Raw genomic sequence first — 72,089 nt, 5'->3', positions numbered from 1 at the left:
CAGCCCTGCAAGCCTGGCTCCATCGGAGAAGATGTGGGCTTCATTCGCAGAAGGACCTTCCATGCTTTTCTTTATGTCACTCTGCAAAAAACACTGGTTTCCTGAGTAATTGCAACAAGTCAGAGCCCCTGGATCTTTTCTGACAAGGCTTATTTTGGCTTCTCTGCTAAAAGAGCAGCGAGACTACTAAGGACTGGCTCCTGAACAGGGACAATCTGGGATTCAGACAGGAAACAAACAAACAAGAAAATCAGGAGGTAATAATCACTGGTCTGTGCATCCTTCCTGCTTCCAAACTTCCAGGCTGGCTGTTTTCTGAAATGACTGCTCAGGTTTGGATCAGTGCAGGGACCTCAGGAGCCTGAACACACACAGCGACAGACACCCCTTCCCTCCGAGCAGTGGGTAGACACTGCCTGAACCACAGGGAAAGCGGGACGGATGAGAAATTCTTCCATCACAACGGGAAATACAGCAGTCAGGATACCGAGAGGGTGGTCTGCCAGTTAATTCAGGAGACAGAATTCAAACTGAAAGCTCCATGTGGAGCAAATTAGCAGAAACTAATTCTAATCCGTCCCACGCTGGCACAGAGGCACGTCAGCCCTGCTTAAAATTGCACCTCCCTTCAGATCTCGGCTGCCCCTTGTCCTACGTGGAGAGAAGAAAGGATGGGGAGAGGCTGCACCGCAATCTGCGTGCAGATGGTCTGTATTATGGAACCTCTGTGGAGTATCAGCCACTTGCCCCTGTGCCCCATGATAAATCACAGTCTCCTTCAATGTTTTCAGGGAAGAGCAACGCTCTCCCAGACTCTGATTGGGTTGAAAGTCTGACTAGTTAAGGAGATGTAAATACTGAGCCCCTATCAGCCTGTAATTGTCATCATCATCATTCTGTTTAGGAAACTACTCACATCTTTGAGCAGTTACTCCGTGTCTCCTCCACCCCAGGAGAAGGTCTGGAGCCCATTTCCGGCAGCCGGCAGAGCTGCTTTGCTTTCGTTGACACAAACAGAGTTTGTCAGCTTGTGCATCCTTGGTTTCTGCTCAGTTTAAAGCTGCTGCAGAGTCTTTAGGCACAGCTTAGCAGCTGGAAACAGAGAACTCACAACCCCCGCCACAAAGGTGCCGGTTCCCCAGGTTCTGCCCAACAAGAGCATCCTCTGTGCAGTGGCCTTTGGGACGGCATCCTCAGTCCCCACCTGAGAGAGGGGAAGTGACACTTCCAGTGGCTCTTGTGAATGGCAGAGCCAAAACGTGTGTATTCACTTTCTTCTTCAGACAGAAAACTGAAGGAACACCCTGCTGGGCCAAAATAAATACATTTGACATCTTTCCCGCATCTGCATCAGCATGTTCGTGGTGCTGAAACTGAAAACAGGACTGAATGTTATTTACACTAAAGTCTCTTTCCATCACTTTGGCAGTAGGATGGGCCTTAGTCTCTGTATATATTATATTTTCTTCTCAACATGTGTAATTGAGGATCAAGCTTTTACATTCCTTAAAATAGATGTAAATGACCCTTTATGCTGTAAGAGTGGTGTCAAGGGGCCTTCCTGCAATAGAGAAATCTGCCCCATTATGCTTTCGTATCATGCTCCCTTCATTTAGTTCTAGTTTTCCAAACTTGGGCAAATCCCCTTGACCTTGGCAATCCGTGCTGAGATTTTACTCAGTTGGGAGTGAAACCAGGGGCAGGAGAAGGTGTATGAGCTCAGATAGAAACACAACGGAACTTTCAATCTAAACTGGTCTTGAAGACCCACAGGGAGGAGTCCCCATCCCCAACGGGGCTCTAGGCCATCTGTGATACATTGATTCTTTCTTTTAGTTGCTTTGGAGACTTTTTAAAGAAAACTTTGTACATTCCAGTCCTCCTTACAAACCATGAAAAGGAGAAAAAGAGAAACAGAGAGAGAATAACAAGAGACGCTGGGCTGCCGTCAGGGTTTTGATGCCTCACAGATGGACTTGCCATGCCTCCTGTTCTGGGGAAGCCACCACCACATGTCCCTGCCCAAGCCACTGGCTTTGCTCAGTTGCCAGTTTGCTCTGTGCACATTGAAGGAGACCCTGATGAGAAAGGAAGTGGCCTTCATTGGATCTCTACTATTAAATGTGTTAATTTTCCTTGAAGAGATAGAGCACCGACCACGCAGGCAGCTGAACAAATGGCGGTATGAGCTACTCAAGTAATTGTAGGTTAAGGTCAGGGACGTGATTCCCATCTCTTCTGTCTGATTAATGCAGAGGAGATCCATCAGCCAGCAAGAGCTGACCCAGGAGCAGGCTCAGATCAGACAACCTGGCAAGCCAGGGGAAGGTCTCGCTGGCTCAGTGCTGGATAAAGTGTCTCCAGGTACCTCAGATGCAGAGCTCCGCTTTTTCACCTTCCTGTTGCCCTGTACGGCAAGTAAATTACTAGAGCCCTTAACATAAGGTGATATATTTCCACATTGGCATCTGTAGCCAGTGAGTAAGCTCTAGAGTCACGATGGGCTTGGCTGTTACCCTGATTAATTATTGCTGGTGCTCCTCATGCCCAAACTGCCTTGTCCCCTTGCAGCTCCTGCTTGTGGTGTGGACTACTGGAAGAGAAGGGCTTTCATTCCACCTTCTGGACTATTAAATCCAGATCCCACCCGCACTCCTGCAGCCCCAACAACCTCCTTCACTCCATCAAATGAGGTCTGCTCACAAACCCCACCGCTCCTTTGGAGCCACCATCCACGCAGAGACGTCCTGACAGCTCATCAATACCGTCTGCCCCTAAGAGCTGGAGCAAGCGATGCGATACTCAACTGCAAAATAAGTTACCGGAACCTGCTGAAGCCATGTCAGCCCATCCCCAGAGCCGCTCTGTGGGCACGGCTTGGCCAGCACGGCAGGATAACCAGCTGAAGGGCAGAACATTTACAGTAACTACCATTTGCTTTTCCTTTCAGAAGAATGCACAAGGGATTGGCAACACTTCCCATATCCACCCCCCCACCTTTTCCTCCATAAAACAACCCCCTCACCAGCTAAATGCTACTTCACGACTTTTCTCCAGGAGCAGTTGCAATTGGAAATACCCAGACAAATCTCATCCAAGGGTTTATGAGGAGCAGCTCAGAGGCACCCAGAAAATTGCAGTATGCTACCTAGAGTGCTGCATATTATTATTACTTGTTTAATCTTGGTAGAGTTCTGGGTAAGGTTTTAATTGGGCATTGTATTTCAAAGTCAGGGAGTAGGATCTATGCAAAGCACTGGATAGTTTCGGCATTAATTGACCATCAAATCCTTCCCCTTTGCATCTGCATTCTATTATTAGAGAATGTAAAGCAGTTTATAGGGCTTTTAACCTCTTCAAGCAAACACTCTGTGGAAGTTACGCTGCTGCAGGGACCATATTAGCTTTACAGACTTTGTTTCTAATCCAAGGAGAGGGGAAAAATGGAGAAGGGACAGAGCAAATGAATGATTTTGATGGCATGAATTCAGCTGGTGTAAATCAGCACAACTCCATTAACTTTGGTAGAGTTACGCTGATTTATGCCAGCAAAAGATCAGACATTTGATCTGCAATGAGGTCCTCATTCCCAGAAGACCAAAACGGTACCAGACAAATCTTCACAGACGATTTATCAGCCTTCTCAACTACATTCTTCCCTGCTGGATGGAAAAGCCCTGATCAGATGCCAGGGAGCCATCTGGCGATCTGGGTACCGTGGCATGCATGCACACTGTGTGCTCAGTCACTTGGAGGAAAATCACCTTCCACTAAGGCGTTTTGACAACCTCTGTGACCACCAGCCTGTCCCCAGGGCTCCCAAGACGATGGGTGCCAGAGAAAGGCAGAACCGTGCTGTGGACTGGAAGCCTAAATTGAGTCTTGCAATCTCTAACGAAAGCTGCTGAGCTCTGCTTTCTTCAGGGCCTCAAGGTTGGACTCCTCGGGGAACAAACATCACTCCCAGGTCAATAAAGCCAAGATCAAGGCAGCCTGAACTGTCATGGGTTCCTGTGTGCAAGGGAGATGTGGAGGCCAGTTGTAAGGTAGGAAAACAAGCATCAAGAAGTATTGGGGTAGCTTGGGCTGATCAGCCATCCTGTGCATGGGGTGCTGGTTCCACGCAGCACTGGACCAAGCCTGTGGATCTCGTGGGACCTGCAGTAACTCTGATGGCCCAACCGTGCTGGGCAGCCACAGCTTCCAGTCAAAATAACATGAGTGCTCAGCATCTCATCCTGTTCCAGGATGAGAGCCAACATCCACCATTTCCACTCAACCTAAGATCAGGATGACCAAACTGTCACAACAAAGGTCCACCTCACTCATTTTCCTATCTCCAACCCAAAGAAGAGCAGATGTCTAGAAAAAACAATGTTAGCATAGCACAGATATGGTATTTCCCTGTCCAAAAAGATGCATTCCCCTAACAGAGGAGTTTGACACGCTCAGACTTGGATACTTGTTGCAGGAAGAGCAGGAGGTCAGTCCTGGTTCCACCCTAACCACAGCAGGAGAGAAAATGGGTCATTCTGTGCTGCCTCCTTCTGAAGGGACAAGGTGAAATCCATCCTTAGAAAACAAGACAAACAATGTTTGATCTCCTAGATCTGTGCAGCATGATGAGAAGGAAAATTCACCACCTCACTTGCCTTCATTGCCTGTTTTTTTAACACAATTGTTCCACCACCCCACAGCAGGTGGGATTCTCATTTTGCAAACCCCTACCCTATTTCTTTGTTTCATAGTAACCCCAAATGTCACTAGACAGAGCCCAGGACAGTGATTATGATCACGCAAACAGCAGTGTAAGGTCCATTATAATTATCTTGTTTCTAAGCACTTGACAATGCTTTCAAGTATCTTGTATTTAGTTACTCAGTAAGGTCCTGAACGTCTGGTTCTCAGGCACTATAGTTTTATTGCTACAGAATGAGCCAGAAACCATTCAAGAGCTTTAAAAGGTCTTTTTAAATAGTCAGAATGAATTTACAATGTTGGCTGGCTGGCAAATGCAACAGGCATTTCAAGAGGAAAGGAAAAGTCCTTTATTGCATCTGCTGTTGGCATTTAGGGCGCCCTGATCGCTAACAATTCCTCAGCTCCAACAGCCGGCATCCTGCAAGCTGCTGGCTGGGTGAAACCAAGGAGAGCAGCAGACTGGGAAGAAAGGGCCTAGGTGAAAGAAAAGCCTGGGTTTAGAGTTAGTTAGAAATTTTCATTGCAATTCATCAGAAAATGATCACAGAAGCACCTTGGTTTCAATCACTTGCTAGTGAAACAGAAGCTGGGCTCCACCAGCAAACCTCTCCCAGATCAGCCTGGCCGGAATGTGTCCCACCTGCCCCTCTGTGTGCCACCTCAGGTGTCCAGCTCTGGCACCCTGGACTTTCTAGAAACCAGGGATTTTGACAAACTGCTCTGGAGTGGACTTCTGAATAGTGCTGGTGTCCTTGAGCAATACAGCCATGGAGAAGAGGCTGAGACAGACCTTAAACCCAGTGCAACCCTCCAATCAAGTTCATGGCTATTGACACCCCCATATCAGGCACTTCTTGATGTCACCATCAGTAACCCATCTGGTGGCAGGCCACTTCACCTCCAGAAGCATGGGAGAGGGGAGGAACAGCACATGCCTTTTTGATGGTCTAAAAAGCCCAGAATAATTTGCCACTTCCTGTGCCTGGGACAGATTAGAGGGACACAGGAGCCAGGGGTTCCTATGCACAGTTTACATCTAGGGTCAAAAAGCCACTGGATGAGCAGCTGCAACAGCCTTTGCATGTGTGGAGAGATGAATGGGGGTTCATGCAGCTCCAGGGGCTACAGGTAAGGACTTCTCCAAACTCTCCTGCTCCATCTCAGCTAAGAATGGAGCCCAGAGCACCCCTCACCGGTCCCATGCTCCCACTCCCTGGTCCTGCACCCACCAGTGTTCTTCTACCCACATCCGCAGGGTCACCTACCCTAAACCCAAAACTCTTCTTCCTTCTCCTCCTCCTTCTTCCTCTCTTCCTTCTCATGTGCCCCAGCCCTGTCAATTTGGGCCCAAGATCCTCCTGCACAACAGAAGCACAGCAAATTGCAATTATGTGGGGAATCCTCCACTACTTTCTGCTCCACTTGGCCCCTTTCTCTACGAGCAAATGTGAGATAGGGGCTGACCTACAACTCCCTTTGCAGGAGCTGGCTCCAGTCTCCCATCTCAGACTAAATATTTCCTGACTTGGTCGGTAACCTTTATCTCCCCATTCTGAGCACAAGAAGGCCCATCAAAATTGTCTGTCTTCTCCATCGGGTGGTAAAGGCCAACTCCCCTGTCCCTCCTTGGCATAACTCCTAAGAAATGCAAGTTTCCTCAAGGACGCTGAAGGAAAGCAATTAGCTAAGAAGACAGTCAGGAAAACATTTTAGAAAGACTGAATAGAATAATTTAAAGGTATTATTATTAATGACGGCAATTACAGCTCAAGAAAGCTCAGTGGTTTTTCATACAAGGTTGAAAAAGGAAAATGAGCGAACCCAAGCAACCTCTAGGAGAACACAAGAGAAGCAGCAACGAGCTTTGGAAACCAAACAAGATCAGTCTCAGAACAACTAAGCCAAATCCTCTACTTGAGTAAACCCGTGCGGGTCCTCTGGAGTTCAGAGGAGAACCAAAGCTGCCTCCCTCTGACCAGGGCAGAGGATATTAAAGCTGAGCTTTCCAAAGACCTTTCGGGAAGTCAGCTCAAAGTCACTGCAATTAAACGAGCCAAGGAATTTCCCCAAGGCTGTACAAGAATCTCTGCTCTGATCTGCTGAGCTGCTCTCCCAAGAGTCACCAAAACAAGTGTCACCCACCCATCACACCCTGACATATACATTTGCACTTTCCTATGCACCATCAGCCCATCACCTCGGGACGCTTCCCAAGGATCATGCAACTGCCATTAAGCTGACCAGTCATTAATTCTCAGGAAGCATCCACTGCCTCATTAGTAATTACTTAAATAAACTTCCCCTTCATGGTGTCTGAGCCCAGGCCTTTCTTTCTGACACGTCCCCATAAAGTTTTATTTAAGGTAAGATAACACACGGGTTATGCGCACGAGCTGGGCTGCACCTGACTAAACAGTGGGCCCATCGGTGATGGCCAGACGGCTCGAGCAGGATTTCACCGTCTCGCTCTCCTCCGTGGCCAGCACAGCCCCTTCCAGCTCACAGCGAAACAGATTTCCCCTTATATATGCAGCGTAGATCCTTCATGCAAATCTGTCTCATAAATCACTGCATCCCAGGTGCACCACGGAGTCATTTGCTAGGAAAATACTGTTCCAACCGAAGGACCCAGCACAGCACAGTGGTATTTATGAGGGGTAATATCCAGGATAGGGGTGACTGGGGAACCTGTCAGCCTCCAGAAATGATTCATCCTGCCTGACCTTAAATCACAACCGTGTCCATATTCCCTATGGCTACAGGGCCCTGGGGGCACGTGAGAACCCCCAGCTTGAGATTGTGGAGTTTGGGTGATGAACTACCCCAAAATAACCAAAACAAGGGTCTCCAGAAACACAGCACAGAACTGACTTTGGCATTTTGCTTTCTGCCACTTCACCAAAAGCTGCAGCCTATGTCTATCTCACCTGGGTGGTTTTGGGAAAGATCTTATGGGTCTCAGTGACTGAAGCTTGTATCAGCTGAGCTTGATCCTGGTCCTTAAAAATTTAAGAAATTCTTATGTGACTTCTGGTCTGTCAAGTGATTATTTATCTCCGATAGAGAATTCTACCCTGACATCTCAGATTGCTGCAGTTAATCCAACAATAAACCAAACTTCTCTAGTTCTCACACATTTCCACAGTATTTAGCTTATTCTTATTTACAAATGACAAGAATACACTTTGCTAACCAGATCTTTGCCCTGCTCATGTAGACTCGTGAGATACTGTAGAGTTGCTTGAGAGCATAAGCCTCATTTTTCAGAGAGGGCAGCATTAAGTTACCAAAGTAAAGATCCATTTAAGTCAAAAGCCTAGTAGTTTTGCTGTGGTAAGAGAAACTCTCAGGATATCAAAGAGTCAAGGGAGGAATGTTGTACTCAGCTGAGAAAATGGACAAGCAGTCAGACACAAAAGCCTTTCTACAACTCTGACAAAGAAACAAAAAACCTCAGGCTCCCGTAGAGCTTAGCTTAAACCCAAAAGACTGAAAAAGGAGACAAAATACCGAATTAAGATATTTCCCCTCTCTTGATAGTAACTATGAGGTGATATGTAATGGCATAAGAAATCTTAACATCATAAAAAAAACTAAACTAGAAAGACATGCAGGTTGCAGATTTTGAATAATACCCTAGAAATGGCCATTTCAGACCAGTTAGACCACATCACAGGTACTCAAGACTATGTTTGCATCCATCACAGCCAGTACCGGCTGTCAGGCAACAGCAGCAGACACCGGGAGCACCAAGCAGCTCTCGGGAGGTCTGTGGCATCTTGGCCCTGGAGCTTAATGCTGCCCACAGGTATTTATAACCCGAGGCCAGAGAGGTGGTTGAACAGGACCAACCAGGAGCAGGGACAAAGGGCAACATCGGGCTGCTCCAAAACAACCACCTCCTGCAGACAGCTGAAGGGTGGTGACACATCTCCTCTTAAGCAGCTTGTGGTTGGCGTGTGCTGCCGGACACAAGGATTTCTGCTCCTTGGTGTGATGTCCACCAGACACTGCTCTTGGTGCCAGCACTCCCAAGAGAGGTGCTGATGCTCTCCTAGCTTCTCCACTAGGTCCAGACAGCCACCAAGGTCTGTAGCCCAGAGACAGTCCAGGAGGGAGCAGACTTACCCAAACACACACCGGGGTGAGGGCTCCCTGCCACTCCCCAAACTGCTTTGACCCTTGCCCTCCCAGAATGAAACCAGCCCCTCCAAACCACCAGCATGTGGAACAGAAAATTGCAAATGACTTAAAGCAGGACGTAAAACTCCACGTTTGCAGATCACAAGCTGAGGCTGCTAATCTTTTTGTCATGGGAGCAGACTCACCCAGTAGAAGGGAATTCCTGCCTTTGACTGGACTAATTAAAGGCACCGAACTCTGCACCCGTTATGGCTTGATGTGCCTTAATCTTATGTGACATTCGACATACGCGAGGAACGCAGACGCACGCATACGGTTCTCATTGGCATTGGTGGGGGTGAAGCACGCTCCTCTACTTGCTGCAGGGTGAGCTGTGTGGGCTGGCAAAGCAGGGGGTATTACTTATCCTGCCTCAAAGCCACTAATGACCCTGGGTGGCTAGAGACCTTGCAGAAGGTCTCATTTAGGGGAGAGGAGTGTGGTCCAACCCAACATTTGAGAAGGTGGGGGTGGGACTGGGATTCAAAGCTTTCCTCAAGTGACAGGACCTATAAGGTGCTGGATGAGCAGTGCCTGTCTCCCTCCTGCCCACGTACAGGGACAAACAGTTGCTGTGTCTTGGGAGCAAAGAATATTTCCAAGCATGATGATACACAAGACTGTAAAGATCTTAAATTAGAGACGGTGTTTAAAAGACGTGTAGATGAGGTTCTCAGGGACATGGCTTAGTGCCAGTGTTGGGTTAATGGCTGGACTCTATGATTTTGAGGGTCTCTTCAAACCAAAAAGATTCTATGATTCTTAGATTTATGATGCAAGATGAATTGATTAGGTATTTGGATAGTGATGTGAGTCATAGATATTGGTTGTGTTCGTCACCTCCTGTCCAGGACCGGCCTCTTGAAATCCAGGGATATGTGACCACACTCAACCACGCTCAGCAGAACCCTGAACCAGCCCTGGGAGGAAAACTTGCTTTAAACAGAGATGGGAAGGAGACAAACCTCCTCAGTCTTCACAGCCGACAGCCCCCATCCCCGCAGAGCACGGCAGCGTGGGAAGCAGTGCGGTACGGCCGGCGAGGCACGGGGACACCCTCTGACTCCATCCCCAAGCACTCACACCGCAGTGTCAGGAACATCCGTGCCACGGGAGCACCTGGCTCTGAAGATGTGCATTGAAATATAGGCCCTGAAAAACAATAAAGCTTTCTCAATGGCACTGCAAGAAATCAACATTCTTCTTCAATTATCGTTTTTTCTGTAAAAGATTAGAGTCTCATACTACTATTATTTGCACTGTCAACTAACAGTGTTGGTCTGCTAGGTCGTATGGCAGCAAGCGGTGTGTTCGCATCCAAAGGGCCCAAGTTCATTTCCAGTTAATGATCCATAAGAGGGACTGCAGCATTTCTCCTAGGAAGATCGCTTGGAAGCAACTGATGGACTGCTTAGCCAGGGTAGAAACAAAGCACTGAAATATTGTAATGAGTTATAAATCAGGCAAAGTCAGTGATGCTCCATAAGGAACAGTAATATTGGGGCACACTAGTACCAATAGCTGGGCAAGTAAAAGCTCCTTCAGAGCTAAAAAAAAAAAGAAACAGACGGTGATTTCAGTACAGCTGAAATGCAGAACATGTTCAAATTCATATTTAATAAAGAAATTATTGTTTATTATTGAAGTACCAATTGATTATTAAAAACACATTTATTGAGGCTGGACCACAAGGTAACAGATATGTACCTCTGGCATAGTTGTGAAACCTCAGTAAATAGTGATTATTAGAAACAGATTTATTGAGGCCTAACGATACCATAAAATGTGTATCAGTTACAGAGCTCTTAAAACCCGATCAGTAGGTTCTTAAGCCATTTTTACTGAGGGTTTATAGCTCAGCAGTAGGGTTACGTGTCTTCATTTAGGATTGTTAAGCCACGTGGAATATCATCTTAATGCTTATTTGATACTTAATTAAGGGAGTTTTTGCAGTGCAGGGTAAAAACTACAGCAACCAATGAGAACCAGGAAAAACCACAATAATTTTCCTGCTCCTGAAAACACAGATTAGAGCCACTATTTGACCTATTGTTGAATCTTTTAATTGATCTCTGAACACGTCTTTCCATGGAGCGTGTGGACCACGAGTGATCTGGGGACATGACCATGCGATCGGCAGAGCTGCGTCCATCCTGGTACCCAATGCTACGAGCCAAGCATGTCCTCCCACCCTGGCCACACAGCTCAAACCCCTGCTTGGCTTTAACCAGCTTGCCCTCAACAGGCCCCCGTGTTCCCGAGAGCCTTCTCCGAGTCTCTCTGTGCCCACGCTGTTCTAAATTGACCATGTTCAGAACAGAACGATGCTCAGACTGGACAGAGCACCAACGCTGTCCAGGAAGAGAGAGCCGAGTGACACAGCAGCACCGCGAGTCCAGCACCAGCCACGGACATGAGGACACTGGGCAGGGAGAACCCAGATCTGCAGCCCTATGGTAAAACACTGGCCCAGGTTGCCCAGAGATGTTCCATTCCTGGAGACATCCCAGGCCAGGCTGGACGGGGCTCTGAGCAACCTGAGCTGGTGAAGATGTCCCTGCTCATGGCAGGGGGGGACTGGATGAGCTCTGAAGGTCCCTTCAACCCAAACCATCCTGTGATTGTATGATTCTCGATCCTCTCTCATCGCTCCCATCAGAGATGCTTAGAGCCTTGCCCGGCAAATCCACCCTTCCTCAAGTCCTTCCCTGCCAGGAACCTGCATCTGCTGCCAGACCTGACGTCTCCATCCCACACACGTGGGACATCAGCGTACAGCTGAGCCACAGGGGACTCACCAGTGCCCACCCAGCCTTCCCCACATCTGGGGATGAACACAGGAGAGCATCTCCCCAGAGACACAGCCAGCAGCACAAAGCACCACTATGGAAACCACAGCCAGAGTGAAGGCAGCGATTTTGCCCAGATCATGCAGAATGGCTGGGGAAAAGCCTGGGGGAGAAGGGAGGTCTGCTGCTTTTCTTTCGCCTTAAGACCTCCCAGCCTCCCACTGGAGGAGGAGGAGGGGAGAAAGGAGCCCAGATTGCTGAAGAACTCCCCTAGCTCCAGTCTCCTCTGTTCAAATTTATATATTCCACTACAGGTGACATCATGATTGCTGGAGTCTGACAGGTGATGCTGTAAAATGCATGAAACCATAAAAATTTCAACAGCAGCAAGCTCCATTGCCGCTACATCTGACAGCACTTAGCTGCCCAGCTAACACAAATATTATAAAAGCACTCGGGAAAGAAATCCAACCTGCCTGACCTCAGTTTTGGACTAATAAACAGTAGAGCATGACCAGATTTCACCCAGGTATAATAGACAGCTTTTAAAGAAACCAAAGCAGGGTGTTGGGAGGTGTAAAGAACTAAGGAAAGAGATGAGTTAAAAGTGGGCAAAGCCATCGCTGAACGCAGAGGGCTCGGCTTCCAGCCCGCGCTGCTTTCTGCCACTCCATCTCTACCAGGAGGAGATGTGTCTTAGGAACTGCAGAACTATAGCTGCAAAAAGATGCTCGTTGGTGTCACGCAGCCAGAGCAGGGGTGGGGAATCGCCTAAACCACATCAGAGCACCTGATGGTCGCTTCTGCCCTCTCTATAGGCAAAGAGAGAGGAATCCTGTCTCCAAAAGTTGCACAGTAAGTGAATCCAATAGAATTATTGCCCTTTATTTCAGCACACTCAGCACTAAATCTTAAAAGGCCAAGGATCTGATTTCTCTTTCTTCCTGCTGTGAGGTCCCCCTGGTGTCCCCGGAGCAGAGCACCTTACTCGGCTCCACACAAAGCTCTCTCTGAAGGGGGAGAAGGATGTTCATGTGGGCACCAGCCCCCCAAAACCACCAAGGGCAGCCAGGGAGCTGCTGATGGCTCCAGCCAGGGCAGGGATGCTCAAACCAGACATGACAAAATGGATTTTTAGCTTCTCCATGGAAAACTGGTTTCCATGGGCTATTTTGGGATTAGTCAAACAGATGGATGGGCAGAAGCAGCTTGTTTCCTTCCAAATGGTCACCCTAAGGGCTTTCAAGCAGAGGTGGGGACCCTTGGGAACCAATGATGGGTGTTTTAGTCATCTCTCAGAGACCCTCTGGATAACCCAAAGGGTCCAATTTCCACCCACCTTGCACCCAGGCACCAGCCACCCCCAGTAAAGGTCAGCCCAGCGACTGTCCCAGCACCCAGGGCCACCGGTGTCCCCAGTGGGCAAACAGGCACCCAACCCATTTGGCATCTCCACCAAAAAGTGCACCTGAAAACTGATTTGCTGTTAGATCACAGTGACAGCCTATTGACACAGGCAAGCAACAGAGGTTACTATAAATACATATATAGCTCCATTACGTCCCTTTTATTAACCAACTGCAGAGCTGTCTCTGAGCTCGCTTGCTCTCATGGACAAGAGGGGGAGCGAGCAGAGCAGCCGGCACCAACGGGCTGTGTGACCAGCAAAAACAAACATCATCAAAATCACATTATCATCCACACTGCTACAGTAATTGGCAAAGATGGCCAAGCTTCTAAGTACAGCTTTTGATGTTAAAGACAGACATATTGAAATGTCATTTTTTTCAACCAAAGGCAAAACGTTATTGCAAAATTCTATACAGTATTTTTAATCACAGGTTTTGCCAAGCACTTCAGCAGAAAGTGTGCTATCATTTTTTCACAAAATCATCGCTGTTCTTTCACCATTACGGATCTCCTTTTTCTATTGAACTACCTAGTGATAGATCCAGCAGATTTCTCAAACAATTTTTAGTTACTGGAAAAATACGCATAATGAAAAAAATGAAAAGTGCATTCACTGGACCGAGTTTAAATCTTTTTCACATAAATGGTTCCTTATTTTGCAGTCAGATGTATCAGAATTGACATTAACTGATGGAAACATGACGGCTACAGGCAGTGATTAAAAGCACCTGATACAGACCAATATGGGTCAGCAATTTCCCAGTGAGGAACATCAACTCCTACCATACTAGGGGACAGGACAAATTGCTACCAGGTAGGATTTCACCTTTCTTGCCCCAGTTCTTCTACATCTCCAGTTCACCAACCAGATCCAGCTACAAAAACCCCAAATCACATATATTTACAACTACAAGCAGACACTGAGATGATTTAAGTGTGGTCTTTGCAGTCACCTTCATACAGAGCCAGAACGATATTTAGGCACCTAATTTCAGCTCAAATAATGCAGATGCCCTGATGCCTATGGGAAGTTTCGTGCCTAACCCCTCCCTGATCACATCCCACACCTCCCTGCTGCTTCTCCACTGCAAACTGTGCCGGAAAATGCCAACGGGACTTCCCAGAGTCGTGTCTCTTCCAACTTGGGTTGTGCAACGGCTCAGCTACTCTAATTAAAACAAAGCCATTACCAGGGAATGAGCAGCTCTGGATTAAGCACTTCCATCCCCTGCTGCTCCCAGCCTCTCTAGATAATTTTCCGATTGGGACAGCATCCTAAAGGGAGCAGGACCAGCCATCCTGGGTTCCCTACAGACTGTACTGAGCTGCAGGAGTCCCAGCTAATTTGTATCAAGCCAGGAGATGGCACTCCACAACATGCAGAATACCGGCGGGGCTTTGCATGCCCCTAAAACCTCCCTTTTGTGCCTGGCAAACAGTTTCTTCTGCCCATCAGCATCTCCGAGAGTCACCAGCTGCAGCCTGGAGGTACCAGACCCCCAGGAGGTGACATCCAGATGCCACCAGCTGTTGTCAGGCAGGGGTGACCCCACCTGCAGCGGTCCTGGGGCACCACCGGGCTCCCGGCAGCTCTGGATTGCAACCTCAGGGTCTCTTTAATGCAAAGCACCCCCCCCTTTTTTTTATGGAATAGGTAAAAACGTAATAATAACTGATCATAAAAAATGAAAATCGTTTACCTTTCAGGAGGCAACTCAGAGCAGGCTATTACGGGGTAATTTGGTACATCATAAAGTTTCCTATTAGAACAGAAAATAGGGCTGCTTGCATGAGCTGCCAATTGGAAATAAAATAGTAGCAGGGTCGTGATCATTAGCACCGCTTTTCTATTAGGTTTACTTTGCATCGGGGTGGGGAGAGGAAGGAGATTGAGATGCAGGTGAAAGCAGATGAGACAGGTCTGGAAGAGACAAACAGAAGGTGGTTCTTCATGTTTACGAATTATCTCTTCTTGCACCTATTGCATTTACAGTGAGAGCCCCACAGAGAGATGCAGAATGAGTCCCTGGATCACCATGGAGTGTGCAGTCTCCCAAGTTACATGACACCACAGAAGAAACTGAGATAAAAACAAGCCAGAATAAGAGCAAGCTGGCCTGTTGCTGCGACCGGCCACAGGCCCCCAAGTGCTGGCATTCACACAGAACTCTCAGCACACTTCCCTTTGCTGTTGGCAATCTTTGACATTGATCCAGTGCCTCTTAGGCTCCTCTAGTTATTAGTTATATCAAAGTGCATGCAAAGCATCCAGCAAAGCCCAGTCTCCTTCCAGCTGCATTACAACTGCCAGAGACAACTTCCGTGGGCTTGCCTGCACATGGCACACCAAAACACAGCCCCACATCGCATGGGTGAGGTGACATGACCAAGACCACAGAGGAGAGCAGTGGCAGAGGCAGGAATGAAGTTTAGCCTCTTAGGATTGCACTTCCTAGGACGCCCTGAGTTATCCTGAGGCTGTCACCCCAGTCCATAGGGATGGTGGTACAGGAGGAAGGCTGAAGCATTTTCCTCCAGGAAAGCAGTACCAGAGCTGAAAGCAGCATAAATGATGCTTTTATTTCTGTGAAGGAGGCAAAAAGCCTCTTCCCTCTGGTGGGAGTTTGATTACACTGATACCCACACTAACAACGTGCTTCCCTGGGTGACTGCTGGCTGAGACGGAGGGATCAGCTCCACTCCACGCTGCGGCACAGCGATGGATCCCCATCACACAAACCACAGACACCCTAAAATAAACTGGTCCGCAGAGACCAGAGAGCATCAGCTTAGAGTTTGGGGCACAGAGGCCACAAAGTGCCATAGAGCCCAGGTCATGAACCAAGAGTCCGTAATAATGACATGATCTCTTTCTTAATATTCATCCCATGGTTCCCATAAAAACCCACACACCCTCTTGAGAGCTAAGTCCTATTGCATTATTCCTTATGATCTATTAAGACAAATTGTTCCTGCACCACAGTTGGAATGTAACTGAAACCAGCAGCGCTGTCTCCATCTCGTGGGGGAACTGAATCCCAGCCCAGACTGTGTCACCATTTGCTCAACAGACCTGCGGCTTCGCTACCGCCCCACTTCTTCCCCTGGCTTTTGGGTGCTTTGCCTCCTGCCCTGGTCTTCCAGCCTTGAAAACCCCTGGTCACACAACCTTCATGCCTCTTCAGCAACCTGCGGCCTGACTTGGCTTTCATTTGCCTTCATTTCCCAGTGGAAAAAAAATGGGCATCACCTCTTCTGTTCCTCAGCACTCTGCAAACTGGCACCTTGCAGGGACATCCCAACACTTGCAGCTGCTCAGACATGGGAACACAAGTCGAGCTCACAGCCAGGCACACACAGTGTTTCCAGCAAGCAAAGCACCACGAAAACAACTGAGTTGCATGGTGAGATTTTTGGCAGCTTCTCGGCAGAATAGCTTGAAGATCCATTGCCGAGGACTTCTGCTGCCCCACAGCTACGCTGCTGCGACCAGGATATGTGAAAATCCACCCCATGCCAATAATCCGCATGGTCCAAAGGCTGCAAAGCCCCAGGTTGCCATCACATCTGCTCCCCCCTGCCTTTGCAAACCCCATTAGATGATCGCAAGAGCGACATATTGGGACATATTATGTAAAGCTGCTTGTTTGGTGGCCACGGCAGCTGCGAGGCTGGGATGTCCCTGCTCCTCTGCAAGCCCCAAGCGGATCCGCTCCCCAGACACCAGTTGGATGTGACACCCCAACAGGTCAATCCATTGATACTAAAGTCAGGAAGGTCAGCACAGAGGTTGAGCACCAAGGTGAGTGTTTGATTAAAGGGGGTTGGTGAAGGGTTTTGTAGGGATCTCTTGGGGATGGAAGTGAAAGGTTTATGGGGTGCTGGCAGGTGCTCCTGACAGCACTGGAGACAACACGGATTTGACACTGGTTGCAGCCACGCTCTTCACTCGCCATCTCATTCCCAACCTCCAAAGGCCTTGGGGTGACTGAGGAAACTTGGCTACATAACATTTTTGGGTTTATGTTCCGTTTTATCACAATGAGCTTTGAGTATTGCTCCACACATGGGGCTGTTCACGTTCATTCTTAACATTTTCCTAAAAGATGTTGCTATCCATCAATTCACCCCCACTCTCACAGATTTGATAGCCCATAACAGAGATTTTAGCCAATGGCAGGTACTCCATGATGCAACTTTCAGTCATAGTCATCCTTTATGAGCGGGATTAATTCTTTAAACCTTTTCTTTTCCTTCTATCTTGCTTCAATTTTGGCTTTTCTTATTAATTAAATGGCAAGTTTCAATAGCCTAAGATTGAATTATAAGGCTTGTTTAGAGCAAGAAGAATGACCAGAGTAAAGGGTGGAAGCTATATATGTAATATATACATATACTTAAGATACAGAACTTTGCTTCCAGACGTTTGGAACAAATTAAATAGATCAAATTAACTAGTGATTGAATTAAGTGGAAAGCATCTCATTACCTAAAAGACGGAAACATGTGTCATTTTAAAACAGCTAAAAATAAAGCAAGAATGGGTTGAAAAGAAAAGCAGGAACCTTGCGAATGTCAGCCAAATCTGGGCTCTGCTGAGCCCTCCAAATGTGAAGGCTGTAAATACGGTGGGTTTGCTGCATAGTGGGAGCTGCTGGGAAGTGATGGGCTTAGAAAACAGATGTTGCAAAAAGGAGCTGCTACACATCGCATTTCAGGCCTTGGCAAAGAACGAAACGTGTGTGTTTGGAAAGGGCTCTGACCCACGGACCGCGGCTCGGCAGCAGGGTGGGGGTGCCCAGGACATCGTCTGCACCCCCCAGCTGACACCCCGGGCTGGAAATCCAGAGCACCCCGCTCCCCGCCAGCCAGAGGAGCAGTTCTTGTCAGTCAGGGGCTTTAACTGGCTCCGGCTGCTCCCTGCTCGGAGTCATTCAACCACACTGAATTTCAGGTATTTGACAGAGACCAAGCCTGGTGATACAAGTGCATTTTTAACCCAAGATTAAGACATCTTGCTTCTGTCTTAATTCAGCACCTTCATTCAAGGGCTCACTCTCTTCTCCAGGCACTTAATTTCCCTTGGAATAGATGTGAAAACTAGAGAGAACATTCAGATCTTGTCTTTTGTTTCACCAGAAAAGAACCGAGATCATTTCACATGGTTCTCCTCTCCTGTGATACCGATGCTCATCCTCCTTCCTGCTCACCTGGACCGCACGAATTCCAGTCACTTCTCCTCCCGACACAACATTTCACTCTGTGATGCATCAGATGGAAACTGGACTGAGCTGCCACACAGGAAATCAGACCTTCACTCCACCCAACTCCAGTCCCAAATTTAGGATGAGGAATGAGGCCTTAGCCCTATTTCAAGTCGTATTTTTTCCTTTTGTTTCTTTTATATATCTCATTTTGACAAATGTGAGTGGAACTCTTCCAAGATAAATAACGTTATCTTTGCAGAACCCTACGGCACCCCATGGCAACTCATTATTTTTCAATTAAATTTACTGTTCATTGGCAGTTGCTCTGCTTTAATTTTCTGCCACTTGTTTACTGAAGAATGAAATGCATAACACAAAGAACTACAAAAGTCAGACTAAGTTAATTAAATAAAACCCTAACTTTGCCTCCAGAGCAAATTTATCATGAGATCTCCTTAAAAATGTCACTTTTTGTAGGAATTTATTAGACATATGCAACCACTATTAATTAAATGTGTGGTCCCTTCACAACTCTCTCCAAAAGAGACTTCGCAGTATTTTTTTGTAAGCACTGATTGTAGAAACAAGAGTTCACACGATTCCCAAAGAAACATTTTTCAGTCAGACCAATGTTTTTAGACTTCTTACATGTTTCTGAGTTATTTCACAGAATCCCAGAATGTCAGGGGTTGGAAGGGACCTGGAAAGCTCATCCAGTGCAATCCCCCCATGGAGCAGGAACACCCAGATGAGGTTACACAGGAAGGTGTTCAGGCGGGTTGGAATGTCTGCAGAGAAGGAGACTCCACAACCCCCCTGGGCAGCCTGGGCCAGGCTCTGCCACCCTCACCATGAAGAAGTTTAAGTGGAATCTCTTGTGTTCCAGCTTGATCCCATTAACCCTTGTCCTATCATTGGTTGTCACCAGAAGAGCCTGGCTCCATCCTCCTGACACTCACCCTTTCCATACTGATCCCCAGGAATGAGTCACCCCTCAGTCTCCTCTTCTCCAGCTCCAGAGCCCCAGCTCCCTCAGCCTTTCCTCACACAGGAGATGCTCCACTCCCTTCAGCATCTTTGTTGCCCTGCGCTGGACTCTCTCCAGCAGTTCCCTGTCCTGCTGGAGCTGAGGGGCCACAACTGGACACAATATTCCAGGTGTGGTCTCCCCAGGGCAGAGCAGAGGGGCAGGAGAACCTCTCTGACCTACTGACCACCCCCTTCTAATCCACCCCAGGTACCATTGGCTTCCTGGCCACAAGGGCCCAGTGCTGGTTCATGGTCATCCTGCTGTCCACCAGGACCCCCAGGTCCCTTTCCCCTACGCTGCTCTCTAATAGGTCATTCCCCAACTTATACTGGAACCTGGGGTTGTTCCGACCCAGATTTCAGCTGAATGCAGGATACCTAAGTACCAGTTTGGATGCGATGCGCCATATTATTTTCCTTCTATTGTCAAAAAGTCACGATTTCACGCCTTGAAAGGACCACGGGATTGATCGATTGCAAAGCTGTCAAGTACGTAGGCTTTTATCAGCCATTTTACATGCTAACAAAAATACTCTGATTAGGGTCCACCACCACATCACACAGATCAAAAAACGACTGCACAATAGATGTTAAAAATTAATCAAGACACAGACCTTGGCTGACAACGTTCCTAGACAACGTCAGAAATAATTTTTAAGCACCAGTGTTCGATATTTGCATGGTCCTCTCCATCTGAGCCAGACAGCCCAGATAAATCACACCTTCCAAGTACCCATTTCTCCGTGTGAGTGACAGAGTCCTTGATATCTTTGGAGATATGGATGGCCACACGTCAATCATTGTATCTGTCCAGGTGAAGTCTGTTCTCGCAGTGTCACAGGGGGATGTCCAAACGAAACCCAGCACCCAGCCATAGAAACCTGCACCTTCCCCCAGCCCTGAGAGGTGTGTAAAACAGGGGGGATGAAGCACCACAGTATGTAGCAACAGCCTGTACAATTTCCTTAGGTAAATCACCAAATTTGAAAGCTGGAGGTAACTTATTCCAATTTAAGAGTAGAATCTGACATGTCAGAAATAGCTTTCCAGTGCTAAAAGATTCCCAGCTTGGAATCTGAAACTGCAGATTTATTTCTAAAACCATCAGTCATTCTGAGGAGGAAAGCGAAAGAGCAATCTTTTCTGAGAGACACAAATTAGAAACAACGCAAATAATGAACAGAGGGTTATGAAGCTGGATAAAGTCTCCATTGAGGTACCCAAAAAACTATTTGAACAAAACTGAAGCCAAGGCTTGAATGTTTTGTTGGGACAAATTGCTTCAAAAGGGAGATGTACTGATGCACCTACAAAGGTTTGGCCGAGGTTCTTATTGCAAGAATAAAAAACCCAAACTCAGCCCGATGGGCGGAAGGTTTGTCCTGGTAGGAACAACACATGAGACATGTGGCCAGAGCACATCACACACATCCGAGTGTGACCTTGATCTTGCTGCTACCGACGTCCCACCTTGGGGCAGGTGCAAGCGAGAGGCAGCGTGACGGCGTTGAGGTGAGCGCCACATCTTGCGCAAGGTGAGAGAAGCACAGTGTCAGCAGCTAATAACTTTATCACGGGGTTTCTTCCTCCAGCCAAATTCAGCCCAGATTTATAACTCCCCCGTACCACTCTGAACTTTCCGACACTCCTCTTGAAACGTTTCATTATTGCTCAATTACTGTCATGTTCTCTTAAGGACCCGGAGGGGGGAAAAGGTCTCCATTTGGAGACCAGATGCCATTTTCACAGATACTCACAAAACTGCGGTGCCCAATAAATAATCCATTCACCCTTCAGAAAGAGGCTTTGAGGATATGATAAGTTAAAAAAAGAAGAAAAAAAAAGGTGAAAACTGTGACATGTTCTATGTGCAATGGAAACTATCCAGAAACGACGATGTTAAATCGGTGGCAGGGCACCTTTGGCTTGCGGCGGGGCCAGATTGTCTGACTGCCCTGGAGGTAACGAGAGTACAAATTCTCCACAGGCTCTGCGTGGGACTAGTGCCCATCACACTGACAGACACCAAACATCAGGGCTGTCAACCCGTCATCAGGACATGTGCCCAAAACAGACAACAATTTTCAGCAGCTTGTTCCAGGCACTCGTGGTGAGTCCCAGACTGGGAAAGATGCACCAGGCAGGAGGTTAATGGTGAGAGCACGAACCTCAGCCCACGCTCAGGACACGCTTTCCACCGATGCTGAGCTCTGGAAATTAAGAAACCAAGTATTTTCCAGATTGAAAAGGGGGTTTAACTTCTTGTTCATAAGGTTTGGGTAGGCTGGACTTCAGGCATTACAGCCCACTCCAGCACGGGATGTCTGAAATTCAGTATCCCAAACCAGAACACACAAGGTTCATAGATCCTACTGGGCTTAATCCCCACCCTTGAGCTGGGTCTCTGTTTTAAGATTTGTGGATCAATCGACAGCTCTCATGCATTCACTGGACAGACACTTGCACAGCAAGTTATCATCCAAAATGTTCATTCTGCTTTGATACTTGTAACAAGTCTCTGTTTGTACATATGGAAACCACATTATATATTCCAGATGGAAATTCATACTCTATTTCAGAGAAGGAAACGAGAGCTATTTCATACTAGATGCATAATTTGTTGTGTGAATATGAAATACGTGACAGCCTCGCATGTTATGTTGTGAGCTAATCATAAAAAAATATAATGAAAAAGGTCCCATCTGTCTCTAAATCCTATAATCCAACTGTTCTCAGCTCACTCCAGCTCTGCCAGTACCTGGTACACATTCAGCAAGGGGAGTTTTCTGTGCCAGGGAAATACTGAAAACCAGAAGAGCATGTACAAAGCTGCAGCTAAAGTTTCAGCCGAGGCAGTGAGAAAACATCTTGGAGAGAATAGAGACCTTACGCCACCTCTTCAGCTGACTGAAGTCATTCCCCAACTCTTCAAATTGTTCTTGACCTGCCTTTTCATCCAGGCTACCCTATAATTATCTTCTTAACATAATTTCCCCGCAGTTCCCTGAAGAGCCTTAATGGGATCACTGGGAAAGATCCAGCTGCACATTAGAAAGCGTGGGGGCAAAGTGTGGTCCCCGAAAGATGATGGCAATATTGCCACTCACGTCGGCAGGGCTGTGATTTCAAAATGGACTTTGCTGGCTGCAGCAGTTCTGCCATGCTAAGTCCGTCAACCCGTGGCAAACGGCAATAGCTGGGTCTGAAATGCTCTGTCTGCCACTCCGGTCGTGGTCTCATTTATCTGCAACCACATTCCCGAGCCTGACCTTACAGTCCTCCTGCAGTGTCACCAAAGGAGCTCCTCCCCTGGCATCTAAAGGACCATTCATGGAGAATTAATCAGAAATAGCAATATTTGTCTGTTCCTTTGTACTTAGCTTCAGTGAGTTACTGCAACTGCTTCTGCTTGCTCACCTCGAAAAATAAAACAGACATGAAATGGCAGCAGGATGTGTTACCAAGTTCCAAGGACCAATAGGACATTATCATCCAAAGGTGCCAAAAAGAAGCCCCAACTCTCAGCTGGCAGCTCACTGCAATTTTTCATGCTTTCAGACTTTCATATTAACTATTCCAGTTTGTTAGGTGGTCTTGGGTCTGGTTTGGACCTAACAATGGGCAAGAGACATAAGTGGGATGGCCACAGGCTCTCCTATACTTAACATCTATCGCATGGTTGCCTGGAATTAAGGGACGCCAGACCTTTGACAAACACAGTGGCTTCCTCTCCTCTCCATGAACTACATCCTTCTCCTCCCTACGGGCCCATCTCTCCCCCTTGGTCACCTTCTGCACCACCTGAGATGCTGTGGTGATGGTCAACCAGGCACGGAGGGTCTGCAGTTCGCACCCCTCGGTGCAGGACGGGGCGGTGACAGGGTGGAGATCTGTCACTCCTGAAGGAAGGTGGCACTGCACATCACTGCATCTCCACTCCTGGGACTCATGGATGTCGATGCCGGATCACGCAGCTCAATTTAAAGGGCTCTTTTTTAACCACAAAGAAACTATTTCCAAACAAAAGCCCTTTTATTGCTGTGCCAGTTTCAAGCCCACTGAAGCTCTTAAACATCTGGGCCCAGGCCGTTGCCTTTTAAATGTAACCGGTCCATCAGCAATTGCATTCCAGTACCATGAGCTGTTTCTGTCTCTCCTCAGGCCTGCACTCCATTTCCCCTTCAAAATCGGCTTTATTTACCGTCACCCCTTACGTCTCTTTCCCTATCTTTCACGTGAAGTCTGGCAGGAATGGTGTGGCCGAGGCTCCCTCCCCGAGGGCTCCTCCTCAGACCGAGGAAACACACGGAGGGCATTAGCAGGGAATTCATTAAATATGAGTCCCGGGGGAACACGGGAAGCAGATCTTATTATTTAGGAGGGCAAAACAAACACAACCAAAAAGAAAGAAAGAAAAGAAATGCCATAACTACCAAACAATCCCCCACAATGCTTATCAAAAGAACCGCAATGGAAAACCCCTTCTTGACCCCAAGGTTTGGGGACTGAATGCAGCGGTTTGGCACTGAAGAAAACACGATGCCACCAGAAGGTCTAAAATGAGCTGCCATGCTGCAGGACCAGGGCTACAGAGACCTAGAAGAGCTTCCCCAACACACCAGAAACCAAATTACACATCAAGGGACAAAACCATTCCTCCCTGAGCTCAAAAGTGAACAGAAGCAGCCAGGGAACACTGGATTTATACAAATATGGTACAAATAATGAGTGATCTGATTTATTTTCAAACCCACTGGAGATACTAGGAAATTATGTAGGATTTTCAAGCCCTTGGAATTCTCCTAATTTGTCATAAAATCCTTTCCATAAATGTATCAAAATTCACCTTCAAATAATACCCTCAAATTAATTCAAGTCCACCTCAGCCCTTTTAATCACACCAATTCACCAGAATTCCTACTGTCCACAGTATTTCTCAGGTTCTTTCTAATTTCCACTCCTCCAAGCTGTAGATCCAGATTGTCCCACGAAACACCTGGCACTTGCCTCAGCTTATTCTCCATCCAGAGAGAAAGGAAAGGCAGCTACCAAAGCAGTGGGACCACTAAAATCCTCTGGTTGTTCCTCCTTCTCTCTGCTTTTGAGGGCAATGACACTCCACCTTATATGCCACAGCTAAGCCCTCAAGTTTAATGGGATGAATCTTTGCCACCCTGCAAGTTTAACTCACAGGATTACACAAAAGCAGTTGCCTGGATTAAGATAACTTTGATGGCTTGAATCCATTTAACTAGGCAAAACAGATCACAGTAACCTAACCTCTTCTCCCTGGGGATTTATCACCTCACCACCTTTGTCCAACCTGTGTTTTACAAGCACGGCAATTATACCACACCTTTTGAGGGCTCCAAATTAACAGTTATTTCAAGGCTTGATTCAGAGCCCACTGCGGTCAATGAAAGACTAAGGTACACTTCAACAGGTTTTAGATCTGGTCCTTTAGGACCTTTTTTAGTTACAAACCATGTAAATGTTTTAATCAAGATGTCATGTACTAATGGATTAAAAATTACCCTGTAAGCGTCTTGGCCAACTGGACCACGTGGACATGCTTCTGACAAGATCTGTCTTCAATCATACCAGTGACTGACACCTGTGAATTTTGCCATCTCTGTTGAAAGGCAAATTAACAATGATGTTAATTTACACCTCGCACAGGTCCCAGAGATCTCTCCACGCTCATTTGCCTCGTGTCTCCTTGTCTGGAAATTTCCCTACATTGGGACGTGTCTGCTTACTGCCGACAGCAAAAATGGTGTAAGAGAATACCCAGAGCAACATGTAACATGGAAAGGAAGGAAAACTGGGGGCTGTTGAAGATGCAAGACTGGCCTAATGTGTCACACACCTTTGGGAAACCGGTCAACTCTGGTCTTCATCTTGCTTTAGATCCACAAGACAACAGCTGCTGCCTTCCCTGTGTTTTCCAAGTCTCACCCCGATGGCACCAGCGCTCAGCTAGGGCTGTTGGACACCAACAAAGTGAAAGCAGCAGCATCTGCTCAGGCGGATTTTACTTCTGACTCCACCATCTTTTTCTCTTGACTTGGTTGTAAATCGCTTCTGGATCTTTTTTAACCCAAGAGGCAGGGAAAGGGAAGAATCCCTGTACCTCATGGACCTGAGTTAAAACAAAGCTTCTCCTTCAAGAGCAGGTTTTTTTGCCTTGGGAGGAAAACAGTGACTTTTACAAACAGCAGACAATATCCTGGGTCTTCGGGTGACTGCTGCAATGTTTTCTAGATGGATGGTGAACAGCCAGGTAACCACCGACAATGTCTTGACGCAGAGTTTGAGGTTCCTCTCCTTTTCCTTGGGGACCATAATCCATGATCCTACTAGAGAAACAAATGATTTATCATAGCAGAGGTGCCTTATTAAGATTTATTACAAACCCTTGCGACAGCCCAGGAAAACTGCTTCCAGCAGTCATCCAATATACCAGAATTAACAAGACAGCCTCTCAGATGGAACCGAGCTACCTAAATCCCTTTACCCTGACCTGCTGCCAGAAACACTACGACAGCCACAGCAGCTGCCCGACATTAACAGATATCTGCAACTTTTAACAAGAATCAGGCACAGAGCCGCTCCAAGGCCCAGCTATAAAACTGATGAACTGAGAGGAATATCACAAAGAGAAAGAGAAAGAACACAGCATCATACCACAGCTATTTGCTTGTGATTTATGTCCCATTCCACCTTGCCTTATCAGAGCTAAGCTTTTCAGGAGAAAACCACTACACAGGCTGTACAGAAATGGCATTTGGTGCTGGATGTGTAGCTCTGCTGCCTCATGCAACTGTGACAAGGGCTGTATGGCCCCGCCACACAAACCCAACATGTGCTCCCACTGAGAAAGTGCAAATGCAACTGTTGGATGCATTGATGGCACCTGCATCGCCACACAGCCCTGTCCACGCTCCTGAAAAGTGTGCGATACAAATCAATATAAACCCTGGCAGTGATTCCCTGGAGAGCATTGCTGCCTTGGCTGTGCACAGGTCTTCACAGCCACCAGCAAACATAACACGCAGACAGCTGGGAGAGTGAGAAGGTGCTGCCTGGCACAGGGCTGAGAGTGAAATAGTTTTGCCAGTTGTAAGAACCAGACTTTTCACTGCTTTGATTCAAAGTGACATTTTTGTTCGCTTGCCTAAAAGCCAATCAAGTTTTAAAGAAAAAAATGGTTGAACGTACAAGTCAGAAATAATCCCAAAATGAAGCAAAATATCAGGGTAAAATGAAACAATCCACTTGTTCCAATATTATTTTCTTTTCCAGGACAACAACAAAAAAAGAGGCAACTTTTCTGTTTAGCGTAACTCTTTCCTTCCTTCATCATTTCCAATTTGTCCAGCCACACCGCATACCTGTATTTCCCACACCTATTCCCTAATACGCTGGGAAGAGGCTGAATGTGTCTACTTAGAGCATCAAACCGAAGAGCTCAGAATTGTCCTTGCCACAGGTAACCAGCTCTCTCTAATTACAGAGCATAGAGGAGCTCTCTGCCCTGCAGCTACTGCCTTTCAGCTGTGAAATCAGTGGGTTTGCAGTGAGCTCAGTAACACAAGGGACAGCTGCCCAGTGTGTGAGAAGATCCAGGACACCGTTTTTCAGTGTGTTTTTCCCATCAGTGTGTAACGTTATTCAGCTCACACATGACCGGACTAGAGCATCCCTGCCAGGAAGATATCCAGGTTCGAGGTGAAGCATCCAAACTAGAATTAATTTCCCCCATGCCTTGGTCAGCAGCTCCATTGGGTAATTAACCATGTTGCTCTACAGTTGTCTTATTTCCAACTTCAACTTCTATCCAGTGGATCTTCTTATATCTGTTACACATCAGAAATATTCTCCCGGTGCAGGGAATTACCTGCCACGATCACATTGCCTCCAAACATTCTTTTCGGCAAGCCAAATAGACTGAGCTCTCTAAATCCGCCTCTTATCCCAGACTTTGGCTCACCTCATTACAGTTGAGGTGTCTTCCAACACATACCCAAGAAGAGAACAAAAGCCATCATGCCATTTGTAGGGTCATAAATTTTGTGCTTTGCCAACGAGCATTACCCAGTGAAATTGTCCCAGCTGCAAACACCAACCTGCCAGACACTGTGTCAGAAGGGAGGGAATTACAGGCTCAGGAATTGTAGGCTCTGGAGCACCTCAAAAGCTTCCATGAGCCGTCAGTTGTGAACATTTCCTGATGCCAACTATCCATTAACTCACAAATATCTGGTGATCTCCACTCAGGTTGTGAACTTCAAAGTCTGTTCTTTGCCATGGTGCTGCGCAATGTCCGTGCGTTGTGTGTGCTGTTTGAGATGGTTTCACTCAAAACGGCACCTGTCCATGGGGAAGACGACAATTCTCCAAACAAAAGGTTCATTCTTTCACCACTTGCATGGGAGGGGCCCAAGGAATGGTTTTCATCAACAAAACTCTCTCTGGGTACCACTGACAGCCAGAGCTTCCAGTCAAGACATGCTGAGGTGAAAGTCCAAGGAATGCTGTTCCTTCCTGGAGCCGATTCCTCTGCTGTCAAATCACCGTCCAAAGAAAACACATTAAAATCAATGCCCTTAAAAATGACAAGCCCTAAAAATGGCGCTCTGCAAACAAAGATGGTCAATAGAAAGCCGCTCAGGAGGCAACCTCCAGCTGCCAGGCTGCCTGTCACAATATTCACCCCCAGTTTTTCCCTGGTGAAATATTGCTCACCTAGCTGGGGCCAGCGGGCTGCTGCGTGTTTGCTCGGGCAGCGCTACACAAGCAGGCTGCACCTCACCGTATTTATTCAGTCCGGAGAAAGGCAAACCAACCATTAACTCACACAGTCACTCTGCAGAAAGCACGTCCCCACGCGGAGGGGGCTCGATGTATCCCCACGGGCTGTGCTGGTGGTCTCCAGAGCCAGGCGCTTTGCTGTCTCAGCAGCAGCTGTAATTACGGAGCCTGAGGAAGCAGATAAACAAGGAGCTGAACTATTTTGGGAGTGAATTTAGGGCTTGTGATAACAAAGACAGAAAAGCACTACAGCCACACAGGGTATGGGGGAACACTGTAGTTTTTCATCGAGTTGGACTAGGGTAACCCAGCAGGAAGCTGCTGAATCAGCCCCTATGCCTTGCACCGCTGCGGCAGCAAGCAGCATTCTCTGCAGAGCTCCAGCTATTCCCCATCCAGCTCTGTTGACATCCCAGCAGTCCCCCAGGACAGCAGCACTGATACCGAGCCACCAACAACCCCAGTGCTAAGGGCTATCACCCAAGATATGGTAGTACTCCTGAGACCCCAAACTTAAACCGCACATTTCCTATATATAATACCATACCCTCTACCAAACCCACCTCCATTCCAACCTACAGCACCCTTCCAGCCCCATCCTGACCTTCACGTGTCCAAACTGCAAACCACAGTGACCCACAGATCAGGTACATGACAGGAGCAGTGGGGATAATTACTGCTTTAAATGGAGAGACAGTCTAGCCATTAAAATAAACTATTAAGGGAAATGGTGGACTGTCCACCACATGGTCTCTTCAGAACAAGAGCAGAAGAGATGTTTTAGTCAGAAATGAGTTAGTGAGCTCAGTGGTGAGGTTAATGGACAAAACTATAGTCTGCTATTCAGCAGGTCAGGCTAGAAAATGCCTTAGAGTTTTCCAGCACTCATAAGTCCATATCTAATGGGATCATAGAATCATTTTGGTTGGGAGAGACCCTCAAGATCATCAAGTCCAACCATAACCCACCCCTGGCACTACCCCATGTCCCTGAGAACCTCATCTGTCTGTTCAACCCTCCAGGGATGGTGACTCCAGCACTGCCCTGGGCAGCTGGGGCATCTCTGAAGAAATTGATGAGAGAATAATAAAAACTCTCTTCTAAGCCACTGTACTCCTAGCTTCGATTATGTGGAAGTTGGGGAAAGTTTATAAAGCAGTTGCATTTTCTCCTGTGTTTGACATGGAGGAAAGCCAGCACTGATGCCACCCTGTATCACATTTCAGTGCTTTCTGGATCAGGTCACCAGCACTGACCTTCCACTCTCCTTCATGCCACGGCACAGAACAAAACTGTCCATCAAGTGCATCTTCACTTGGGAGCAACGGCTCGAGCCCAGGCTGTCCTCAGATGGCCCGGGCTGTCCTCAGACACCCCAGCATGATCACATATTGGCAGAGAAGAGGGATTATGTTGGTGTAAGCAAATATCTGCTCATTGAGCCAATGAAGTCCCCTGGGCCCACGCTCTGAGCAGGCAGCAGCAGCTCCAGCTCCCTTGATTGCTGGCAGAATCGTTCCTGCAGCAGGAACCAAAAGCACACGATGCTGCAGCTGGGGACTTCCAAGAATCACCACCTTCCTGCACCATCTTCCAGGCACTGAGAGCTCCTGTTTCAGCAACATTTCCCTGATGCCTGTGAAGTAATTAGCAACAGCTCTTACCACTGTCCTCTAACAGAGGATGGCCTCATTAATTACATTACACTTCAGCAGCTTAGCGTGCTCAGAGACAATAAAAACGCTGTTAGCCCTCCTTCCAAAATAAGCAGCGAACTCACATTTTACAGACACTTACGCAAAGATCCCACAAGAAAAATACAATACTTTGTTTCTAAATATTTTCCATCATTGCCTGAATCTCTAAATATTTCCTCCAAGCACCAGGTCACCCACTGCTGATCTGCCTGCACCAGACAAAACACAATGTGGTACTTTAGGGTATCCAGCAGCAATAGCAAAATGGATTTAGTTAAGAGGATGGAACGACCCTGCTTAGACACAGTATTAATACCTGCATCACCTTAAAAGCATCCAGAGCCCCTAACAGTGTGACCATCTCTCACAGTGTGACCTCCTGTCCCCAGTCAAGGTCGCTGGTACAACACTCGCTCCGTGGAGGAACCTCCTCTGCTGCCTCATCAACATCACCTAAATGAACACGGTTGTTAATATAGACTAATCTACATATTGTTGCTGATGTTAATGCCTTTCACTGATGAACCCCACTCTTTCCCAGCGCCTCTGCTGTATAACACAAAACCTCTACACCCTGAACATACACATGAGCCTGGTCAAGCACTTCAGAATATACACTGTGCTGAACACAGGACCAGGTTCATCCCCTCTGACCTTATATATATGAACAACATAACTTAGGAGTGCTATCTCTATGGTTATTAGAGAAAGGCGGAAGGGTTGAATCCCTTTCCAGAGATGTTTCTTTTTCTTTGCTGAATTTTTAGGGAGCCCAGAGGAACCACGGATGGGAACAATCCCATGGTAAATACTACATGGTGAGAAAGAGGCCATAAGCTCTTTAAATGAGAAAAAATGGGCATATTTGGGAAAAGAAAAAATGTTCCTACTTAGTATTTTGAAGATGTTTCGAAATGTTTAAAGTTTTCCTTCCTAAGTACATTTGTTTCAAAAAATCATCAGCGTTTAATTTTTAAAGAGGGATTTAAATGGTTTCAGAGCACGCAGCTGAAGTAAAATGAATCAAACTAAACATTTAGGATATTCTATTTATTTTGCTGAATAATCCTCCTCGTAGTGTGATGGGAAAGAAATTAAGAAACATTTTTCTAGTTTAACAACCAAAAGTAAAAAAAAAATCAATTATTCAGAGTTCTAGTTCTGAGCTCTTTTGAAAAATCTGCCTTTTTGATATGCTCGAGATCATTTAAAGATATTAAGAAATATAGCTCCATGCACCAAATTAAAGGCAGCATCAAAATACTAGATGCAAAATAGAGGCTTGAAAATAAATCCCCATAAAAATCAGGGAAAACATTTGGCAATCATTTATATTTCCAATAAAACAGGTGATTTTTCAATTAAAATGGAGATACAATCTTTCTTAAAAGTAATGAAAACACAAACACTCAGTACTAGATAAATTAGGCTGTGAAACCACGTATATATACAGAAAATAGGTCACGTTGCACTGAGTGAAAGAGGGAGCGAAAATTAGAGGAAAACTGAACTCAAGTTCTTATTTCTCAACAGCATCCTTTCAAAATAAAACAACATAACTTAAGTTTTCTCTCCAAACAGTGAATCAACAAGGAAAAGGGCACTGGGATCTGACCTCCCTTTAATAATACATTGGCAGTTTTTCCTTCGGAGGGAAAAACATTTTGTAAGAGGCAAGACAAATAATCCCAACTAGATTAACAGATTTGTTAACAGAGAGAGCTGAAAAAGGAGGTACCACAAAGCAGGACAGACCCCCTGCTTTTATTTTAGCAACTTTCTTTTTTTAATATTAAAAAAAAAAGCATGAAATAATATTTGGAATACCACGGGGTGTTAGGGAAAACAGAGCCTACCCTGCGCTGCGGGGAGCTCAGCCCCGCTGGGCAGCTCAACAACGAAGCACTGGGGGGAAAATCCACTCTCCTCCTTTCATTTCTGTTTTCACTCCCATCTTGGAGGTCACCAGTTTATTTCATTAACCAAGTGGTGCCCCCAGCACTGAGAGGCTGATCCGGCTCTCGGTTGCCCCACAGGAAGAGTTTTCAATGACATGTCCGTGGTGTTGAAACCATGGTGTGTTGGTGCAAGTCCTGGGTTTCTGGCAGGGATGGGACCACGTTAAAGCATCTTATCGAGGTTTCAGGTAACCTGGACTGGAGGAGCAAAAATATTAGGGAGGGAAAAAATACAGGTCAAAAATTAGTATCACTGGCAGATATATTAGATAAACCCAACATTGGAGATCGGTCCTTGGATAGCACATGCCAGAGATCCCACACACACACAGTTTCTTCATTTGAACAGGGCACATTATTGCTCTGTAGCCTGATCACCCTTGCCCTGACAGCCACTTTTCCCTAATTGTCTCATTCCTGTTGTACCTCTGCTCATCTCATGCTGTAAAAACAAAAAACAATATCCAAACAACCAAAATCCAGAAATGAATTCTTGCTAAAATTCTTTTCATGATCAACATGTAAATAATGATCCAGTAAAATGAGTGATACAAATCTCCTTTAATGACTCATTCACCAGATTTCTGCCCCTGCCTTTCAGACCTCAGCATCAGTAGTGTAGTGTTTTGTCTCCTACCCATCAATTGATACTTAAATAATGCATAAAACTGTCTTATTAAATGCATGTTGAATATTTATTTGGAAGCTCATCACAAGTTGAAAGATAACCTTCATTTTCTATTCCCTTTGGGATAATCAGCTAATTGGGTATCAGCAGAAGCTCAGCCTCTTCAGTCTGCTGCAAGTCAGTGTTAAAACCCCTCCTAATAAAGCCTTCAACACGCACAGAGCGTCTCAGCCCCTCGGACGGCTTTGTCCAACCCAAGCTAATCCACAAGGCCGACATAAAAGAAAAGATAATAAAAGTGGCTGCAGTCACCCACTTCTTCAGTCTCGTTTGTGCTTCTGGATTTGGGCCAGACGCCAGCAGGAAAGAGCCAACCGCGTCCTCGAGATAACGGCTCAAACGGGGGCCTGGCAGCTCTGGCTGTCACGGAAACCCAGGAGCTACATGGGACCTTCTGCAGGAGCTCTGGCTTCCCTGTTCTTAATATACTTGGCATTAAAGCATCTTGCAATAAATTCAGTTCTTAAAATTACAGGGTCTGTGATACAGCCTGGAACGTGTCTGACTCCAACTGACAGAGCTGTTTCCCATTCGGCACAATCAGGTATTAATATTTGTTAATGAAGCCAGTTAAGTAATCATCCCACGAAGGCAGAAACCAAACACGCTTTCTGTTGAAGAACCTTCTCTCCTCTTTTAAGAACACACTGGCTCAGTTTCAGACGGCTGCTCCAGACACCCAGCATGTAGCAGCTCAACATTGGAAGGTTGTTGGTAAACTGTCATTTATTCTGCATTGCTGACTATTATTTTATATGGAAATAAACATAACTGTATTAACTAATTGGGGAGAGGGAGGTGTCTTATATCAATCTGGTAAAAAAATATGAAGGACTAGTCAAATGAGGGGCCAGTCCAGCCACACCTCATTTCCAAGAGCATTATATTAAAATCCTGTTTGATGGCACAGGAGCCACCAAACCCTTTGGTAGATGTGGAGCTGCCACTCTCTGACATGTTCTGCAATATAAGACATGGAAGAAATCTGCCCAAGCCCAGAGCTCATTGGGTCTTTGGCAGCTGTGGGAAATAGCTGCGCAGGGAGCAAACAGAAGCACTTGTGCATCAGGCTGCCTTCCAGGCTTGTCAAATGCGCTTTCAGGGGAAATTCAGTCAAACAAGGCTTGTACAGCAAACGCCTACTAATTTTCATAGACTCAATTATTGCAAGTTAATGGTATTTCCCTTCATCTCCCATCACTGCTCATATGGGGAATGCTCCACCAGTGCACAGCAAAGCATCCTGCGGGGTGCAGCAATTGTGCTGCTTGGTGTGAACCGCTTCTACCTTTGTGCTCGGAAAATATTTTCAATCACATCCCTTTTCTCCCCAAACACCTGCATCAGTGTCGGCTGGATATTTCTTACCTGAGATCAGCAAGGAAATGCAGAAAGAGCTCCAGAACCTCCTAATAAGTGTGACCTCAGGTTTTCACCAGCTATGGGTTTCCTCCTGCGTAGAAAGCAATAGCGCATGTGAAAATCCCAGTGCGTGTTCCCTGGACTTACCGAGTGGTAAGGCACAGCATGGATTTTCTGAGAATCTAAAGTAAAGTGACAAATTGGTTTGTGATGTAAAGCTATTTGACAACCAGGTCCTGCAAGAAAGATCTAATCTGTGGCATTTTTGTCCAAATTAAGTCTAATACTGACAAATGAGAGGCTTTACGTACTTCTGGAATGAGAGCTGAGCAGTATACAGAGAGCAGCCGAGGACTCAGCAAACCCTGAAATCAAACCTCGCAGCACAATACGTGGAGGAGAAAATCAACACAAAGAGTAAATAAGCACAGACACAGCCTGGAAGAAAAAAGGAGACATGAAACAGGGAAAAACAGGCACTTTCAGAGCTAATTTCTGCTTAGGCAGGGACCTTACAAGGTGAGGAACCACATGAGGTCCAATCTCTGTCCACATGGACCTGGGGACTATTCGTTCACCTGGTGACATTTGTGTTTGAGCAGAAGAGTCTGGTCCTGGGGAATGAGAAACGATCCTTTCAGCCCTCAGCAGGTAACTCCTACTCCGCTCTCCACATTTCATTTCATGGCAGGATTCCCCCATCCCAAATTAAAAGGCAATTTCTTTCACGACCCACATGTGCCCGGCAGAGATGCGGCTGCTCAATGATGAGGTGAAGGGTCCGTGTGTCTTCGGACAATGGGACCCACACCAGAGAGATTCATGGGAAGGGAGAGGAGCTGCCTCTCTCTGCACAGCAGCTCTTCCCTCCTCCCCATAATGACAGCAGCATCCAGCGGGATGGATAAAACACAATCAACCACGCCAAGGAGCCAAAAGTCCCTTCTTACCTCCCTGCATGGATGAATATGGGTCCTCACTGGAACCTTTAATATTTTGACAATATTTTCACAATCAATCATTAACATCTGATGCATGTAGGCAACAAACCAACTATGTTTTTTCTGAGAAAGCTGACACTACATCTGGCTGTCTCCCGTGAAAAAGCAATGAAGAAACACAAGCATCTCCGAGGTGCATCTGACATCTGAGTCGGGCTCCTCCACTGTGTGAATCAGGTCTCTCTGCCGCATCCACCGCCGGGACAGTGCAGGTTCTCTGGGTTTGCTGGGATTTGGGCTGGAAACGCTGCACACAAAGAAGTCCTTAGTTTCCAGATGTTTTGAATTTTCTGTATATTTGGAAAAAATGAAATGGCTCTTTAATACTGAGAATCGTTAGCGATATTGGGTTTGGAATGTGTGGAGGGACTAGTCAAACTGAAATGCATGGTGGATCTTTCACCGGTGTTTTACACATGCAGAGAGAGAATAAAAAATGTGGCAATTGTTTTCTTGTGGGATATTTAATTTCTCCAACTAATTGTGCATGAAACTGGCTTTAGTTTTCATTCTTCCCTTCTTTTCTGTTTGCTCAACTTTTCCCTTCTCAGAAAAAGGAGGGAAAATGAGAAATTAAAAACCCACCCTTCTCCATCCTTTAACATTTTTCAAACTGCTCTGTCAATCCATAACCAACCTTTTCTCCAGGTAGGCCCCAGGTAGCCTTTGACATGCTTTAAAAACTCAATAACTACAGTAAGCTTCCTAATTCCATACCTCCAGCACCAAAAGCATGAGCTAGTTTTAAAAAATGCTGAGCATGCAGCAGCTCCCAATAAATTTCACACTCCTGCAAAAGTCCTGTTGTCGGGAACTGTTTTCATCCTTTCATTTGCCGGTTGCCTTCATTACTTCCTCCCCTTGGGTCACGAAAAGGCTGTTAGTGACATCTTCCATTTACCAGGTGCAGGAGTACAAACTCAGAGTAACTCCACTAAACTTAATGTGCTTAATGTAGATACTCTGGATTTGCGGCGCTGCAAATGAGATCAGAATTTGTCCTAGCCACAGGAGCCAGGAGGAGGTCAAACGCTTTACATGCATTACCTCCTCCTTGGCACGCTAATGATGGGCAATTTTCAAATGCTTTTCCCGAGACGCTGCAGTTCCAGGAACCGCACTAAAAGCACTAAAAGGATACAAGGGAGACTTCACCACAGGGCAGGTGTATGACCAGCCACCATGCCAGCCTGACTGCAACAAACATGATTTTTGCGAGTTGAGAAAGGAAAAGATTTGGTAGGATCCAAAATATATCCACAAACCCGCCCCTACTGACTCCTCTCCCAGAAACACCGGTGTCACCACTCCAGCAGTCACAGCCACCTTGGCCACAAGGACCATCCTGCCCCAGGCAAGTAGCACAGTGAGAGGCTGCGATGGCATCTGCGCCTGTGGGACACACTCACCCCTCCTCCCTGAGCACAACCGACCCAAGACAGCGGGACACAGCCCTTCCAACAGCCCTAAATGACAACTGCTGCTCCGGTTTCTGCTTTTGTAGAATCATAGAATCATTTTGGCTGGAAGAGACCCTCAAAATCATCGAGTCCAACCGTTAACCCGACCCTGGCACTGCCCCATGTCCCTGAGAACCTCATCTCCATCTGTCCAACCCCTCCAGGGACGGTGACTCCAGCACTGCCCTGGGCAGCCTGTTCCAATGCCCCACAGCCCTTTGGGGAAGAAATTGTTTCCCAGATCCAACCTCAACCTCCCCTGGCGCAACTTGAGGCCGTTTCCTCTGCTCCTGGTGCTTGTTCCTGGGGAGTAGAGCCCGACCCCCCCTGGCTCCAAGCTCCTTTCAGGCAGTTCAGAGATCAGAAGGTCTCCCCTCAGCTCCTGTTCTCCAGCTGAACCCCCCAGGTCCCTCAGCCGCTCCCATCACACTTGTGCTCCAGCCCCTCACCAGCTCCGTTCCCTTCTCTCAACTCACTCCAGCACCTCAAGGGCTTTCTTGTTATGAGGGGCCCAAAACTGACCCCAGGATTCAAGGTTTGGCCTCCCCAGCACCAAGTGCTTGTAGTGGACAAACACCCCTTGCCTCATTTTTGGTTCAGCCATGTGCTGCCATCTGTTCATGGTTTTCCTGAGGTTACCTGTGCAGCTCCAGTGTTTGAACTTGGGCTGAAGCACATGTGGTTTTAAGCTGGATGTTAATTAGAAACATTTAGTGCGTCAAACCCATGATTAATGCACAGAGTTTCAATTGAAATGAACCAGAGTCCCCCAGATCCGCTCTCCTTCCCTACTGCAAAACTTTGGGGAGGAAAGAGCTTTGTTAAAGCAAAACAAGGTCAGAGGTTTGGCTGGTGTAAAGCAGCCTATTTATATTGGAGGCAATGAAGGCTATTGGCTCCATCTTAAAATCTGCCCTGAAAACTGTAGACTACATTAAAAATAATATGAAAAATGTCACAATACTACTCTGCTTTGTTTTCTTATTAACAAACACAGCTGCCAGGCACGATTAAGGGTGCTCATCATCCCCATTCTACATTTCTATGATTCCCATTGCAATTATGAGGTATTACTTGTAATATCATTTTATATTTGCCTCTCAGTAATCCACTGAAAAAAATGTTATTTCAGTTCACTTCATTATTATGTTTTTGGTGTCGGAATAATACCAAACTGCTCTGTTTTGACGAGTGGAATAGACCCAGTTTTCACAGGGCAAAAAGGATTGCAACAAGTGCAAAAAAAATAGCAAGAGACAATGAAGTATTTTGGAATTCAGCAGTGGGGTTCAGCACAGAACATTTAGCAGATGAAAGCTGCCTCTCACCTCTGCTATTCTGAACTTCCAGGACTTCACCAAAACGTTCAAGAAGTTTCTTCGGGTCAATTTTGGGACAGCTTTGCTTTGGCAGTGAATCGCAGAGCTCCAGATCTCAGAGGTCCAAACCAAATATGTTTTGAATTTTACTATATATCTGCGCTATTACATTGCTGATAAAGAGTCCCAAGATACTACTGTCAGTGAACTATGGAGTGTTTCTCGGGAGCAGCATAAACATCCGATAGCACATCCTTTACCCAGGCTATTCATGTCGTACCATTGAACGCTTGACAATATTCTGATAGGGTATCTGAAAAAAATAGTGGGTGACCACGCAATGAAAGGCAAGCATATGCACATTAACACAAGACAGCGACTTAAGTTCTGGCCTCTTCTAATAATAAATTTTCTTAATATTCTTTAAAGCTTGTTATTTTGATGTAGTTGCCTATGAATATTTGCAACACACTATCAAGTTTTAAAGCTGCCGAAAGCTTGTTGCTCTCACTTGTTTACACAACTTTGCCAAACTTTAATGATTTGAGATGAGATTTCACAGGTGAACAGTCTGCCTCCAGCAATATTTTCTCTTTAATTTATATCTAAAATGACCTGCCCCTTTCTGGGATGAGGACAGAAGCAAAAATAACATTCTTAAACAGTTCAAGCAACTTTTTCCTTAAAAATGCCTCACCGCTTTTCCCACCTTGGTGCAGGCATTTTTATTGGAGATGTCCCCGTGATTGTCCTTGAGACAATGTGGGTGATCTACAAGCTTTTTGTAAAGCCAGAGTTTGCCCAAGCTCAGAAAAACCTGCATTTGCAGAAACCTCAACCCGTTTGGGGCACATTCCAGCCCAGCGTTGGCCCTTCCCAGCTGCAGCTCAGGGGCTGGAGAGGGTGGACAGGGTCTCCTGTTATGAATCCTTTGGGCTTAACTCACTATCCCTCAGTAAAGCATAAAAAGATCTTGGTATCCTGCTACCATAGGACTGCTGAGCAGGAAATGTTAGCGGGTTTTGTGAACAGGTCCTACTCTGAACAAAACTAGTATCAGGTAAAGACCAAAGTCAATGTTGCATGTCACTGTTTGGACATGTAGGGTAAAGGTGCTTGGTCTTAATGAATAAACCCCTATCAAACTAATCCTCCTTGTTGACGCTAATGAGAAAACCCATGGCACGTGCTCTGTTGAATGAGGACCCTCTGTTGAATGAGGAGCCTTCAGGCTCAGCAGAAAGACGCACCAGACACAGGTCTGCAAAAGTGAGTTGGGATGTCCCTGTTTTGAGGGACCCACCCAAAACATTCAACGGGGGGATCAATAGCTTCAAGCCGGACACGGTCAATCACTTCCCAAAAGTCAGCGCCGATGACTCCATCAGCCGTTTGGCACTGGAAAAGTCAGAGCGCCTGGCTCAGGAATACACAGTTCAGCATAGCCAAAAAGAACAGACTGGCCCATTAAATCTTCTACAAACAGCCATGCAAGAGCCTTTATGTTCTCTGAACCTTCGGCAACCTTGAGCAAGCATTTAATTCAGGCTGGTTTCTAGAAGCTGGCAAAATTGTGGAGCTTCTTTTCTGCTTTAAGATGGCTCATTTCCTCCAACTGTGCACACACTTTAAAGGACTTCTCATGCTATCTAAGACTATGGTCACTAAAAACAAAGCAGGCGACAGAAGTTAATGGACTACAAAGGGTAAGCTGTTTCTAGGTTGCAAGTGAAGGTACTGAAGTGGTTTTCCTTTCTCCTCTGCTTTCCTTCTGCTTTTTCCTTCCCCGGTTTCCTCTTAACTCAAATCCTTTAATCTCAGTGCTGATAATTGTAATCACTCTAGCATGGTGCCATCTGAGCAGCTCAGAAATGTCCATCTTGGGCCAGTCCTTCACATAGTGAGGAAGAATCTATATGAAAAGCACATGGACTCCTCCAGAATTTTAATTTAAAACAAATTTGGAGTCAAGGGAGGATTAATCACATTTCCACTGAAGGCTGTTTTTTGTTGGGGGTTTCTGAATCCACGCTGCTGTCCAATCAAAGGAGGAAAATGATGATGGGGACGGCAATTGGAAGAGCTGATGGAGACGGGCTCGATTTTCTCCAGACTCTACTGTTCTGACCCACGACCACAGTTGTGGTTGATGTATCAGAGAGATGATCCCTTCCTTCAGCTGCTGGTTTCTGGCAAACAATCCAAGGATCGTCGGGGTCAGCACAGAAATATGCTGCCCGGCAAGTACTTCTTGCAGGGAGAAACGGCACATCAAGAGGATGTGAGAGCAGCGGCTGCCGCGTGTGAACTTCTTCCCAGCGCAGCAGAAGAAACCTATTTTACAAGCAGCAGAGTGCTGATGGGCCCTGGGGACAGCCGATGAGCTCATTAACACTGGAGGGGATCAAAACTTCGGAGTCTTCGAGGGGTAAGCTGGGATGGGAATTCAAAAGCAGTGATTGCAATCTGAATTTGTACTACTCAGGCACACCAGACATCGGCTTTCCAGTCATACCCAATTAGAGATTATAATTTTTAATTAACTCCCTTAGCAGTTCTTGAAGGACCACAGATTTCTCTAACAAGACAATTATTATACAGGTCGGGATGCTTCCAACATTGCAAATGTTGAGGGCTGGCTCCCTTCGCTCATCTCTACAGCGGTGGCTCTTGGTCCACCAACCATAGAACAGGTGAGAAAAGTTTGACTAGAAACATCAGACCCACAAGCAAATCTGGTCCATGACATAGCTGACTTTCAGGTGAGTATATCAATCCAGGAAAGCACCAATGATCTCTCACAATAGGTAAGACCAGGAGCGGGAGCATCCTTCCCTTCCTTCCCCTGAGCGACAGCCCATGGAATAGCAAAACAAATGCTCTAATCTGAAAATCCAAAGCCTAAGAAAATCCCCAGCCTAGGATGAGAATACGGTGACCCACTCCAAGTACAAGGTGACCTGTTTTTTCCCATTTCGGATCGTTCTGATCCTTCAAGTCCCCATGCAGCTGCACTGTGAAATCCATTTGAAACATCAGAGGGAGATAGCGCATCAAATTCTTCTACCCACTCAGCCCCCTAATACGCCAACAAAAGGCTCCCCCTTTCTCTGCTACACCCGTCCCACTGCCCTTTGCCTCGGCAGCTCAAGTACTGCATGGAAATCAAACGCGCATTTGATTCTGTTGAAAATCCAAATTGAGGTGCTTAAGTTTATTTTATTATATTTTCTTAAGCCCAAATAGAAAAATAGGTTTATATATATAAATAAAAAAATAATAACCTGTCATTTAAATCCTGTTCAGGCAATTAGCTCGGTGCCTAGCTCTGTGCTAATGCGATCGCCTTTCTTTTTTTGTTCCTATTTATACTGCTCTTTAAAGTTCATTAAAATCACTGCTGCTATCTCACACAGAACAACTGTTCAAAACATCAGTGTCACACAGTCAGGAAATTTATGCTTTGAAGTTCCCTCCTTTATTCATTTTTATCAAGCTTTTTTTCTTTTTTCTTTCTTTTTCTATTTTTTTTTTTTTTTCTTAATGACTAAACCAGTTTTATGCTCTTCACACACGAAATCTGTTCCTCCTGACACGGAGCTGATACATCATTCCCTGCTCATAACCCTTTTTTCCTCATTTTCGTCATTTCTCTCCCCGCTAGCTTTGGCTCTCTGCTAAGTCCATCACAGCTTTGTTTTTATACCCTCGTCGCTGTATTTTATAGCCCAGTAAAACCTAGAAAGCTGCTTCAGAAAACACACATGCCAGCCCTTTGATGTTTGTGTGGCAGCTTGATGCGACGTGTCAGCACTCACAGAGATAAAGCCCCACGAACCCGCCGGCTGCTGGACTGGGGACAATAAAGGGGAACAGGTGAACATTTTCCTCTCCAACCTCAGTCAAGAGAAATCGCCTTTATTCTTCAGCTTTTCCAAAGGGGCTTGCCCCAGTGCCCCCCAGCACAGTGAATTGCTGCTGCTTTTCCAGTGTTCAAAGCTCCACAGGACAGAAGAGACTCCCCCAAGGGATCACTGTGAAAGTGCTGCTTGCCTTTGCTCTGAGCTCCCTGCCAAAAAGCAAAGGTAACATCTATAGAACCATTTTGGTTGGAAAAGACCCTCAAGATCATTGAGTCCAACTGTTAACCCACCCCTGGCACTACCCCACGTCCCTGAGAACCTCATCTCTGTGTCTGTTCAACCCCTCCAGGGATGGTGACTCCAGCACTGCCCTGGGCAGCCTGTTCCAATGCCCCACAGCCCTTTGGGGAAGAAATTGTTGCCCAGATCCAACCTCAACCTCCCCTGGCACAACTTGAGGCCATTTCCTCTTGACCATGTCTCAGCGATGAAGGATGGTCAGTGCAGATCCTTGGCAATGGTGGAGTCAGGCCCATGAGCTTGTAAAATTAATGGGGAACTGGCTGTGGGGAGGAGAGGCCAGAATCACTTTTCTGCATTCTAAGACTTGTGTTTGACAGCTCTGTGGCATAAATAACGCCTTTCTGGCCCAGGAAGCCACATCTTGCCCCTTTCCCCCATATCTGCAGGGAGCCATGGGGCAGCATCTCCAATGGTACCTGCAGGTTGTCTCTGCTGTGGCCAAGGACAACATATTCAGCTGCCATAAATCCATCTGGATAGAGACTAAGGAAGCTCAGCCTAACTACAGACCTTGCCTCAGGTTGGAGCAGGGTCCTCCCGTGCCAGACATGGGACAGAGAGGAGCTGCCCCAAACATTCTGGGGTCTAAGCAGACAACTCAGGGAGTACAAACAAGAACAGCACTGCAGGGGAGCAACTGATCTAGGGTCCAAAAATAGACAAATTTTAATGAACATCAGAAAAAGAGTTATTTTCAGACGGGTGCTGTACCTGCCAGGTAACACCACCTCTCCTGGGTACCTGCACCCAGCTGGCAGAAGATTGGGAGGAGAAATGTGGATTGATCCTGGATGCAGCCACCAATAAAGCCCAGATCACTGACTCTCACCGGCTTTCACTAGCAGCCTGCTCTCTTCTGCTCGTCATTTTGGATTAGACATGGAGGCTTATAAAGACTAAATTACCTGTATGATTATTCAGAAAGAGGTTTGTAGATCATTTTAGTAGCATATACTCAAATTTCACTTTTTGAACAAAACAGTTTAAAACACTGTTCAAGCCGAATGTAGGTTACATCACTGTGTAATTTTATACCTACGCCCTTTAGAAACTGATATTTCCCTCTTACCCAGAAGAACTGGAGAAACTTACACACTGAGAATGAACAGAAGACCTGTTGGGAGCCAGAACTGCTTTTCAGCCCACAGTAATTAACGGGTGCTGTAGACCATCACTTAATATGATACAAAAAGCACTGCCAAATCTCAGGATTATATCTGGAGCTTTACTCTGTAGTCCCCTGCATCTGAAAACATGTGATTTTAAGAAAATCTCAGCTTTAATTTTTTTAAACACTCTTCTAAATTTTACAGCTGCAGAGTAAAGCTCAAAAACACGAATACTAAAAGCCATCAAAAGCAGGAGTTGAGTATTAACTTTTTTTTTTTAATGTTTTGTTCTAAGCTGTCTCGGTATTTTGGCCACCAGCAGTAGGTGGTGTTCAATCTGTCACAGTAAATAATGGATGCTGTGAGCCACCCCTTAGTGGTTTTAAAAACAGTTCTGGCTCCCAGACAAGAAGGGTCAGTTGATGGCTGGGACACGTTACCACCAGCCTGTTAGCACCTTGCACAGAGGAGACACCACATTCCCTCTCTTAGGACAGTCGAAAGAGGAAAACACTTTTTCCTCTCTACTAAAACACAAGTAACAGGAGCTATAACGTTATCTCATTTGGCTTAGCCGAATGTAGTAGAGTTAAATGGTTCCTAATTCCCCGTTAGAGTCTGCAGCTCTTTCAGCTCACCCACCACAAATCAAACGAGAATGTGAAGGGCAAACCTGCCCTTCTGGTGAGCAGAGGACAGCCTGGCCAGCACCCGCACGGGCAGCCGCGTCCCGGCGATGCCACACTCGGCTCTCCCCACGGATCGCCGTCGTCTGACTCTTCTGATGACAGCGCAGGAGCAGGAGAGAAACCTCATTTCTCAGCATTGCATTTACGGCTGAAGTGGGCCCGTCTGACATGGGAAGGCATTGTGCTTATTCGAGCTGATCAAGAACCTGAGAGCAATTTCTATGGAAAAAAGGTCTGCCGTAATAGATATCAAAAGCGAACCCACTAATTGCTTAGGGCTTCAGATGAACAAAACACAAAACCGATTCGATTTTCAGTTGCTTTCCAATACAAACCCAATGCCATCTATTCCACTGCTACTACAACATGTGGCTGGAGCAAGAAGGCAGCAGGTCGTGTCCCACACCTCCAGGAGCCCCCATGGGCCGGTGCAGTTGGCAGCACCCAACCCACCAGAGTCAGAGGCCAAGGGTGTTCAGAAAACCCAACAGCACATAGTACAGCACACCAAGGGTTAACATCAGAGCACAATAAACGCACTATCAATTCAGTCTGGTTTTTACAAGGCTAATTTGTCTGCCTTTTTGAGATATTCTCCACCAGGCTCTTGAACATGAGCCTGAAGTAGTGGGTGGATGGAGTGTGTGCACAAGGTTTTATTGGGAGAAGGGAAGGGCCATGAGCAGGCACCATTCCCCTAATAACCCTGGAGAGAAATTCTGGGTTGAAATGCCTAAACCAGGTTTGACCTGCAATGAGATGGAAAGACTTCTGCTCTGGTTAATGTCATCCTGGGTTTGGGTCCTAAATGTTTACCTCTCTGGTTGCAAGCCCGAGGTTCAGACTCCCCGACGGTGCAAGCGCTGATGGACGTACAGACAATTTCCAGACAGCGCTGGAATCCCGGCTGCAGCGCGGCCCTCCTCTGACTTACTGAGCTGTGCAACAGGCAGGGATGGATCCCATCGCTCCTCTGCCTGCGGCATAACCCCTTGCCAGCCTCCAAAAACGCTACGTGTCATGCAGAGGCACTGCCCTCCTAACACACGGGCAAAACCCAGACTGACACACTGCCATCAGAGGTCTCCAGCTGCAAAAGCTGGTCCCACTTCCCAAAGCTGATCCAAGTTCCCAAAGCTGGTCCTAGTTTCCTGCCTCCTCTTACGCTCTACTCACCGGTGCAGGGAGAGGCTGTTCTGTACCAGTTCCACACCGACCTTGGCAGTCGCCCGGCAGCGCTCAGCAACTGCAACACAAGGTGGATGTTCATAGGCTCTCCAAAGTCCCTCCAACGCTTCTGAAGGGCTCCCACAGCCCAAACTCTGGCCCATGGAGGGTTGCACCCAGTAGCAGCACTACACACCAGGATTTAGGGGCTGCTCCATCACACAGGTTAGACCCAGGCAGGGCAAAGGCCCAGGAGTCTTTGGTAAGGAGCCTGCACATGAGCTGTGTAATGGAAAACGAGTAACCAGAGCTAAGGCTGCGATAATATCTCTGAGAATAATCACACACCGAGGTCCTACCATGTTGTTTATAAAGCCAAAGCAGGCAGCAATCCAGACAGAGCCACACGGGAACGGCGCAGGAACGAGCGCACGAGGCCCCTCGCTTGCACAGACAGGACATAAAACAGAAACGCGGAATTCATTCCACTCTGTACCGGGCTGGACTGGAGCTTCTCCTTTGCTCAGTGGATTAGCAGCCCCTAACAATGCCTCTCACAGCAACTCTCAGTTTTGTTTCCAACAAATTTATTCTGTTTGTAATTTCTCATACCTGCTAATCTCTCCCGGCCGCTGCAGAGCAAGGGTCAGGCTGCGCCACGTGCCGCGAGGCTCGCCGAGTCTTTTTTCACCCCGCTGCCTGCCTGTCATCCCTGCTGCTGCTGACAGAGGCAACGCGAAGACAACCGACAGGTTTCGGATGCTCAGCTCCAGTGCTTCTTTCTGTGGGAAGGGAAATCAGGGGCAATTGGAGGAGCATGTTGAATGCAGGCTCAGATGGGAAGGCAGTGTCAGCTTGTCCAGAGGACTCACATGTCCTGCCTTGGGCATTTCCAAGGGCTCCAACTGCTCATCTTTGCAGCTTGACAGACTTTTCAAAGTCACTTCTGCAACCTCATGCATTCTTCTAGAGTCTATATGCTCCTTCTTCCCAGCATAAAATTCCGGTGACCCTTTTAAACATCACAATGAGCAAGGCAGAGCTCAGAAGCCATCCTACACAAACTACTAGGTTCCCTATACACGTAAACCCTGTGATCACATCTTTTTGGTCATGCTGGTAACAGTGCCCTTGGCTCCCGAGCCCTCATTCAGTAGACACAGCACCTTTTCTATAAGAAACTCATCCCACCTCTTACTTGAAGCTGCTTCTCAGCCACGGACCCTGATGCAGAACCTGGATCTAGACTTTTTAGGGCAGTCTGGTGCATAAGAGCCTCTAAATGCTATTCATAAAAGGAACACAAAGAACTGCTTTTCAACACATTTCTCCTATTTTTTCCCCCTTTCCCTTTTTATACTCCATAGGGTGAATGACTTTGGCTCCGATGGAAAAGGGAGAGAAGTACAGTAGGAATTATTTACTTATTGCTGCCCTTTTTTCATCACGTTTTTTTTGCTTTAGGACCTGTCCCTGGCTGGTTTCCCAAGCAAGAACTGAGAGAGCTGACGGTTCATCCATCTCTATTTAAATTACTTTTGTACTGCATTGAATAATTGTGCCTCTGTTTTACTCCAGGGCTAAAGGTGACTGACTTAAAGGTGATTATCTTTTGTTAATAGCCTGCATTACTGAGCAAGATCTTGAAATTACCTTTGTAATCCTTCCCCACACTTTAATGTTGCTATTATTATTAATATTCCTCTTTAAAACATACTTCTCTCCTGTCAGGTGGAGGTAGTGACTGCTGCTTCTCACGGGGATGGTGAAAAGGCTGCCTGATATTATCAAGCAAAAAGAATCCAGTGCATTGCACAGCTTTGCTCCTTAAAGGTTGTGAGAATTTGAATGCAGCCATGAAGGAGAGGCATTTGATTAAATCAATACAGGATGTCTGCAGCCAGGCTTCTACAGTCAATGTGGACACCACAGATTTGGAAGCATATTTAAGCATATAGTAGGATTGAGACAACATGCTTTATCTTTTAAATAAACCCATTTCTACCCTACCATCCCACTGCAAGCTTTTCTTTCCCCAGCTCTGGACTGAGATACCATCCCGAATCCAGTGGACAAAAGTCCAACTTCAGAAGCAGCACCAGTGACTTCAGGTGTTTTCATCCTTCTCAGGATCCAGCGGAGCTCATCAGCACCGCTTCGGGAAGGTCTTGAACCAAGCCCGCCCACCCGGCGCTCCTGAAAAACTCCATCAGGAAATCCCAGCACACCACAAATAATCAGCATTAGGCTTATATTTTTCATGGCCCAGTTTTTCTGCAGTTTCTGCTTTAACAAATCACGTTTGTCAAGCTTTCCCCGCATTGTCTGCTGAACACTGAGCACCAGCATTGTTTGATGGGTGTTTAGCAAGAGCTTGAAGGACAGGCTCTGAAAGGACTATAGCTTCAATATACAGTATTTCACACATATTTGCACACTGTGTGTTGCTTCCAGTATCTCCAATCTGTCCTTTCTTCCCTTTGTCCTGTATTTCTATTACTGTTCACCACCACCACTGCAGGGGAAACTGGCTGAAGGCTTGTGAGGAAATGCATTATTTGGTTTGAGACAAGCCAGCATTTTCTAACATCATCACATAGCACTCAAGTACATAATGTGCACATTTACCACTGTATTGCAGGCAAAAGCTAAATGTCTTACTATTAAAGATAAAATGTTATGAACTCTTAATGCTATCTATTATTATTAAACAGTTAAACATCCAGAAGTGGAAAGAAGAAACATCTTTCCCATACTGAACTTTAAGCTGTGAGATGCAGAAACAAGTAATATGTTTCTTTCACAAAAAAATACATACTAGAAAGCCATTATTAAGTTTAAAACACCAGGCATTCAAAGGAGAGGGTCCAGCATAGGGCAACAATGATGATTAAGGGAGTGGAGCATCTCCCTTATGAAGAAAGGCTGAGGGAGCTGGGTCTCTTTGGTTTGGAGAAGAGGAGACTGAGGGGTGACTTCATTAATGTTTACAGATATCTAGAGGGTGAGTGTCAGGAGGATGGAGCCAGGCTCTTCTCAGTGACAACCAATAATAGGACAAGGGGTAATGGGATCAAGCTGGAACACAAGAGGTTCCACTTAAATTTGAGAAGAAACTTCTTCTCAGTGAGGGTGTCAGAGCCTGGCCCAGGCTGCCCGGGGGGGTTGTGGAGTCTCCTTCTCTGCAGACATTCAAAACACGCCTGGACATGTTCCTGTGCGACCTCACCTGGGCGTTCCTGTTCCAGCAGGGGGATTGGACTGGATGAGCTTTTGAGGTCCCTTCCAATCCCAAACATACTATGATACTGTAAGGAAATAGCCATGCCACACTATCAATTTATCCCACACTCTTTTCCCTGCCACATTTGGTGCCAGCTGCTGCCTGCGTGACCCAAAAAGTTCAACACGGCTCGGAGCCTGTTCTCTGCTCACTGGTGCCAGCTCCCACAAACCCAGCTCTTTTGCTAGAATCCCTGCTAGATTACCTCGGTACGCAAGGTGAGCAAGAGCTGTTTTGTCAGAGACATCAAAATAGCAAGAAACTCAAGGCCGCATCCTGAAAGTCCTATCAGAGGCGGTGTGTAGAACTGGAATATGACGGCAAAGAGAACTGAGCCAGGAACCATCACCCACCAAACCCTCAAGTTTCTCAGACTAAGTCCTTTCCTATGCAGACTAGTCTAGTTAAACCGAGCCCTCCTGCAGAGACAAGTTTGCTCTCCACAGACAGGCAACAGGTGATGAAATGCAGGAGAGCCAGGAGGGACCACATCTCCCTGCCCTCCAGCTGCCCACGCTGCAACGGGTCTGATCCAGACCCACCTTCCAGTGTCACTGGAAACCTGCCCCTTCGTCCATGTCAGGCTGGGAGATGAGACTGTGTGACGCCACTGAAGCCACCTAAAAATCTAGTTTCATCCCCTGCTTGGATGCAGATCTGGGTTGGAAGCTAAACTCACATGCAAGAAATACAAGAGGCCAGATCTGAGATGCAGACGCCCCACGCGGGTGTGCAGTCTGGTTCTGCCGTCTCCCCTCCAGCCTTTCTTTCCGTGCACAACCGTTCAGCCCGAGTTCCTGCCAAAAAAAAGCCCTGTAAAGAGCAGCTCTAAAGGGAAGGAGCCAAGGGAAAGCCCCCCAGCCTGCAGAGAGCAAACGCAGCAGCACTTTGTGAGACAAAATCATGCAATTTCTGGAGAGCAGAATGCATCCCCAAGCCCACTGCGGCTCTCCAGGGATGGGAAAGCCACACTTGAGGCTGGAAGCACCTTCCTGTGCCTGACGAGTTACGCAGTTATTCAACAACTCATCATCTGTCATTACTCACAGCTTTACACATACCTTCCTCACTGACTGCGCACACCATGGCCGATGGCTTTATTTCTATGCAGAAATTCCACCCTGGGACTGAATACAAAATATTTAAGGTTAATCGGTGCACTTGTCAGATGATTAAATCCACTCAGCATTTCGCCTCTCATCTTGTCGTGCCTGTTTAGATTAAAGTCACCCGGGCTTGCCCTGCCCATGGCACCTGATCCTGCAGCAGAGAACAGGCTCAGGTGGAGAAAGTGCTCGTATCTATCTTAGGCCTGAAAATAACCTTTCCAAGAGTTTCCACTGCAAAACCAGCGTTTTTGTGGCTGCAGTCAGCCCAGAGCTCTATCCAGGATGGTCATTTAGCTGGCCCAAAACAGTGAGACAGGCAACAGAGCCTGTAACACAAAGCCCCATTTCTTGCGAGTTAAGCAAGTCAAGGGAAATGGTCTGAACAGCAAAAGGGAAGAAAAAGATATGAGGAAAAGAAAGGTAGAAATATCTCTTTGAGAAAACAGTACTGTGCTGCTGAGAATAATAAGCTTACTAGCCAGAATAGTCCTCCCCCAAAGCAGAAATTTTCCAGCGTTCCTATAAAAACGAAAGCCATAAAAAAGGATTTTCAATTCCAAAACATATATATTTTCAACTGAAAAGCTTTCAGTTGTAAATAGTTTTGTTGAGCTATGAAGTTCTGGCTTTGACTTGTCAATAAAGCAAGGATGCTTTTAGAAAACAGGAGATACATTCCACAGAAATTCATATTTTGTTAAAATATTTTTTTCTTATTCTTTTTAAATCAAAGTTTTGGCAGAAAGTTACAACAGGCTTAGCCCTGCATAAGAGTTCTGAATGTGCCCAGGACCGACTTAACTTTGCCTCTGAACAACATCCATCATCTGGCTTCACCAGACCTGAGATGGGAGGGTTTTGACACACAAAAAGAACCCCTAGAAGTCCCAAGTTTGGTGCACAAACATATTAGCAACAGGAAAACTTCAAGAAGTTCACTGATTCAGTTCGGCATCTACATTTTGGTAACAAGCGCAAGATCCGGACAAGACTGAAAATCCCCCAAAGCCGGGCCCTCAAGAAATATTCTGCACGTCTTTCTCTGAAGCATGTAGTGAAACCACAAAAATAGCCTTCCCTCGAGGTATTGCAAAACCTCAGCTCCTGGTTGGACTGGAGAAGGGCAGAGGCAAGTGGAAAAGAAAACCATCTGGGGAAACGTTCACAAGGCTGCTTAAGACCTTGTGGAAGCCTCTGTCTGGATTTGGATGAAAGATGGAGACAAGAGCAGCTTCAGGGAATGAAGGAGATTAAGGAGGTAAAGAGGCCGTTCGCATTTTCGCAGGAAACTTCAGCAATCTTGAATTTCAAAATGGCTGAGAAAGGTGAAATTAGACCAGACAGCGTCCCACCAGCAGCTGTGATGGTCTGAACTGGGAAAAGCTCTAATAGTACCTGAATTTAGAGGTGGATGAAGAATGAGAATGGGACAAAAAAGGAGAATTGAGTCTTCTCCCTTTAAAAAAAAAAACTCTCCAATTACTGCATGCATCCAAATTACTCATTAATGAGCCTGGACTTACCTATTCAATCCCTTCCCTGCCAGCAAGAAGTTGGTTGCCCAAGGTCCACATGGTGTTTCTGGGGGGCTCTGGCAGCTCCTTTCTACGCCAGTGGTGGTACCACCATCACCCCCCACACTTCTGGGGCTCTAAGTTTACTCCTGCACAAGACAGAGCAGAAAAATATTAAAGCCTTGCTCATAAATCACGATCAGTGCGTGATGAGGGTTGTCCGAGCTACAAGATGAATTGCTCAAGTCCTGATTCTCTCTCCATTCCCCTCCCTGCCCACTCCAGAAGTTGCAGGATCTGGAAAGCATAATCCAACAAACGTGGCTTTTCTTTTCCTTTAACCTGATGGGATTTCAGATGGATCAGCTGCAAAAACACTTTAAACCCATACACAATCTTTCAGAAAATCGGGAAAAGGCCATGGGGCTCCTTGGGCAAACAAGTGCCTAATTATGCAGGCAAAGATGTCATGCAATGCTATCAGCAACTAACCGTTATGCGGCAGATGCCTTCACAAATCATTCCTGCTGCTTATTTTTATATTTTTCTCTGTCTAGTCACCATGTGCAGCCTAAAACAGATCAGCATGTAACAAACTCACTGCTCTGGAGCACCACTGAGAGAAACTCTCCTTGTCATCAGGGCAGGAACTCACACTGAAAACAGAGAAAATAGTGGAGAGCGCATCTATAGCAAAACCATCCCACTACAATTATTATCTGATTTAAGTTACTTAAAATACAGCTTAACATTCTAAAAACACATTCAGTTGTTGCAATAAGAATAGAAGGGCTAAGATGTTACCTGTGTGTAATACCACAGCTCCTTTTACTGCTCTCCAGAAGACAGGGAACCTGCACCGAACCGCATCTGAGACCATCTTAAAACAATCAGTAAGAGACTGGAAAACAGATGCAACTCAATTGCATGTCAGTAATTGAGAAGCTGATCTGGCTCAGTCTGAACCCCATCATATCTAACAAAGCTTTGGGTAGAAATGAAGGTGAGGATTTAAACTGAAGATTGCCTGGACAACGTGTATCACTGCTACTACAGACATAATAACCTGTGCACGGTACCACGGTCACACCTCAGCACAAAACACATCAGACCCCAGACCAGAGCTGCAGCAGCTTGGATCCCACGTGTAACACAGACTGGTCTGGCTGCAGCCACTTCAAAACGTTTATGGAGCATCTAAGGATCTTAAGGCTTATTTAGACTGTGAACGTATCAGGACAGATATCTCTTGCTACCTGCAGGAAGCACAACGGGTCTCTCCTTCTTGGCAACATTACACAGGTGATGCTACCACAGAATTTATTACTAACATCACTCAAGCTTTCCCATTCTCACACGTTGCTGCTTTTTCTAAGCTTTCAGCCTTTCCCAAGGCAGCAGGTGGTAGCAGGCCAGTGGGGTTTGGTTCTTTCCTTGCTATTGACCTCCTCATCCACTGCACACACACAAACTCGCCTCGTCCCACCTCCATGCTCACCGCCCCCCGCCAGCCCCACGCGCTGCAACCCGAGCCCTTCCTGCAGAACCTCAGCTCAGCCTCTACCCAGCCCAGCAGGAACCACAGAGGCTCCATTAATCATCTTTTCTCCAAGTCTCCGGTTTTCGCTCAGCCTCCCGCCCAGCGCTCGAGCATCCCGTCCTCCGCACCGCACTCCCGCTCGCATCCCGACGCCTTCGCACCACGTACACATCTGACACCATTTATTAAGCAACACCATTTACTGACCCACAATACGCTGGGCTGCACCGTATCTCTTTCCCTATTCAGATATCATTCTAGGAACTGTCGTGGTTGAGATGGACAAACGACATGGACCAAATTCTTTCAAGATGAAAGTAATAGGTGCCATTTATTGTTACAAGTGCATTTTTATACAGTTCTACCAGTTCATGTGTCTTTTCACTATTGGTTACAAGTTACAGCACTAACATCTCATTGGTTAATTTTTCTATCATCCATGTTATTCTTCTATCCCCTTCTCTCTCCCGGGTACATCTCTCCTCTCTCCGGATACTCCTTTACTCCCATCCTTCTCAAGGGTAAATCTTAATATCTCAAGGCTGATCTCTACTCCCATATTTTTTGTCAAGGATTCCACAGACCCGCTGCAGTTTCCCACAAGCAACAATCCCTATGAGATCATATACAGAAGCAATGACACTTCTTGCCACTCTGAGGACCAAATGGCAGCGCTGTATGGTGAAGCGCCACACATTCGGTACCCATGTATTTTTAGCCATTCCCTCCCTTCACTAAATCAAAATAATAGGAAGGGGGTTTGTCGGTGACTTTTGCAACACAATGCCTGTTGGACCGCAAGTAGAAATACCTTCTCATGACACCAAAGGTTTGAAAAGCCCAGGTACACACTGGCACAATTGGCTTGAACACTCGTATCAGCTGTGCTGGCATCACCCTCCATCCTCCTGCAAAACGAGGAGAAAGCAACAACTCCTCTCCATTCCGGAATGAGACTTCAGCTCCTCCAGTTTTGGGAACGGTGCTTCACTGTCCCTGCATTGTCCATGGCCACGCAAAACTGTGGCAGGCAGACAAAACACCAAACCAAACGTAAAATGCGATCCTCTCTGGAGAAAATGTCAACTTTTCAGCCAGAAAGTGCAAACTGTGTCCCAGAGTGCTTTGAACTTAATGAAGCGTGTTATTTTTAGTTTTTATAGATGAAAATGTCATTAAAGGCAAACATATTTCTGGGGAGGAAAAAAAAGCTCAATTCCCTGCAGTTTGGACTCTTTCAAAGGCCATCTCTACTTTCCACGGAAGATGATTGGTTATAATAATAATAAGATATACACATTGGGCACCTTTTTCCTTTCCACACAGGGCACTGCGGTGATGCTTCCAAGTAGATAACAATATAATTTCCTTCCATTTAAAAATCCATTTGTTACTACCATGTAACTGAGAACCTGGTCTCCTCATGCCAGCATGGCCATCTGAGTTCTGGCTGAAGGGGCAGCACATGGAAACCTAACACAAGGCAGATGGCTCTGTACCCAGTCAGGCGCAATAATCACCAGCCAAAATCCATCTCATAAATCCAACAAAACGGAAAGCTCTGGAAGGGCAAGGAAGCTGGTTGATTTTGGGGTTAGTTTTATTTGTCCTCAGGGCTACTGGCACAGAGGAGAAGTAGGAGGGTAAGTTGAAATCGATCTTGCTAGAAAGCCTGCATCCCAGCGAAAACATCCACGAGCAAAGTAGTTTGTGGAAAACGATCATCTGGTGCCTGGTTTTGAATTATAGGAGCACAAAGTGAGGCTCTGACTCCATCTCTGGGCATTCAGGCACTCTGCAGCAGTCGCACTCGCAATTCAAAGATGCAGCTTTTCGGTGCCAGTAGAAATCAGGCTCCTATTAATACAGAACCTAAAGCTGGATTTAGGAAGCATTCTGGGAGCCACATTGTGAACATTTTTGCTCAAATCCTCTGTCCATCTGATAATCTTCCACCACTCTTCAAGAAGTATCTGTCAAAGTAACAACTTAATGAATTTATCCACGTGGTTCTTGCCACCTCCTTCCTCTCCCCAGCCCCTCGCACCAGTAAATGTGGCTCCTCGGGACTCATGATGTGAGGAATGAGGAATATTCTCCAGGAAAAACACATCAATGTCCCAGGGCAGGGAAATCTGACTCAGTTGTAACACTAACAAAGCCTCTCTTGGACAGATGAGAAGGGGGACATAATCAACATTCCTCCCCAGGTCTAATCTGCTGCTGCAGCAGTGACAATCCCAGAATCCATCCGAGCAACATCATTACATTTTCTCCAAAGAGTTGTAGCTGGAAGAGGGTGAGTAGCTCTAATTCCGCTTTACCAACCTTCACTACAGAGGCAAACACCCAGGCTGAAATCTTACACTTCCAAAAGCTTCCAGATATCACTTCCCCTCAGCCCCCGCATCACTGGGGTATCATTCAGGGGTTGGTTTACCGAACGATTAAAAACATCCCTAAGAAACGTCTAAACCAAGCACACATTGCATTTGCAGATGCTTACAGGGAGGACTCCACGATCTGGTTTCTGTTTGCACCCTTTCCTGAGGATCCATCTGTAACCGTGTCTGTGCTGTCACCCAGGCAGCTGGAAGACACAGAGTGTAGGTGGGAAAAGAGCAAAGCACTCAGATAAGGGCACGTCCAGGGTCTGGAGCATCCTCCACCTGCACGTGGGGCAGTGAGGAGCATCCTGCAGAAAGGAGGTGACTCCGGGACACTTGGCCACCAGTCAACCAGTAACCACAACAAGATGCTCAGCTCTTGGACTCTCCAGGATCCAAAGACAAATGGGAGGGGTTGGAGGGAGCAGTAATTCCAAAATTGTACATTAAATAGAGCACCTATACCTACGTGTGCTTGGGGAGCATGGAGGGCCTCTGGACATTTTTGGCTTTCTTCTGGAAAAGACACACAATGAAGTCTTGCTCAATGGCAGGTCAGGAAAATATAATTTATGACATGGGCGGGCTCCAAACCAGAGTTTTAACACTATTGACTTTAATCTCTGCCTCTCAGGAGTAAGTCTTGATGGATTATTCTAGGCACCAGGGTAGATTCCAAATGGTGCCAACCAGCTTTTCATGGAGGGCAAGTGGAGCTCTGCCAATCTACACTAACTCTGTATTTACAAGGATTTTCAATAGGTAGAATTCAGAGATTTTTGAGAGGTCCAGATTACAAAAAGTAATACTAAATCAGAAGGGTGAAAACAGGGGCGATGGGCAGAGAGATTTCAAGACATAATTCAGGAGCTTTTCCTTTAGAAGAACATGGGCCATAGCCAGAAAAAAATACCCCACACATAAGGCCCCGCACCCTAATTTCAGGAAACCAGACAGTGAAGTGACATCTATTTTATCACTGTCATAGGTAGATGGAAATCCAGTGAACGCTTCAACGTGCCCCCTGATGGTCAGAGGAAAATGGCCCTTAACTTCTACTCACTTCGGACTGGGCTTAAAAAAAAGAAGCCATTTTTTTAAAAGCACTGAGGTGGATAAGGAGTAAATTGGTTGTCACTTCAAGCAGCTTTGTGTCTGTAGGTTAGGTGGGCAGCTGTGAAAATCCCTTCCCTCCCCAATACATTACCAGTTCAACCAGTGAAGAGCCCAGAGCACCCAGCTGTGCCCCTGCTGTAACTCAAGTGCTTTACAAACCGCCACCTCCACCGCAGCAAAGGGAGAGCCAGCCTGGCTCCTGGGCAGCCTTCTCTGTCCATAAGAACATGACATGAGAAATTTCAATCCATTACTACTCTGCTAAATAGCATGTAATAGGTAGAAACCATTCAACACACTTTTCAGTCAGCTTTCAGTGCAGATTAACTCGCAAATTCCATCTCTGAGTATCCCAGCACGTACTCCAGGCAGAAGTGAGATCAGCGCTTGCTCTGTGTGCTTTTCCACAAGGAAGAAAAAAAGCAAAAAGACATTGGAAGGGTGGCATTCTTTTTAAAAAGGGGTCAACAATAGGTCAACAATAAAAGAAAATAGGTCATGTCATCTTAATTGGGAAATCATGAATTTGGGGCTGTCCCCATGCTGGTAACACAGCCAGGATCTTTGTTCGGAGTGTTAGGCAAAAACCGGCACCATTAGCCAAAACAACTTTTCAAGTAAACTCTCCTGGAATAAATCTTTTACACTGAAGGGAACATTTTTCAGTATTCTGGTTTTTAACACCATTAACTTTAACTGTCAAGCCTGACAAGTATAGAAAACTGTTTTCTTACAAAAGGTAACATAAAAAACATTTTCCACTAACAGGAGTTTTTCTCACTATGCATTAACTCTCCATTTTGCCATTTAACTCTAATTGCTGTTTTTCTCCATCCCAAATATTTTTTCCTCTCCAAGATCTGGACTTCAAAGAGTCTGAGCAGACAGATGTTAACGCTTGTTTATAGAAGTTCTGTAACATGGATGTACTGTAATGAACCAACTATATTCAAGAGAAGGATCTGGGAATAACCATGACCCGTTAATCACATTCATTCACATGCTCCTTTTTCCCTCCTGTTTCCAAGCGTCTAGGTGAATTCTTGAAAACACACTGGAACCTTCTGAGCCAAATCACAGCACGAATTAACAGCCACAGGGGGTGGAAAGTGAAAAGGAACGTTGGTCCATTAGGACATCAGCTTACATGTGGGGACGCGCTGGCTCAGCAGCCTGTGGGCACGAGGCTCAGGAGGGTTTGTCCCTCCTGATTGTCCCTTCTGAACGTGGCATCTCGTCTGAGGTGTCACCTCCCGCTGACACTGTGGGTTGACAGGGGACAGATCTGCTCTGCACAGACCGATCTTACCTGGGAGTCCCCAGCACGCTGCACCAAAGGGTTAGATTACAAAAGGATAAAGCCTGAAGTGATTTAAAACATGTAACTGGATTTTAAAATGTCCGCACTTCTGGGATTTGCATTGATTTAGCTCTGTACCTTTCTAAACCGAGTTAAGTGGCTGCACAAATGGTCTGGAGATGTCCCCTGAAAGGGGCTCCCAGGGGACGCTGCGATGCGAGGAGCCCGTCGAGCCGCTTGTCTGCGTGGATGCGCTTCTCGTCTCCAAGCAGAAGGAATCAATACAAAGCTAAGTGAATTAAACTGTATCTGGAACGCTTTAATAAATAACAAGGTTTTCAGAAAATTCAGTCCCCGGTTCATTGGTTCTTCTGGAAATCCTCATCTAAGCTGGTAAGAAACAAATAAAACTCCTAATTCACTTCCAGATCAGGCTATTTCTGTGAAATCACCTCTTGTTTTACACTGCGACACACAGGGAGCTGAGCCGGTACCAGGCACAGCACCAGGGGTTGTTGGATTTATCGATGACAAAATCAGACAAGACCAATGTGATTTTCACTTCTGACCCCCCTGTATAATCCAATCCAGAAGACTTCCCAGAACAGATTCCTTCTAAAACTAGAGCAGGTATTTTAGGAAAAGAAAAACACGTAAAAATTTCCAATGAAACAGAAAGCTTCATGTTTCTTGGTGCGCTCTTGTGAGTGGTTAATTGCTCTCACTGCTGAAAACGTGTTTTACGTCTAGTCTGAGTTCACCTAACTTCAGTATCTCTCTCCTGGTTTTTACTGCACGTTTGTTTGCTGGACTGAAGTCAGCTTTTTCACTGTATTGATGTTTCTCTCCACCAGAGCATTCAATCTCCCTGTCACCTTCTTCTTTTTTAGACAACGCAAACCATCTCCTTCAGTCTCCGGTGGGTAGATGTGCCTCCAACCATTTAACAATTCTTAAAACCCTTTTTTCCTCAGTTCTCTCCAATTTATCAACATCGTCCTTGAAGTACCAAAGTCACAACTGAAAAGTGCAGGAGCAGCATCTTCTTCCTTGTCTCAAATAGTCCTCTTCTCATACACCTAAAGATGACATCTCCCCTCTTTGTCACTTGAGCTGATGGTCCTCACAGTTTCGCACAGTTTTCAGTCATCACATGCAGCTCTATGTGGGTGCTGTTAAAACACGTTGCTTGTCTTCATCCGGGTTACTGATGGGATCTCAATCATTCTGTACTGGTGATCTGACTTTCATTTCAGTTATCTCTTCTTCAGATTTTGACTTCTCAAAGATAAGTCTGTGATACATCCAGGACTCCATTAGAAGGACGTCTACTCACAGACAAATTCCCATTTAAAACTGGAGACTATAGCAGTTTCTTACCTGTTTCAGAGGTGCCCAGTTGGTTTTCTATCATTCCGGTCTTGTATAAGAAGTTATTCCTGGCCGAGGCAACGCTTTCACGGGATCACAGGGTGATCCGGGTTGGAAGGGGCCTGGGGAGGTCACCTAGTCCAGCCTGCTCCTCAGCGCCGGGTCAGCCATGAGACTGGACCAGGATCCTGAGACCTTTCCAGAAGTTCATCACATCACTACTATTACATTTATCAACACAACTTGTAATCTTCCTGAAAAAAAAAAATCTAATTAGACAAGAACCATATTCTATAAGCCCATGTTGATTGACACTACTTACATTAATCCCTTTAATTCTTTACTAATTACATGCCCTATCAGCAATTCCATTATTTTGTCTAGGATTAATGTCAGGCAGAAAAATCCGTAGTTATGTGAGCCACTTTGTTTATCCCTTAAAAATAATGGTACAAAACCAAACTACTTCTGCACAGCTGTAACTTGCTGGTATTTATTATCTCTAATTAAGAGATGCTATACAATATTCTTTCAATATAAAAGGTGTTTCATTGTTAAAGGACATGGTGTCACACAATCTGCCTTTTCCCTGTAAGCAATAGAAATATATATTGAACTCTTCAAAATGCTGTACAATATTACTAACAACGCTATCATTTTCATGTAGGGCTGATCTATTGTAAACACAGTTATATCACTCACGGAAAAGAGCTGCATTTCTATGGGGATTTCATTTCGAAAGCCATATGTTGGAGCCTTGTGTGCAAATACTAAAAATGTGCTCGGAATTCCTAAAATTATACTTGAAAATATCCAGACACAAAAACAATCACATCTAACAGAGAAGAAATTCTATATTAGGCCTCATTTTTACAGATCAAGGGGAACTGATGACAGAATGTAAAAATATAGTAGCGGCTTAGGTACAAGAGACTGATTTGATTACATTTGTTATGTGCAAATAGAATAAAGTCCAAACGAGTAATGTATCTACTTGATGATTTAAAAGGCCAGCTTAACAAAGCTGAAAATAATTACAAAGCAAAACAATTGGGAGAAAGAATTCGAGCAGGAATCTGTGACTGATAATTGGGAACTGTTCAAGACCATTTTCCTGTCTACGCAGAGGAACCACAATCCCATGGAAAAGAGCTGTGCTGGCTAAAAGCTGCTCTGGTTTGGAGGACAAGTGTAAGCCAAATCATAAAGTAATAAATAAATGGGAAATTCTTCCCATGGAAGACAAGAAGCATTAATGGTCATAAGTCAGCAGCAAGGAATTCTATAAAAGCGATAAGGGATGTCACGCACGGATTGAAGGAAAATAACCGGGGACAAAGGAGGAAATGAAGGTTTTGTCTTTGTGCAGAAGGTCAAAGATTCAGATCAGTAAAGCAGCAAACACGCTGCAACAGGCAACATGAGTGAAACCTTCTGCTGGTGCACTCCATTCTGCAGAGAAGACACTGGCTTAACCAGACCCAAAAAGGCTTGTCTGACAAGGGTACCAGCAAATCCATTAAAATGAGGATCCATGGCTGTAGCAAAGCAGCCCCCAATGCTGTGTTAGTCTTTGCCAGATGCTCCCCCAGAGGTAAGAGCCCCTCTCAGCATTGCAACAAGCAGATGACACACAACAAAACAGTCCTGAGGCTGCTCAGGTTTGTAAGACTGAGCCTAGGGAGCTCATGCAAAGACTTCCCTGTACATTCTCCCTCCAACCCAGAATCTGCGAGATGATCTGCTTTAACACAGTGAAACAGCAGAGACACAAACAACTCTTTTCAAAAGCATCCGGGTGCTCTCTACAGACACAGCAAATAACTTGCTGGTGGGTGAGGAGATGCTGCTGTGGCACCGACTTCTTTGCAAAGCAAAGTCTTCAAGAGAAAGCCCTTAAGGGTTAAATTCCCTCCCTGTCATCTCTTCACCACCTGCCTCCCTCCTCCCCACTCCAGCAAAGGATCCTTGTGAAAGAACCTGCATTCGATATGCACCGAGAGAGACTCTGGTCTGGGCTTTTTAATAAAGAGCAATTCCTTTGCATTCTCAGGTGTCCCTTAAAACCAAGCTCTGATATTTCTGCTGCATTATTACCATGGTCTGTAGATGTCTTCAGACTTCGAAAAGCCATTTGCTCTGCAGGTATGCTTTGCCCCTGCAGTGTAGAACAGTTTCTCTCTGTTAAGAAAAGCCCCTCTAGAGAAATTGGTACTTGGAGCCAATTAATGGATCTCTTCCACCTTCTGTCTTGCCAGTTATTCTTGGCAACAGGATCCAATCCCTGTGGCCGAGACACCGGTCGTTACAACGTGCCATTAAAAAGTGAAGCCGGGGAAATAGCGTGTGTAACCTCAGCAAAAAGGAGGTGCCTGGAACATTCCCGGCCTTACTTTTTTCTAACCCGTGCGCCATTCTTAACGATGCGCTTCACAATTCAGCTTCTGCGGCACCACTAATTGACTCTAGAGAGCATAAGAGCCATGTGGCTCAGAGATAAATTTAACTCTAAAGATGAGCAAAATCCCCATAATTACAAGCAGGGGGTAAAAGTGTCCCAGGAGCCAGGAGGAACTGGGAAGTGAGTACCAGGCTCCCCAAGGTGCAACTGCTCAGCAACACCCCTGAGCATGGGGTCAGCACATAAACTCGGACTTTAACACTCACCTGAGACCTGGGCTGAGAAAGAGCCATTCTGCACAGCCCAAAGTGCAGGTTCAAGTTCTTCAGCATCCCAGCCAAAATCCCCATAGACCTTCCTGGGCTGAGAAGAAAAGACCATGTTAAACTCTCCAAATTACCACCTTAGGAAATCCCCTCTGTTTCTCCAAGCAGATGGAATGAAGGGGGGAAATTTAGGTCCAGATTAAGTTTAAATGCACGGCTTGGAAGCAAGGGATCACATTTGGGTTTAGATTCACAGATTCTTATCTCAGTCATGATGGCTGACCTGAATTGTACAGGTCATACAACTGCAATTAACAACAACAAAAAAAGTCTGTATTGAGCCCCTTAACTTCTGTTTGAGAAATACAGAGTATTTCTGAGGAAGACATGCATTCTTGATTTGAAGAGATCAGACCATGGAGAATCCATCACACACCACAGTAAACTGTTCCAGAGGTTAATTACTCGCGCTGTTAAAAATTTGTACCTTATTTCCAATTTGAATTTTTCTGGCTTCAGTTTCCAGCCATTGGACCTTGTCATGCCTTTGAGCACTCAATTAAAGAACGCTAAAGCATCAGATACCATTTCCATCTGTCAGTGCTTAAACACAGACATCTCAGTAGCTGGTTCTCATGAGGTTTTTGGCAGAATCTGAACTACCACCAGTAACTTTTCTGTCTGTCTTCAGATCTGACTTGGAAGTCCAGTCAAAAGGGTGGATGTAATTCATTTCTAATAATTTGTGATTCTTGAGAGAGCTGGGCAATAAATAGATCCAACTAAAAAAACCTCTAATTAATCATGTTTTTATCAGAATTCATCATTTCCAATGAAACACTGTGGAGAAAGAGTTCAGCTTCCAAGGATGGCAGAGACAGCTGAGCAGGTTGTGTCCCTATGTGTGCCCCCCAACAGCTCTGGAATGAACCCCAACACACCCTATGCGAGTGCTAGAGGCTTTTCCTCCTCCCACGTCCCTCTCCTATGGAGGAACTCAAGTTCTTGACAAGCAACTGGCAAACATACATGTTCAAACAAGTACTGAATGCTATCACACCCCAATGTTATGGGACAGGCTCTTTCCTTGGTAACTGTCCCATCTCTCTTCAGCATTTGCCCAAATGAAGACATGATGATGCTTCCACTAAGAAGGATATTTTCTCTCTCGAGAGCCACAAACAGCTTTAGACAACAAAAAATGGTGTCAAAGGAAACATGGACGAGACTCGTGAATTCAAACGGCCTGAATCTGAACGGATGGTGTGGTCAGTGAGCGCTTCCAAGTTAACTTTAGGTAGATGGGTGGGAAAATGAGGACTTGGGATGGAACTAGATTTGCAATCTCATTTCTGGAGCTACTGCCGCATCTCCTGCACGCAAGATGTCACTTCATCACTACCCTGACGTGATGGTGAACTCTGCTTCCTGCAGAATGGCACTTGCCTGCTTGAGGCAACGGTGCCACATTCTGCCATTGAATTCATCTGCCATATGACAGGCAGACAGCGTACTCAAACATGCCTGGAGCCCAGTGATTTTGGCTGGCTTTCACAAGGGATATTTCCTCTGTGCATGCAGCCTCCATGGTGACCAGGGAAAAAAAAGCAACCAAGTTTATCTCCTAGACAAATATTTATTTGCTGGCCTATCAAGCAAAGGGTCACTTTGGGTTTTTATTGCTTCAGCTTGAACTATTGCTTCACCCATTGCTTTTCTTATTGAGCCCAAAAGCACAAGGTACTACCACACAGATCCAAACTCACAGATGAGACTATATGGAAGACCTTATAGCCAAGAACCATAGGGATAAATTGAGAGGATAAATTAGGATAAATAATTGCAGCAAATCCTCAAAGTCTGTTTAATTCAGCTACAGACATTTTTTTGTCCTGGTGTTCAGAAGATAACAACAGGTTACAAAGGTCTATCCTCTCCTACAAACCCCTCAATGTTCACCTGAGGGAGGTCGATAACCTCACCTGACATCTGCTTCTCTAAAGCCAGATGCTAAACGTCGCAGGGAAGAGGCTTGGGCAGGAGCTGAGAACCGTTTTGGTGGATACTATTCATTATGAGCCCTGATGCAAAACCAGAGACACCAGTAAGTGGAAAAGACCTCGTAGGTGTGTCCCCCTGCCTTTCCTTTGGCGACCGCACGACTGTTCCCGAACTTCAGTTCTCTGCAACAGCTTCAAATGCCCTCGAGCAGGGAAACCCACCCTACAAAGGGCATTTCTGTGAACCAAGGGAACCTGAACGCTCCCTTTCCCTGGCTGACCTCTGGGACAGCCCAGACCACCTCTGCCTGCTGGTACCTCTCCAAAAGTCAGATTTTCCAAGCCCGTGGGCAAGAAATCAGGCAGCAGGAGGTCGGGCTCATTTCTCACATTCTTCAGGTCATCTTTCCCCAAGATTCCTGTTACTGAGCCTATTTCTGACCCTGTAACCTTGGCCAACTTAATCTTCCTATTATCAGGAGGAAATAGTGATAGTTTTTATTGTATCTACCTGTCTCAGATTTATTGTACCCAGATGGATGACTCTGGGCTGTGTTTTCTATTAAGAAGTATCTTTATTTTATCACATCAGGAAGAGAGGTATGCAGGTCCTGAAGGCTGTTCAGCCCAACCATCAGACACATCATATTTTTCTTTGCTAAAGAAAACTGCAGTAGTTACTGAGGTCCTAAGTTAGCAAAACTAAGTATAAATGTAGCTTAAAAAATACATGCTTAATTCCTATTTAGATCAGGGGAAGTTACGGCTCAATTTCAGCAGGCACATATATATTTATAAATGTATAAAACACTGTAATTACATGTTAGCTGAATAAGTACACCTCAAAGCACGTGCTTGAATATATTGCTGAATCAAAGCTCAAACACCTTCCACACTAACCCTGCAGCAAAACACAATAACGTTATTGGAAATACTATTAGCAGTGACCACGTCTTAATAACATGCAGTTTTAATGCTAGGAAATGGCCCGTGCTATCTAACCTAATCAAAACACCCGTGGCTGCTAAATGACAAGACCTGCATTTGATCTCGCCTTTATACAGCAAACACAGGAACGCGAGCTCATAAACAAGTGAGGAAACACATTTAACCAACAACCCACAACTTACTTTCAACAAGCTCACTGATGTCAGCACATACGATAAAATTAGCCTGTTGGAATCTGCGATTTTGGCATGATTATCTGCTAATTACATGCTGTAAGCTGAGAGGGGTGGGCTCAGCAGCTCGCCAGGGGCTGCTGGCTGCTTGTCTTCCCACAAAATTTGCTCACAAGGCATCTAAAAATAACTTTATAGGCAACTCTTCTTCTGAAGGGAGAGGCAGGGCAAAACAAAAGAGCATAGACAGTTCAACCTCTCCAGGCCCAAACAGTCACGCTTGCAGGAAGGTATCCAACACCCACGTCAGCAGAACTGAATCCTCCGGCTCATTTCATCAAGGGGCCAAGGCCTAAATTCTGTTCTTTTCCTCATTTCCTCCAAATTCAGCTTCCTACATCTTCACCTCTGCCTTAGCCCTAGAACGTGACCATTCCCTCTGTTCCACGAGCTGGACGCTTTCAATCCCGCATGCAAATTCTGGGCTCTGCTATAACGTACCTGATAACTGGGAATAACCTGATTTCACACACACAGAGACAACGCGTTGTCCTGTCTCTTCAAGTCCCGTGACTGACAGCAGCACAGGTTACAGACTTGTGTGGATAACATGAGTAAAGGTTTATCCAGCAGCTTCCCTGTGTCCAAGCTTTTCTGCCCTGTTTCCACTTCCCCAGCAGCAGCTGCTGATTCCCATCCAGCTCTGATTTGATGCAGAGGCCACATTAACCCCAGGACTTTTCAAAGGATGCAAGTTACCCATGTCCTGGAGTACACGCAGGACAATATGACGATGTTCATTGTCACAGGCCTAATGACAAGTGCGGGATCATTTTCAGCAGTCATTTCGATGGAGCAAATCTATCAAAAGAGCGAAATAGCTAAGTGGATGAAACACAAGCAAAATTTTATCCATTAAGCAATTCTATTAGGTTACAGACCAGAGGGGGTTATTGATTGAAGGAGCACAGCGTGAGCGACTAAATACTTACGAGCATCAAAGACCCACCGCAGTCAATTACTGCGCACAGCCAGTAACCGGAGCTGCGCATCAGGAAAGGACGTGTTTTCCCAACATCAGTGATTCGGTGAAAAATCACACTGTTGGCACTAAATATGATAGAGCACATATAAGGACTACAGACGAGTGATCATACAGGGAACATTGAAGCTTCTCAACAAACTGATTATACTGCTAATGATAAGGAAGAAGCACAGAAACTCAAATATAAAACTGCACACGAGGCTTGCTCTTATATGAAGGTTTGACTCATATTTTTTAATACAAAATTTAAAAGAGATCAAGCTTCCACTTCCCAGATAATTGGTCATATTTTTCATTTCAAGTTCATCTCCAAATTCAACCTGATGAACTTTTACATTAGACTAAAGGCAACCAAAAACATCAACAGCTGTTATGGTTAGAGTCTCCCTGAGACCGCAGATGGGTAGGTGGGTGACATGTAGAAAAACACACAGGTAAAAGTATAATTACAAGGAGTAACAAAATGGCAACTTCAAAAAAAACAACAAAAAACTCCTCTGAGTAGCAGCAGCGTTAAAGGCAAACGCTACAGCTAAACCTCATTAATTATTAAGCTTTCTGAATGACTCCATGCTGCCATGCAGACAAGGTGTATTTTCTAAAAGGCTTAATTTTTAGAGGCTGCTGAAAAGGAGGTGAAGACACATATGTCGTACATCTCTTCTGTCTTTCATCCAGAATGTAGACATGACCCAGTCTTATTATATATTAAGCTAAAAAACAACCCACCCTTGCAAGTCCCCTGACACTTGCCCACCATTCTGCTTCCATGTGCAGAAGAGGCTCAGCTTGTTTCCCCAAACAAAGCTCAGTATCTGCTGTGGGAAATGCAGAATATTGCTGACAAAAGGGAGGCCTTTTGCATGACCACTTCCCTTTTTCCGCATTAATCCCCGCTCCCTGTACAGCTCCTGTGTGAACTGAATTCAATTATTTTTAAAGCCAGTTTGAATTCCAATAGCACCGCCACTGTTTTCCACTAGAAGCAAATGCACAGAGACACAGGTTCCACAAGTTTAAGCTGATTTAACAACCCCCCTGTTCTCTGATCCGGGTGTTCAGGCGGGGCTGCTGACACCGGCTTTCAGGAGCCAGGAGCAGCTGCCCCCTCCCCACAGTGTGAGATCCACCGGGAGCTTTGGTTTCAAAGCGTGTGTTCTGTGTTCTTTTTAATTCTCAAATGCAGAAACCGAATTGGGGAACCAGGACGGCTGCTGAAGGCTGTTGCGAAGTGGTAATTTAGAAGGGTTTATGAAGCCAGGCACCCTGCCTTTTACAGAAAACACTGTATTCCCCAGGGACATTTTAAAATAATAGGCTATAGTTCTAGAATTTGCTCATGTAAATTGTTTTTCTTCACCCCTTTTTTTTAATTCTATTGCCTGATGCAAAGGATTGAAACTATCAGTGTGTGGAAACCATGCAGACAAGCCCTCAATAATCCATTTTTACCCAACCTGCCCATCATCAGGCCTCCGGTCAGAGACCTCAGAGACTGAAACCGATGGGAGCTCTGCAACCTGAACCAATCGCAACATAAAATGTCACAAAAATATGGAGCCAGCTCCTACCTCTTATTCCCTGATGGATATTGGCGCTGATATTTGGATTACTGATTTGGGGTTCTTTCCAGCTGGTTTCAGGTAGGGGTTGTGGTGTGGACAGTCCAACACGGACACGTGTGTGCAACCTCGCAAAGTCAGTCTGTGTCCTCCTGAACATCCACCGTGCACGGGTGAGCAAGGAAGGGCTCGTGCTCTCGCACAGCTCCCGCACGGCTGCACCGAACACGCGTCTGCTGCAGGAGCCTGAACGGGAGACGATTTTCTGTGCAAACATCTTACTGGAAAAGGAACACCCCTGGTGTACACAGTTAAGTTCTGCTTTCAACTTCACCTCAAAGGCCCGCAGAGCTGCCTCCTTCCACCCGGTGCCCAGGGGATCCCAGCAGACCAGCAGCAAAGAGAATTTCTGTTCCAATCCCATACCCAAGAAGCGAGAGGGGGCTGGCCGGCCCCAGCACCAACACCTCGCTGCTGGAGCGGCATCGCTGCAGGTTTTGTAGTGACTATCACCTAGCAGCACCTACCAAATCTTAGGAGGCTTAAAAGTCAGGGGTGTAAAAGCTCTGGCTTGTTCTGGGGGCCAAAAATAAAAGTGAGGTCATGGTTGATGACACAATCCATTTTCTGCCCAGCGGAGAGGTGCGGGAGTGCTGAACCACTGCCACAGCAGATTAGAAAAAACATACTTTGTCGAGACCAAAATGTTTAATCTGAACCAGCCTGGGTTTAACTGAAGATCTACCACAGCCTAGGCAGGATTCCCACCTTCTTCCAGAAGCTCTAGGTTTGAAGCAAAGGGATCCAGCAGTGTACACAGCCTGAATGTCCCCACCATCCAGCAGTACACCATGTTCTTAGCTCCTAATAAGACTCATCCATGCAATAGGCCTTGTACAGTTCTTCCTTAACTTCCTAACATGGTGTTGGTCCCAGCTGGTTTGATACTAACCCATTTCCATGAAAGCACATCACAACCTGCATACAATGTGTACAACACAACCCATCATCATCAAACATTCCTCATACACATGGCATTTTGGAAGTCTACAACACGCCAAATCGATTATCCATCTGTTGGCAATTTCACAACACATAGAGCATGAACTGCACTTGATTTTCTTCTCTACATCACTCACCTATCAATATCCAAAGTCTCTCTTCCCTCAAAACAAGTGTTTCATTTTATTAAAAAGCCCAAGCCAACCTATTGATGGTTTGGTACCAATTCCACAGAACACTTCAATGCATGTACAAATTTATACTTCCATTAGTCAACACTTACTCATAGAAGAAATGAAGGAGCAGCCTTCTGGGCACATATGTTTAGCGTCAATTCATGACTACAAGCTAAATATACCTCCCATGGCTCCAAAAACCTCAAACAAAGAGCTCCTGTTCACTCGAGATGCACAGCCAGGGTCAGGTAAAGGTTATGAGTTATCCCTATCTCAAGGTTACTTACACAGTACATAAACTCCAGGATCAAGTTGCAAGGTCTGCAGCAATTGCTCACTCAAAGTCAATCACCTTCTGTGGAGACCAAGTAAAAGCAGAGGCCTTTGGGTCTGCCCGGCTTCCAGGGCTGAGCTTGGGTATTTTATCAGCTTTCTGTCTCCAGGGAGCCTTCTTAGATGGCAGTCGGGATTCCTACCGCCAGCCCTGCAAACCAGATCTGAAACAACACGACTGTTACAATTTCTTGATGTATTTTGAAGTGAATTCAAATTCAACAGAACAGGACAAGTGAAGTGAGATCAGGAAGAGGGGTCTGAGAGGGTCCTGTGAAGGTCTGGATGCCTCAACACTAAATAAATGGCTATTTCACCTTGAGATGCATCTCTGCCCAAGGGCGCTGTAGGGCACCAGGACCACCGTTCCCAGGACCTCTCTGTGGTGGGCTGTCATCTCCTCAGCATGGAACGAAGTCTGCTCAGGTTGTCCTCCACCTCAAAGGTTCAGTGGGTGAAGAACGTTGTCCTACAGAAGAAACGCTGGGAAAACCAAAAGCCCAAATTCTCTATGATTTTCACCTGTATTAAAAAAAATACCCTAAAAACACACATAGCCTAATAATCAGAAAAGATGAAAGACAAGAACCACTCTTATGCCTTAAATCTGTGTGCTCAGTGAGGCAAATACTGAGACTTCACCTCGCAAGTACATTTTGCAAACACAAGGTTTCCCTCTTAGGAGCATTCACCAAGATCTCACTTGCTTTAAAGGGATTTCTTCTGCAGAATGGGCATGTTTGCATTGCCCACATTCTGATGGGCCAATCAATATATTGAAGTTGACAATCAGCCTTTACATTTAAAAAATGAACTGCTCACTCCCTCGCCGGGGAGCAAAGCACATGTTTAGGAGAATCCTGGTTTCCCTCTTAGCATCATGAGGTCCTGAGGAATTCCTAGCCCATCTCACAGGGGAATTGCAAGGCTCAGGTCTGTATTATTTGCAAAGTGCTTTGAAACTACTCCATGAAAGCTTTATATAAATGCAAAGTATTATTATTGTATTTGTTTTCCTAAGCTTTCCCCCAGACTGCAGGGCTCTCTGCTTCTCACATGTGCACATCAGAGGGAGAAATCTTTTCTCCCTTACTAAATTGCTTTAGCTTTCTTGCTTGAACAACCATGCATCAGCTTTCATGTGGGTCTAAGAACTGCCCAACTATACTCCTGCTGCTACCGGCGGCCTGAAGCCTCCGGATGCCCCCGAGCCCCCTTGCGATGTTGAGGAGCAGAGCAGCATCTCCTGCCAATGCAGCGTTTCATCCCACGGCAGAAAACAAAAGCCCTGAGCCCCCACATCAAATGTTCCACCTGCCCAAAGGCTTCGTGCCCCCGGCAAAGGCTGAGGAGCCACCGCCAGGCAGGGATCAGCTGGTGCTTCTGCCTCCCCCATGTCATGCATTTGCCTTTTATTCTTCCCCTCTCCTTTTACAAGGGTAGGTGGGAAGACAGAAGAGCAACCTCGCATCAACATCAGAAGCCATCAATCATCCTCTAAAAACCGCTGAATAATAGAAGAAAAAAAAAAAGAGATAGAAAAAGGGGTCAGGGCGGGTCTTTGAGTATGGAAATGTCTGTCCTGGTGAAATATACGGTAAATTAGTCTGAGACAGGGGAATTCGGAGCCAGCAGGTCCCCAAAGCTCGCTTAATATCAACTGCAGAAACATTACACTAATGTATTTTTAAATATGATTTACAGGATGCTCTATCTGAGAGCATCGAGTGGATGGAGGAAAATGAAGAGCTGGCCTGGCATGAGTAATGTCCATCGGGGAGGCAGTCGCTGCCCCCGCTGCAGGATGCAAAGGTGGGTGGGGAAGAAAGAAAAGCACTTACAGGGCAGCACAGGCTCAAGGTGAGCAGCCACCCTGCACCCTGGAAATCCCTCGCAATACACAGTTTCCTTTGCAGTGGGGATTTAGGCACATGCTTCCCATCACCAAAAGCAATTTGAATGTTTAGAAACCTGCACCCCATGGAGTTTAAATGGCTTGGACCCAACACACAGCCTAAGCCCAAGGGACAACATCCCAAACCTCTTTTGGGGTGCATGAATGACAGCCACACCGATGTAGGGATGCAGGTGCTGATGTGCTTCTGTGCTCCCTGAAGAAAATCCTCCTAAAGACATTAAACAACTCTATTATTATGGGATCAGTCTCAGGAGGTTCAAACAAGGAAGACAAAGCCCATCCACAGGGACCCTTTGGCTGTACAGATCCCTTTGAAATGTCTCCCCAGTGGGCTGAACTGATTGGGATGGAGGAGAAATCCTGCCTTAGCAGCAAAAGCTGCTCCTTCCATCAGCCCTGACAGAGGTTTGTGCACAGAGAGCAAACAAGCAACAAGCAGGGGTGACACAGGACTTGTCAGCAGAGCAGCGCGAGCAGCCACCCGCTGTCCCCCTGTGCTGAGGACACACAGATGGCTCCAGCTGCGCAGGTTCAAAGCACTTCAGCATATGCTTCATTTCTGCATGTTCCGAACTGTCCCCCAGCCAAAGCACTTATGCCTGGGAAGCAAAGAAGACACCGGCAAGGGACTGGAGTTTTGCATGGTTTGGTGAACTTGGCCATGATGCAGTAATTTTTACCTTTTCTTTTTTTAATATCTCATTTTTAATTAAAATATCCTTCAAGAAAGAAAATAAATACTTGCTCAGCTTAATGCTCTACTTCTAATCTGGATCGATTAGAGGATAACTGAATAAAACAAACACAAATAAATCCACTGTAACAATCTCCTACAGCATCATCATGTGATTGTGACAATGTATTTCAAATTATTAACACTCATTGCAGCTCTATTCATCATCATCTTTGGTGTCAAGATACTTCAAGAGGCAAGTGAGCTTTTAATGAGCTCAGAATGAAGCAGGAAAGGAAAAATATATCCAGTGCATCCTACTTTAATGATCACCTAATTCATTTTATTCTATCTGCTGTTATGATTTATGAATTAGGCAGAAAGATCAGAGACATTCGAAAAACACAATATCCAAAATAAGACAAATATTCATTTATATATATATTGAATATATATACCTGGATTTTATATTCAACATTGCATCTTCACGCTGGCGTTCCTTTTTCCCTATAAGCCCATGATGCACAAGTCACTGTGTAATTATAGATTTGTCATATTGATTTAAACTCCTACAGCCCACGGGTCTGCCTGCTCGCCTTTGTGTTTTATACCAACACAAAGAAAACGGCTCAGAAAGGTGGTTCCTTGGCCCCGGGGCATTAACGAGCCGTTCCTTACGGGCTCTGCCTCTCTCCCTTGCTGACCCCGGCTCACACACCCCGAGGTGAAATTATTTCCATCTGTCAGACGCGCAGGGACACGAGGTGCTGGACGTTCCACAAATGCAAGTGACCCTTCTAACCCTCTTGGTGTAAGCACTTACAGCTTGCTCTCACTTTTTATTTATCCCGCAATTATATCCCATGAAGAAAGGGGAAGGATTTCCTTTCCACAGCAACTACTACCTGTAGCTGGGTGGGTACTCCTGGCAGACGCCTGTTGCAGGGTTTCAGAAGGGACTGGTGATTTCTTAGTGTCCTTCTGGAGACCCTGCAAAGAGACAGGAATTATTATTTACATTACCTCTTTAAGGGAGCTTATCCTTCCAGCTCTCGTATTCATTTCCAAATTAGAAGAAGAGCTGGACGTTTCCATTAACACGTGCTTCTTCATGTCACCGAAGGACTTGTTGACCACCTGCCAGCAGCTGCTGTCAGAGGGGCACAACACCCTTATGGTCACAGGCTCAAGGTGAGCAGCCACCCTGCACCTTGGAAATCCCTC

Source organism: Nesoenas mayeri (genome assembly GCF_963082525.1).
Source record: "Nesoenas mayeri genome assembly, chromosome: 19".
Lineage (NCBI taxonomy): Eukaryota > Metazoa > Chordata > Aves > Columbiformes > Columbidae > Nesoenas > Nesoenas mayeri.
Note: the sequence above shows the minus strand (reverse complement) of the source record.